The sequence below is a fragment of the Chaetodon auriga genome, unplaced genomic scaffold, assembly GCF_051107435.1.
Source record: "Chaetodon auriga isolate fChaAug3 unplaced genomic scaffold, fChaAug3.hap1 Scaffold_199, whole genome shotgun sequence".
Taxonomy (NCBI): Eukaryota; Metazoa; Chordata; class Actinopteri; order Chaetodontiformes; family Chaetodontidae; genus Chaetodon; species Chaetodon auriga.
The window spans coordinates 264-72,352 of record NW_027481971.1 but is presented as its reverse complement, the minus strand read 5'-3'; the positions used below and the strand labels follow the sequence as shown (position 1 = coordinate 72,352).

Here is a 72,089-nt window from a genome sequence, read left to right as displayed (position 1 = left end):
GCCTAAGGTTACTACCCACAAGGGTTACCATTTTCAGACATCGGAAGGGGGGTCCAAACCACTCGGGGGACCATGAAACGTGCTCCTACACACTTTCTGGGGGACACTTTTGGCCTTTGCCCAAGCGTAACCCTTACCTTTGCCTACCTTTACTACCCACAAGCTTTACCATTTTCAGACATCGGAAGGGGGGTCCAAACCACTCGGGGGACCATGAAACGTGCTCCTACACACTTTCTGGGGGACACTTTTGGCCTATGCCACTTTGTCATATTATCACACTTTTCCATATTCCCATACACATACATGGGAATATTAATATGGCCATAACTTTTGAACGGAACATCACAGAGCTTCAGGACCACCACCGTTGGACTCAGGGTACATCAAATAGGGGGGGTAGACAAACTTTCAACCTTCTAGCTCCAAAAAAAATCTTCAGCATTTTTGCTGACATCAGCCTTTTCACCCTTAATCTAACCCCTAACCCTAACCCTAACCCTAACCCTAACCCGCCACTGACACTAACCCTCTCCCTGACACTAACCCTGACCATAACCACTTACTACCCACTTGCCAAACCGTAACCCTTACCTTTGCCTAAGGTTACTACCCACAAGGGTTACCATTTTCAGACATCGGAAGGGGGGTCCAAACCACTCGGGGGACCATGAAACGTGCTCCTACACACTTTCTGGGGGACACTTTTGGCCTTTGCCCAAGCGTAACCCTTACCTTTGCCTACCTTTACTACCCACAAGCTTTACCATTTTCAGACATCGGAAGGGGGGTCCAAACCACTCGGGGGACCATGAAACGTGCTCCTACACACTTTCTGGGGGACACTTTTGGCCTATGCCACTTTGTCATATTATCACACTTTTCCATATTCCCATACACATACATGGGAATATTAATATGGCCATAACTTTTGAACGGAACATCACAGAGCTTCAGGACCACCACCGTTGGACTCAGGGTACATCAAATAGGGGGGGTAGACAAACTTTCAACCTTCTAGCTCCAAAAAAAATCTTCAGCATTTTTGCTGACATCAGCCTTTTCACCCTTAATCTAACCCCTAACCCTAACCCTAACCCTAACCCTAACCCGCCACTGACACTAACCCTCTCCCTGACACTAACCCTGACCATAACCACTTACTACCCACTTGCCAAACCGTAACCCTTACCTTTGCCTAAGGTTACTACCCACAAGGGTTACCATTTTCAGACATCGGAAGGGGGGTCCAAACCACTCGGGGGACCATGAAACGTGCTCCTACACACTTTCTGGGGGACACTTTTGGCCTTTGCCCAAGCGTAACCCTTACCTTTGCCTACCTTTACTACCCACAAGCTTTACCATTTTCAGACATCGGAAGGGGGGTCCAAACCACTCGGGGGACCATGAAACGTGCTCCTACACACTTTCTGGGGGACACTTTTGGCCTATGCCACTTTGTCATATTATCACACTTTTCCATATTCCCATACACATACATGGGAATATTAATATGGCCATAACTTTTGAACGGAACATCACAGAGCTTCAGGACCACCACCGTTGGACTCAGGGTACATCAAATAGGGGGGGTAGACAAACTTTCAACCTTCTAGCTCCAAAAAAAATCTTCAGCATTTTTGCTGACATCAGCCTTTTCACCCTTAATCTAACCCCTAACCCTAACCCTAACCCTAACCCTAACCCGCCACTGACACTAACCCTCTCCCTGACACTAACCCTGACCATAACCACTTACTACCCACTTGCCAAACCGTAACCCTTACCTTTGCCTAAGGTTACTACCCACAAGGGTTACCATTTTCAGACATCGGAAGGGGGGTCCAAACCACTCGGGGGACCATGAAACGTGCTCCTACACACTTTCTGGGGGACACTTTTGGCCTTTGCCCAAGCGTAACCCTTACCTTTGCCTACCTTTACTACCCACAAGCTTTACCATTTTCAGACATCGGAAGGGGGGTCCAAACCACTCGGGGGACCATGAAACGTGCTCCTACACACTTTCTGGGGGACACTTTTGGCCTATGCCACTTTGTCATATTATCACACTTTTCCATATTCCCATACACATACATGGGAATATTAATATGGCCATAACTTTTGAACGGAACATCACAGAGCTTCAGGACCACCACCGTTGGACTCAGGGTACATCAAATAGGGGGGGTAGACAAACTTTCAACCTTCTAGCTCCAAAAAAAATCTTCAGCATTTTTGCTGACATCAGCCTTTTCACCCTTAATCTAACCCCTAACCCTAACCCTAACCCTAACCCTAACCCGCCACTGACACTAACCCTCTCCCTGACACTAACCCTGACCATAACCACTTACTACCCACTTGCCAAACCGTAACCCTTACCTTTGCCTAAGGTTACTACCCACAAGGGTTACCATTTTCAGACATCGGAAGGGGGGTCCAAACCACTCGGGGGACCATGAAACGTGCTCCTACACACTTTCTGGGGGACACTTTTGGCCTTTGCCCAAGCGTAACCCTTACCTTTGCCTACCTTTACTACCCACAAGCTTTACCATTTTCAGACATCGGAAGGGGGGTCCAAACCACTCGGGGGACCATGAAACGTGCTCCTACACACTTTCTGGGGGACACTTTTGGCCTATGCCACTTTGTCATATTATCACACTTTTCCATATTCCCATACACATACATGGGAATATTAATATGGCCATAACTTTTGAACGGAACATCACAGAGCTTCAGGACCACCACCGTTGGACTCAGGGTACATCAAATAGGGGGGGTAGACAAACTTTCAACCTTCTAGCTCCAAAAAAAATCTTCAGCATTTTTGCTGACATCAGCCTTTTCACCCTTAATCTAACCCCTAACCCTAACCCTAACCCTAACCCTAACCCGCCACTGACACTAACCCTCTCCCTGACACTAACCCTGACCATAACCACTTACTACCCACTTGCCAAACCGTAACCCTTACCTTTGCCTAAGGTTACTACCCACAAGGGTTACCATTTTCAGACATCGGAAGGGGGGTCCAAACCACTCGGGGGACCATGAAACGTGCTCCTACACACTTTCTGGGGGACACTTTTGGCCTTTGCCCAAGCGTAACCCTTACCTTTGCCTACCTTTACTACCCACAAGCTTTACCATTTTCAGACATCGGAAGGGGGGTCCAAACCACTCGGGGGACCATGAAACGTGCTCCTACACACTTTCTGGGGGACACTTTTGGCCTATGCCACTTTGTCATATTATCACACTTTTCCATATTCCCATACACATACATGGGAATATTAATATGGCCATAACTTTTGAACGGAACATCACAGAGCTTCAGGACCACCACCGTTGGACTCAGGGTACATCAAATAGGGGGGGTAGACAAACTTTCAACCTTCTAGCTCCAAAAAAAATCTTCAGCATTTTTGCTGACATCAGCCTTTTCACCCTTAATCTAACCCCTAACCCTAACCCTAACCCTAACCCTAACCCGCCACTGACACTAACCCTCTCCCTGACACTAACCCTGACCATAACCACTTACTACCCACTTGCCAAACCGTAACCCTTACCTTTGCCTAAGGTTACTACCCACAAGGGTTACCATTTTCAGACATCGGAAGGGGGGTCCAAACCACTCGGGGGACCATGAAACGTGCTCCTACACACTTTCTGGGGGACACTTTTGGCCTTTGCCCAAGCGTAACCCTTACCTTTGCCTACCTTTACTACCCACAAGCTTTACCATTTTCAGACATCGGAAGGGGGGTCCAAACCACTCGGGGGACCATGAAACGTGCTCCTACACACTTTCTGGGGGACACTTTTGGCCTATGCCACTTTGTCATATTATCACACTTTTCCATATTCCCATACACATACATGGGAATATTAATATGGCCATAACTTTTGAACGGAACATCACAGAGCTTCAGGACCACCACCGTTGGACTCAGGGTACATCAAATAGGGGGGGTAGACAAACTTTCAACCTTCTAGCTCCAAAAAAAATCTTCAGCATTTTTGCTGACATCAGCCTTTTCACCCTTAATCTAACCCCTAACCCTAACCCTAACCCTAACCCTAACCCGCCACTGACACTAACCCTCTCCCTGACACTAACCCTGACCATAACCACTTACTACCCACTTGCCAAACCGTAACCCTTACCTTTGCCTAAGGTTACTACCCACAAGGGTTACCATTTTCAGACATCGGAAGGGGGGTCCAAACCACTCGGGGGACCATGAAACGTGCTCCTACACACTTTCTGGGGGACACTTTTGGCCTTTGCCCAAGCGTAACCCTTACCTTTGCCTACCTTTACTACCCACAAGCTTTACCATTTTCAGACATCGGAAGGGGGGTCCAAACCACTCGGGGGACCATGAAACGTGCTCCTACACACTTTCTGGGGGACACTTTTGGCCTATGCCACTTTGTCATATTATCACACTTTTCCATATTCCCATACACATACATGGGAATATTAATATGGCCATAACTTTTGAACGGAACATCACAGAGCTTCAGGACCACCACCGTTGGACTCAGGGTACATCAAATAGGGGGGGTAGACAAACTTTCAACCTTCTAGCTCCAAAAAAAATCTTCAGCATTTTTGCTGACATCAGCCTTTTCACCCTTAATCTAACCCCTAACCCTAACCCTAACCCTAACCCTAACCCGCCACTGACACTAACCCTCTCCCTGACACTAACCCTGACCATAACCACTTACTACCCACTTGCCAAACCGTAACCCTTACCTTTGCCTAAGGTTACTACCCACAAGGGTTACCATTTTCAGACATCGGAAGGGGGGTCCAAACCACTCGGGGGACCATGAAACGTGCTCCTACACACTTTCTGGGGGACACTTTTGGCCTTTGCCCAAGCGTAACCCTTACCTTTGCCTACCTTTACTACCCACAAGCTTTACCATTTTCAGACATCGGAAGGGGGGTCCAAACCACTCGGGGGACCATGAAACGTGCTCCTACACACTTTCTGGGGGACACTTTTGGCCTATGCCACTTTGTCATATTATCACACTTTTCCATATTCCCATACACATACATGGGAATATTAATATGGCCATAACTTTTGAACGGAACATCACAGAGCTTCAGGACCACCACCGTTGGACTCAGGGTACATCAAATAGGGGGGGTAGACAAACTTTCAACCTTCTAGCTCCAAAAAAAATCTTCAGCATTTTTGCTGACATCAGCCTTTTCACCCTTAATCTAACCCCTAACCCTAACCCTAACCCTAACCCTAACCCGCCACTGACACTAACCCTCTCCCTGACACTAACCCTGACCATAACCACTTACTACCCACTTGCCAAACCGTAACCCTTACCTTTGCCTAAGGTTACTACCCACAAGGGTTACCATTTTCAGACATCGGAAGGGGGGTCCAAACCACTCGGGGGACCATGAAACGTGCTCCTACACACTTTCTGGGGGACACTTTTGGCCTTTGCCCAAGCGTAACCCTTACCTTTGCCTACCTTTACTACCCACAAGCTTTACCATTTTCAGACATCGGAAGGGGGGTCCAAACCACTCGGGGGACCATGAAACGTGCTCCTACACACTTTCTGGGGGACACTTTTGGCCTATGCCACTTTGTCATATTATCACACTTTTCCATATTCCCATACACATACATGGGAATATTAATATGGCCATAACTTTTGAACGGAACATCACAGAGCTTCAGGACCACCACCGTTGGACTCAGGGTACATCAAATAGGGGGGGTAGACAAACTTTCAACCTTCTAGCTCCAAAAAAAATCTTCAGCATTTTTGCTGACATCAGCCTTTTCACCCTTAATCTAACCCCTAACCCTAACCCTAACCCTAACCCTAACCCGCCACTGACACTAACCCTCTCCCTGACACTAACCCTGACCATAACCACTTACTACCCACTTGCCAAACCGTAACCCTTACCTTTGCCTAAGGTTACTACCCACAAGGGTTACCATTTTCAGACATCGGAAGGGGGGTCCAAACCACTCGGGGGACCATGAAACGTGCTCCTACACACTTTCTGGGGGACACTTTTGGCCTTTGCCCAAGCGTAACCCTTACCTTTGCCTACCTTTACTACCCACAAGCTTTACCATTTTCAGACATCGGAAGGGGGGTCCAAACCACTCGGGGGACCATGAAACGTGCTCCTACACACTTTCTGGGGGACACTTTTGGCCTATGCCACTTTGTCATATTATCACACTTTTCCATATTCCCATACACATACATGGGAATATTAATATGGCCATAACTTTTGAACGGAACATCACAGAGCTTCAGGACCACCACCGTTGGACTCAGGGTACATCAAATAGGGGGGGTAGACAAACTTTCAACCTTCTAGCTCCAAAAAAAATCTTCAGCATTTTTGCTGACATCAGCCTTTTCACCCTTAATCTAACCCCTAACCCTAACCCTAACCCTAACCCTAACCCGCCACTGACACTAACCCTCTCCCTGACACTAACCCTGACCATAACCACTTACTACCCACTTGCCAAACCGTAACCCTTACCTTTGCCTAAGGTTACTACCCACAAGGGTTACCATTTTCAGACATCGGAAGGGGGGTCCAAACCACTCGGGGGACCATGAAACGTGCTCCTACACACTTTCTGGGGGACACTTTTGGCCTTTGCCCAAGCGTAACCCTTACCTTTGCCTACCTTTACTACCCACAAGCTTTACCATTTTCAGACATCGGAAGGGGGGTCCAAACCACTCGGGGGACCATGAAACGTGCTCCTACACACTTTCTGGGGGACACTTTTGGCCTATGCCACTTTGTCATATTATCACACTTTTCCATATTCCCATACACATACATGGGAATATTAATATGGCCATAACTTTTGAACGGAACATCACAGAGCTTCAGGACCACCACCGTTGGACTCAGGGTACATCAAATAGGGGGGGTAGACAAACTTTCAACCTTCTAGCTCCAAAAAAAATCTTCAGCATTTTTGCTGACATCAGCCTTTTCACCCTTAATCTAACCCCTAACCCTAACCCTAACCCTAACCCTAACCCGCCACTGACACTAACCCTCTCCCTGACACTAACCCTGACCATAACCACTTACTACCCACTTGCCAAACCGTAACCCTTACCTTTGCCTAAGGTTACTACCCACAAGGGTTACCATTTTCAGACATCGGAAGGGGGGTCCAAACCACTCGGGGGACCATGAAACGTGCTCCTACACACTTTCTGGGGGACACTTTTGGCCTTTGCCCAAGCGTAACCCTTACCTTTGCCTACCTTTACTACCCACAAGCTTTACCATTTTCAGACATCGGAAGGGGGGTCCAAACCACTCGGGGGACCATGAAACGTGCTCCTACACACTTTCTGGGGGACACTTTTGGCCTATGCCACTTTGTCATATTATCACACTTTTCCATATTCCCATACACATACATGGGAATATTAATATGGCCATAACTTTTGAACGGAACATCACAGAGCTTCAGGACCACCACCGTTGGACTCAGGGTACATCAAATAGGGGGGGTAGACAAACTTTCAACCTTCTAGCTCCAAAAAAAATCTTCAGCATTTTTGCTGACATCAGCCTTTTCACCCTTAATCTAACCCCTAACCCTAACCCTAACCCTAACCCTAACCCGCCACTGACACTAACCCTCTCCCTGACACTAACCCTGACCATAACCACTTACTACCCACTTGCCAAACCGTAACCCTTACCTTTGCCTAAGGTTACTACCCACAAGGGTTACCATTTTCAGACATCGGAAGGGGGGTCCAAACCACTCGGGGGACCATGAAACGTGCTCCTACACACTTTCTGGGGGACACTTTTGGCCTTTGCCCAAGCGTAACCCTTACCTTTGCCTACCTTTACTACCCACAAGCTTTACCATTTTCAGACATCGGAAGGGGGGTCCAAACCACTCGGGGGACCATGAAACGTGCTCCTACACACTTTCTGGGGGACACTTTTGGCCTATGCCACTTTGTCATATTATCACACTTTTCCATATTCCCATACACATACATGGGAATATTAATATGGCCATAACTTTTGAACGGAACATCACAGAGCTTCAGGACCACCACCGTTGGACTCAGGGTACATCAAATAGGGGGGGTAGACAAACTTTCAACCTTCTAGCTCCAAAAAAAATCTTCAGCATTTTTGCTGACATCAGCCTTTTCACCCTTAATCTAACCCCTAACCCTAACCCTAACCCTAACCCTAACCCGCCACTGACACTAACCCTCTCCCTGACACTAACCCTGACCATAACCACTTACTACCCACTTGCCAAACCGTAACCCTTACCTTTGCCTAAGGTTACTACCCACAAGGGTTACCATTTTCAGACATCGGAAGGGGGGTCCAAACCACTCGGGGGACCATGAAACGTGCTCCTACACACTTTCTGGGGGACACTTTTGGCCTTTGCCCAAGCGTAACCCTTACCTTTGCCTACCTTTACTACCCACAAGCTTTACCATTTTCAGACATCGGAAGGGGGGTCCAAACCACTCGGGGGACCATGAAACGTGCTCCTACACACTTTCTGGGGGACACTTTTGGCCTATGCCACTTTGTCATATTATCACACTTTTCCATATTCCCATACACATACATGGGAATATTAATATGGCCATAACTTTTGAACGGAACATCACAGAGCTTCAGGACCACCACCGTTGGACTCAGGGTACATCAAATAGGGGGGGTAGACAAACTTTCAACCTTCTAGCTCCAAAAAAAATCTTCAGCATTTTTGCTGACATCAGCCTTTTCACCCTTAATCTAACCCCTAACCCTAACCCTAACCCTAACCCTAACCCGCCACTGACACTAACCCTCTCCCTGACACTAACCCTGACCATAACCACTTACTACCCACTTGCCAAACCGTAACCCTTACCTTTGCCTAAGGTTACTACCCACAAGGGTTACCATTTTCAGACATCGGAAGGGGGGTCCAAACCACTCGGGGGACCATGAAACGTGCTCCTACACACTTTCTGGGGGACACTTTTGGCCTTTGCCCAAGCGTAACCCTTACCTTTGCCTACCTTTACTACCCACAAGCTTTACCATTTTCAGACATCGGAAGGGGGGTCCAAACCACTCGGGGGACCATGAAACGTGCTCCTACACACTTTCTGGGGGACACTTTTGGCCTATGCCACTTTGTCATATTATCACACTTTTCCATATTCCCATACACATACATGGGAATATTAATATGGCCATAACTTTTGAACGGAACATCACAGAGCTTCAGGACCACCACCGTTGGACTCAGGGTACATCAAATAGGGGGGGTAGACAAACTTTCAACCTTCTAGCTCCAAAAAAAATCTTCAGCATTTTTGCTGACATCAGCCTTTTCACCCTTAATCTAACCCCTAACCCTAACCCTAACCCTAACCCTAACCCGCCACTGACACTAACCCTCTCCCTGACACTAACCCTGACCATAACCACTTACTACCCACTTGCCAAACCGTAACCCTTACCTTTGCCTAAGGTTACTACCCACAAGGGTTACCATTTTCAGACATCGGAAGGGGGGTCCAAACCACTCGGGGGACCATGAAACGTGCTCCTACACACTTTCTGGGGGACACTTTTGGCCTTTGCCCAAGCGTAACCCTTACCTTTGCCTACCTTTACTACCCACAAGCTTTACCATTTTCAGACATCGGAAGGGGGGTCCAAACCACTCGGGGGACCATGAAACGTGCTCCTACACACTTTCTGGGGGACACTTTTGGCCTATGCCACTTTGTCATATTATCACACTTTTCCATATTCCCATACACATACATGGGAATATTAATATGGCCATAACTTTTGAACGGAACATCACAGAGCTTCAGGACCACCACCGTTGGACTCAGGGTACATCAAATAGGGGGGGTAGACAAACTTTCAACCTTCTAGCTCCAAAAAAAATCTTCAGCATTTTTGCTGACATCAGCCTTTTCACCCTTAATCTAACCCTACCCTAACCCTAACCCTAACCCTAACCCCTCAAATAGGGGGGGTAGACAAACTTTCAACCTTCTAGCTCCAAAAAAAATCTTCAGCATTTTTGCTGACATCAGCCTTTTCACCCTTAATCTTTTCACCCTTAATCTACCCTAACCCTAACCCATCAGCCTTTTCACCCTTAATCCTAACCCTAACCCACACCCCCCCCAACGCCGCCATTGACACTAACCCTCTCCCTGACACTAACCCTGACCATAACCACTTACTACCCACTTGCCAAACCGTAACCCTTACCTTTGCCTAAGGTTACTACCCACAAGGGTTACCATTTTCAGACATCGGAAGGGGGGTCCAAACCACTCGGGGGACCATGAAACGTGCTCCTACACACTTTCTGGGGGACACTTTTGGCCTTTGCCCAAGCGTAACCCTTACCTTTGCCTACCTTTACTACCCACAAGGTTTACAATTTTCATACATTCAAAGGGGGGTCCAAACGACTCAGGGGGCTCTGAAACGTGCTCCTAGACACTTTCTGGGGGACACTTTTGGGCTATGGCACTTTGTCATATTATCACACTTTTCCATATTCCCATACACATACATGGGAATATTAATATGGCCATAACTTTTGAACGGAACATCACAGAGCTTCAGGACCACCACCGTTGGACTCAGGGTACATCAAATAGGGGGGGTAGACAAACTTTCAACCTTCTAGCTCCAAATAAAAAGTTCGGCAACTTTTGCCGAATCAGCCTTTTCACCCTTAATCTACCCTAACCCTAACCCATCAGCCTTTTCACCCTTAATCCTAACCCTAACCCACACCCCCCCCAACGCCGCCATTGACACTAACCCTCTCCCTGACACTAACCCTGACCATAACCACTTACTACCCACTTGCCAAACCGTAACCCTTACCTTTGCCTAAGGTTACTACCCACAAGGGTTACCATTTTCAGACATCGGAAGGGGGGTCCAAACCACTCGGGGGACCATGAAACGTGCTCCTACACACTTTCTGGGGGACACTTTTGGCCTTTGCCCAAGCGTAACCCTTACCTTTGCCTACCTTTACTACCCACAAGGTTTACAATTTTCATACATTCAAAGGGGGGTCCAAACGACTCAGGGGGCTCTGAAACGTGCTCCTAGACACTTTCTGGGGGACACTTTTGGGCTATGGCACTTTGTCATATTATCACACTTTTCCATATTCCCATACACATACATGGGAATATTAATATGGCCATAACTTTTGAACGGAACATCACAGAGCTTCAGGACCACCACCGTTGGACTCAGGGTACATCAAATAGGGGGGGTAGACAAACTTTCAACCTTCTAGCTCCAAATAAAAAGTTCGGCAACTTTTGCCGAATCAGCCTTTTCACCCTTAATCTAACCCTACCCTAACCCTACCCTAACCCCTAACCCTAACCCGCCACTGACACTAACCCTCTCCCTGACACTAACCCTGACCATAACCACTTACTACCCACTTGCCAAACCGTAACCCTTACCTTTGCCTAAGGTTACTACCCACAAGGGTTACCATTTTCAGACATCGGAAGGGGGGTCCAAACCACTCGGGGGACCATGAAACGTGCTCCTACACACTTTCTGGGGGACACTTTTGGCCTTTGCCCAAGCGTAACCCTTACCTTTGCCTACCTTTACTACCCACAAGGTTTACAATTTTCATACATTCAAAGGGGGGTCCAAACGACTCAGGGGGCTCTGAAACGTGCTCCTAGACACTTTCTGGGGGACACTTTTGGGCTATGGCACTTTGTCATATTATCACACTTTTCCATATTCCCATACACATACATGGGAATATTAATATGGCCATAACTTTTGAACGGAACATCACAGAGCTTCAGGACCACCACCGTTGGACTCAGGGTACATCAAATAGGGGGGGTAGACAAACTTTCAACCTTCTAGCTCCAAATAAAAAGTTCGGCAACTTTTGCCGAATCAGCCTTTTCACCCTTAATCTACCCTAACCCTAACCCATCAGCCTTTTCACCCTTAATCCTAACCCTAACCCACACCCCCCCCAACGCCGCCATTGACACTAACCCTCTCCCTGACACTAACCCTGACCATAACCACTTACTACCCACTTGCCAAACCGTAACCCTTACCTTTGCCTAAGGTTACTACCCACAAGGGTTACCATTTTCAGACATCGGAAGGGGGGTCCAAACCACTCGGGGGACCATGAAACGTGCTCCTACACACTTTCTGGGGGACACTTTTGGCCTTTGCCCAAGCGTAACCCTTACCTTTGCCTACCTTTACTACCCACAAGGTTTACAATTTTCATACATTCAAAGGGGGGTCCAAACGACTCAGGGGGCTCTGAAACGTGCTCCTAGACACTTTCTGGGGGACACTTTTGGGCTATGGCACTTTGTCATATTATCACACTTTTCCATATTCCCATACACATACATGGGAATATTAATATGGCCATAACTTTTGAACGGAACATCACAGAGCTTCAGGACCACCACCGTTGGACTCAGGGTACATCAAATAGGGGGGGTAGACAAACTTTCAACCTTCTAGCTCCAAATAAAAAGTTCGGCAACTTTTGCCGAATCAGCCTTTTCACCCTTAATCTACCCTAACCCTAACCCTAACCCTAACCCTAACCCTAACCCTACCCTAACCCCCTAACCCCTAACCCTAACCCTAACCCTAACCCTAACCCGAATCAGCCTTTTCACCCTTAATCTAACCCCCTACCCTAACCCTGACATCAGCCTTTTCACCCTTAATCTAACCCTAACCCTAACCCCCCCCCCCAACGCCGCCACTGACACTAACCCTCTCCCTGACACTAACCCTGACCATAACCACTTACTACCCACTTGCCAAACCGTAACCCTTACCTTTGCCTAAGGTTACTACCCACAAGGGTTACCATTTTCACACATCGGAAGGGGGGTCCAAACCACTCGGGGGACCATGAAACGTGCTCCTACACACTTTCTGGGGGACACTTTTGGCCTTTGCCCAAGCGTAACCCTTACCTTTGCCTACCTTTACTACCCACAAGGTTTACAATTTTCATACATTCAAAGGGGGGTCCAAACGACTCAGGGGGCTCTGAAACGTGCTCCTACACACTTTCTGGGGGACACTTTTGGGCTATGCCACTTTGTCATATTATCACACTTTTCCATATTCCCATACACATACATGGGAATATTAATATGGCCATAACTTTTGAACGGAACATCACAGAGCTTCAGGACCACCACCGTTGGACTCAGGGTACATCAAATAGGGGGGGTAGACAAACTTTCAACCTTCTAGCTCCAAATAAAAAGTTCGGCAACTTTTGCCGAATCAGCCTTTTCACCCTTAATCTAACCCTAACCCTAATAAAAAGTTCGGCAACTTTTGCCGAATCAGCCTTTTCACCCTTAATCTAACCCCCTACCCTAACCCTGACATCAGCCTTTTCACCCTTAATCTAACCCTAACCCTAACCCCCCCCCCCAACGCCGCCACTGACACTAACCCTCTCCCTGACACTAACCCTGACCATAACCACTTACTACCCACTTGCCAAACCGTAACCCTTACCTTTGCCTAAGGTTACTACCCACAAGGGTTACCATTTTCACACATCGGAAGGGGGGTCCAAACCACTCGGGGGACCATGAAACGTGCTCCTACACACTTTCTGGGGGACACTTTTGGCCTTTGCCCAAGCGTAACCCTTACCTTTGCCTACCTTTACTACCCACAAGGTTTACAATTTTCATACATTCAAAGGGGGGTCCAAACGACTCAGGGGGCTCTGAAACGTGCTCCTAGACACTTTCTGGGGGACACTTTTGGGCTATGCCACTTTGTCATATTATCACACTTTTCCATATTCCCATACACATACATGGGAATATTAATATGGCCATAACTTTTGAACGGAACATCACAGAGCTTCAGGACCACCACCGTTGGACTCAGGGTACATCAAATAGGGGGGGTAGACAAACTTTCAACCTTCTAGCTCCAAATAAAAAGTTCGGCAACTTTTGCCGAATCAGCCTTTTCACCCTTAATCTAACCCTAACCCTAATAAAAAGTTCGGCAACTTTTGCCGAATCAGCCTTTTCACCCTTAATCTAACCCCCTACCCTAACCCTGACATCAGCCTTTTCACCCTTAATCTAACCCTAACCCTAACCCCCCCCCCCAACGCCGCCACTGACACTAACCCTCTCCCTGACACTAACCCTGACCATAACCACTTACTACCCACTTGCCAAACCGTAACCCTTACCTTTGCCTAAGGTTACTACCCACAAGGGTTACCATTTTCACACATCGGAAGGGGGGTCCAAACCACTCGGGGGACCATGAAACGTGCTCCTACACACTTTCTGGGGGACACTTTTGGCCTTTGCCCAAGCGTAACCCTTACCTTTGCCTACCTTTACTACCCACAAGGTTTACAATTTTCATACATTCAAAGGGGGGTCCAAACGACTCAGGGGGCTCTGAAACGTGCTCCTACACACTTTCTGGGGGACACTTTTGGGCTATGCCACTTTGTCATATTATCACACTTTTCCATATTCCCATACACATACATGGGAATATTAATATGGCCATAACTTTTGAACGGAACATCACAGAGCTTCAGGACCACCACCGTTGGACTCAGGGTACATCAAATAGGGGGGGTAGACAAACTTTCAACCTTCTAGCTCCAAATAAAAAGTTCGGCAACTTTTGCCGAATCAGCCTTTTCACCCTTAATCTAACCCTAACCCTAATAAAAAGTTCGGCAACTTTTGCCGAATCAGCCTTTTCACCCTTAATCTAACCCCCTACCCTAACCCTGACATCAGCCTTTTCACCCTTAATCTAACCCTAACCCTAACCCCCCCCCCCAACGCCGCCACTGACACTAACCCTCTCCCTGACACTAACCCTGACCATAACCACTTACTACCCACTTGCCAAACCGTAACCCTTACCTTTGCCTAAGGTTACTACCCACAAGGGTTACCATTTTCACACATCGGAAGGGGGGTCCAAACCACTCGGGGGACCATGAAACGTGCTCCTACACACTTTCTGGGGGACACTTTTGGCCTTTGCCCAAGCGTAACCCTTACCTTTGCCTACCTTTACTACCCACAAGGTTTACAATTTTCATACATTCAAAGGGGGGTCCAAACGACTCAGGGGGCTCTGAAACGTGCTCCTACACACTTTCTGGGGGACACTTTTGGGCTATGCCACTTTGTCATATTATCACACTTTTCCATATTCCCATACACATACATGGGAATATTAATATGGCCATAACTTTTGAACGGAACATCACAGAGCTTCAGGACCACCACCGTTGGACTCAGGGTACATCAAATAGGGGGGGTAGACAAACTTTCAACCTTCTAGCTCCAAATAAAAAGTTCGGCAACTTTTGCCGAATCAGCCTTTTCACCCTTAATCTAACCCTAACCCTAACCCTACCCTAACCCTAACCCATCCCTTAACTTAACCCCTATCCCTTATTCTAACCCTTATCTTAACCACTATCCCTTATCTTAACCCTTACCTTAACCACTAGCCCTTACCCTAACCACTAGCCCTTACCTTAACCACTAGCCCTTACCTTAACCACTAGCCCTTACCTTAACCCTTACCTTAACCACTAGCCCTTACCCTAACCACTAGCCCTTACCTTAACCACTAGCCCTTACTTTAACCCTTACCTTAACCTCTACCTCTTACCTTAACCCCATCCCTTATCTTAACCCTTACCTTAACCTTAACCCTGCCTTATCCTAACCCTAACTTTTTAGCCCCGCCCCTTTCCTTGATCCCAACTTTGATAAATGTGTTGGTGTATGGATGATTTGAAGCAGTGCAAATATGGGGCTGGAGACGTTTGTTGATGGGGGTTTTGGTATTGAAGGGTGATTGGCTGCAGTTGATGGCGCCGTTGGGTTGATTGGATTACATAAATAGATGGATAGATAAATATATAAATTGCATTGGGTGGATTGTGGGGTGGTGTTTGGTTGAGCGTTGGGAATTCATTGGGCAGCGAATCTAAACATAGAAAAGTTTTTTTTGGGGTTAAGGGGAATACGTTTATTATTTTCACTTAGGGTTTTGTTTTTCATATATGGGGTTAAAAAGTTATATAAGTTACATTACACATATAATTCATATTTGAGTTGATTAAAAAGTTAAAAACATTAGTTCATTAGACATTTGAGGAGTTTACAGACACAAGGTGGAGTTTAGGACCCAGCACTAAAGCGCATGTGCAGCCGCCATTTTGTGAGTTTGCTGGTAGGAAGTCTCATTTTGCACTGGGCTTTCGAAGAGGACAGACGTGTTCCAGACTGCTCAACTGCTGCAAGTTCGTGAGTTTGTCGTGTGCTTTGCCTGAAGAAGGTCGCTTTTGACCGAAACGTCGTTACACAGCACACCTTCTTTTGTTTATTTATCGCAAATAGAGTGACTTAATTTCTTTTGTTACGCGGCGAAGTGCCCGAAACTTTAGTTTGTTTTTTCTAGTTTCTTTTGGTTTTTTCCTTTCCCGCTGTTTGGGGAAAGTGTTTTTAGTTGTTGGTTTGCTTTTTTTGTATAAAGACAGAAAATACTAAAAAAATAAGAAAACTTAAAAACAACAAAAAAATATACTTTAGGACGAGATAGTTTCACAAGGGTAAGTTTCCTTTTTCTTTTTATAGGACTAATTTGTCCATTTACAAGGGTAAGTTTCCTTTCTTTTTATAGGACTAATTTGTCCATTTGATAAGTTTCCTTTTTCTTCTTAAAGGACCACTCCGTCCATTTTTGAACTTTAGTTGTTTTTTCTGAGTTTTTTGCTTTTTCCCTTCCTTTTTTGTTTTTGGGAAGGTGTTTTTAGTTGTTTGTTGGATTTTTTGGTTTAGATAACATAACAAAAAATACAAAAAAATTATAAAACTTAAAAATACACAAAAAAATCATAAAAATCAAAAAAACAAAAACAGTTCTAAACTTAAGGAACTAAAAACAAACGATGTATCCCTGGACTGATGGGCGCAGGGGCTGGCGCCCCCAGCGCACTCGCCAGGAATACTGGGGCCGGGGGGACAGGCGGTATGCGGGTTGGATGGACCGTGCACCTTCCTTCCCTGCTTGGGGAGGGACTCGGACCCGATTCCCTAACCCTAACCCTAACCCTAACCCTAACCCTAACCCTAACCCCCCTAACCCTAACCCTAACCCCTAACCCCCTAACCCTAACCCCCCCCTAACCCTAACCCTACCCTACCCTAACCCCCTAACCCTAACCCCCTAACCCTAACCCTAAAACTAAAAAATACACAAAAAAATCACAAAAATCAAAAAACCAAAAACAGTACTAAACTTAAAGAACTAAAAACAAACCATGTATCCCTGGACTGGGTGGCGTAGGGACTGGCGTCCCCAACGCACTCGCCAGGAATACTGGGGCCGGGGGGACGGGCGGTACATGGGTCGGATGGACCGTGCACCCCCCTTCCCCGCTTGGGGAGGGACTCGGACCCGATTCCCTAACCCTAACCCCTAACCCTAACCCTATCCCTTAACTTAACCCTACTTCTTATTTTAACCCTTATCTTAACCACTATCCCTTATCCTAACCCTTACCTTAACCACTAGCCCTAACCTTAACCACTAGCCCTTACCTTAACCACTAGCCCTTACCTTAACCCTTACCTTAACCACTAGCCCTAACCTTAACCACTAGCCCTTACCTTAACCACTAGCCCTTATCTTAACCCTTACCTTAACCACTAGCCCTTACCTTAACCCCATCCCTTGTCTTAACCCTTACCTTAACCTTAACCCTGCCTCATTCTAACCCTAATCTTCAGCCCCCCCCTCCTTTTTTCCTAATCCCAACCCAATAAATATATTGGTATATAAATAATTAAAAACAGTTAAAACATAGGGCTAAAAATACTCATTAAAAGGGGCTTTAATATTAAAAAGCAATTGGCTGCTGTTAAAAAACAATATTAGGTTGATTGGTTAATATAAATACATAAATAAATAAATTAATAAATACATAAATAAATAAATACATAATTTATGAGGTAGTATTTGGTTGGAGGGTTAAAATTCATTTGGTACATAAAGGGTTGGAAATCTAAATTTAGAGGAGGTTTTTTGGTTAAGGGGAATAAGTTTATTATTTACACTTAGGGTTTTTTTTCCATTTATGTGGTTAAGATGTTAAATAAGTTTAGTTACATATATTATTCACATTTGAGTTGATTAAAAAGTTAAAAACATTATTTCATCACACATTTAAGGAGTTTACAAAAACAAGGTGGAGTTTAGGACCCAGCACTACAGCGCATGTGCATCTGCCATTTTGTGAGTTTGCTGAGGAAACTTCATTTTGCACTTGGCTCTTGATGAGGACAGACCTGTCTTGCACTGCTCAGCCACTACAGATCAGTAAGTGCATTTTGGTGTGCTTTTCCTGAAGAAGGTCGCTTTCGACCGAAACGTCGTTTACAGCACACCATCTTTTGTTTATTTAACGCGAATACAGCGGTTTAATTTACTTTAATTCTTTTGTTACACGGCGAATAGCCTGAAACTTTAGTTGGTTTTTTCTAAGTTTACTTTGGTTTTTTCCTTTCCCGTTTTTTGTGGAAAGTGTCTTTAGTTATTTTTTACATAAAAACAAAACATACAAAAAAATAAGAAAACTTAAAAACAACAAAAAAAGTGTAACTTAAGATAATATAGTTTGACAAAGGTAAGTTTCCTTTTCTTTTTATAGGACTAATTTGTCCATTTACAAGGGTAAGTTTCCTTTCTTTTTATAGGACTAATTTGTCCATTTGATAAGTTTCCTTTTTCTTCTTAAAGGACCAATTCGTCCATTTTTGAACTTTAGTTGTTTTTTCTGAGTTTTTTGCTTTTTTCCCTTCCTTTTTTGTTTTTGGGAAGGTGTTTTTAGTTGTTCGTTTGATTTTTGGGTTTAGATAACATAACAAAAAATACAAAAAAAATTATAAAACTAAAAAATACACAAAAAAATCACAAAAATCAAAAAACCAAAAACAGTACTAAACTTAAAGAACTAAAAACAAACCATGTATCCCTGGACTGGGTGGCGTAGGGACTGGCGTCCCCAACGCACTCGCCAGGAATACTGGGGCCGGGGGGACGGGCGGTACATGGGTCGGATGGACCGTGCACCCCCCTTCCCCGCTTGGGGAGGGACTCGGACCCGATTCCCTAACCCTAACCCTACCCCTAACCCTATACTTACCTGAGATATAAAAATGTCTATATATGTATGTGAATCCTTAATAAAATATCTATGTGAATGTATTTATATATATATATATATATGTGTAATAAAATAATAAAAAAAATATACTTACCTACTTACCTGAGGGATGGGGCTGGCCCATCCCTGGGCAGACTGGATGGAGTGTGCATCGATCGGGTCACCCCCTCCGGGGATGACCCGATCTAAAATTGATCTCTCCTAACCTGCCAGTGCCTCCAGTTCTTCCCCTTTTGGGCTGGCTCCTTCTCTCCCTCCTCCTGTAATCTCTCTTTGGATGCAAAGTCACATATGGCATGGCATAGTAATTTCGTATTGAAATCTCTGAAACACAATCATATTACTCTGTTTGGGTTTAATAACATTATGCTTTTCATATACTCACATCAGATTCAACCTGTATGTACGCTCTGTTTCCCTGTTTAAGCACGTAGACGGTTGATTTTTTCGTCTCTGGATAAGGATGGACTGTAGAGATCGTTATATACACTTACCTGTTATTGTTTTCCATTTACACTCTCTGTCGGACTCCTACTGTATTCCTGGTTGGTCATAATCACAGGCGGACTGAATTTCTGTTCCCTTTCAGCGTTGTTCTTCATTTAAACTGTATTCTTAATGTGTGTGATGTGACGGCGATTTAAAACGCCATTTTGTGATTTTTAAACACTGTTGTGGTAATACCGAGGGTCACCAGAGGTTGGCGCTTGAATTCTCTCTGCTGTTTCCGGGTCACCCCGATGACGAAGGCACAAGCGGTAAATTTTGAATTTGGAACTGCCCCGCCGCGATACTGGCTCATTCTCCGCCAGATTGCGTGAGAGACAGACACAGAGAGAAACTTTCGCCAACACTCGTGACTTTATTCTTTATTATTTTCGAGCAAGTTTGCCTGAAGAAGGTTCGGACAGAACCGAAACGTCGCGATTATAACTTGCTTGTATTCACTATTGCTTTATTTTGATTTTTTCTAATAAATACCGAGTGTTAATAGAAGGAGTCTTTTTCTTCTCTATCTTCACTACGAGTATTAGTCTTTAGTTTTACGCCACAATTCGGCGTTATTTTCAGACGTTATTTTCCTATTTTTTCATTCTTTTCACACACACACACACGCACTTCAAACGCCATGCATTACTCCGATGAAGAGGACGACTGGACCCGTGTCAGCTACCGCAGAGGCCGTCTGCAGCAGCGGGAGCCCCGGACGTGGCGCTCTGATCAGCCAGCCCGGAGAGCGGATCCTTATCCCCGCCGAGACCGTCAGCCTCCCCCGTTGATGCGCTCCTACGCCTCCGTCACCAGAGGAGACCAGCGACCCCGTCGTCATTATGCAGCGCACTCAAACGATGACAACCAGCCTCCTCCTCACCGAGCCTCGGCGGCTCCAACGGGCTTTTCTGCGCCGCCACGCTTCCAGACGCGCAGCGGCGGGCGCTACGGAGAACAGCGACAGGTGAGCGCCTTTCCCTCCTACAATCAGCGCTCCACAATGAACAATACTTACCGGCCCTGGCGTAACCAGCAGCCCACCCGACAACCCGGCGGCAATCAAAATAGACTGCCACAAAACAGAGTACAATCCCAAGATCCTGATTTCTCACAGAAAGTCCGCGTCATTCATAAAATTATTAAATCCGCCCATCACTTAAAAAATGTGTCGGGGGAGCACCCACCCCCCATCATCAGGAAAACTACGGAAAATCTGGCCATCTTCATTAAACCAGCTTCCCCCAGTGAGCCGACTCAGATGCTGCTGGAGGGAAATGCAAAGAATTGGGAACACACGGCAATTGTGATCCTGAAACAACATTATGAGGACAATATAGATCAGGATATTCAGGAGCTGGCTGCATTTCCGGATCGAGACTGGCAGGGCCCCTTTCAAGTCGCCACCGCTTGGGCCAGAAAAAATCTGGGTCGCAGACTGAAGCCTGAAACAACGCAGGACGTGGAGGCTTTCCTGCAGGCCAACCTTCCTGGACAGGCCCCCACTCGCACTCAGGCTGGCCCTCGGACCCAAGCGGTGGCCACTACAGCAGCAGCGGCGGCCCCCCCCGCTCCCCCCGCAGCCGCTCCTCCTCCAGCTCCGGTGATGCGGTCGGTCAGCATCCAGGCGCAGGTGCGCATGGCCTCAGACGCACCACCACCAGCTGCTCCATCTCCTCATCCGCCTCCTCGAGCTACACTTACCTCGGTTGCTACGATGACGGACCAGAGAGGGGGAGACTGGTCCCCCTTCCTCTCGGTGGATGCTGAGGAAAGCATCCCTCCTCCTCCTCCTCCTCCTCTCCCTCCCTCTTCTCCTCCTCCTCCCCTCTCTCCCCCTCCCCCCTCTCCTCCTCTCTCTCTCCCTCTCTCTCCCCTCCCTTCTCCCTCTTCCTCATCCCCCTCTCCTCCTCCCCCCCGCCTCTCCCTCCCCTCCCCTTTTCCTCTTCCCCCCCTTCCTTCTCACCCTTTCTTTACTTCCTTTAGGATGCCTCCCTCCCAGAGCCTTTCGACTAAACCCAAACCCCAGAGGCAGCAGAGGACGGACAGCAGCAAAGGTGAGGATGTCATCGGGGGAACAGCTGCACCCCCTCCTCCCCCTCCACACACTCCTGTGGCACTCCTGGGAGATCCAGAGTCTCAGGAGACACCAGGGGAGGAGCCAGCGACCCCCATGACCAGCTCCAGTTGCAGTTTTGAGCCCTTCATGCCCAGGCTCACACCCATCGGTCCTCGTCCTCCATCCAGATCTTCTTTTGGAGCATCACTGCGGCCACTCCAGGGGGTCCAGAACACCGTGACCTCCCAGGGGGTCACCACACGCTCTGCCTTGCAACCACAGGTGGCCCCTGCACAACCACTTACATCACAATCCATCACACCTGCAACAACAACAACACACACTCCTACACGCAGACCCACAAGACATGTGAACACTTCTAAAAAACTGAAAGACTGGGGTCTGTGTGTTAGGAAAAAGCATTTGATCATTGGAGACTCTAATGTTGCCAGGTTTCCTCCCTTTCAAAACCAGGACCTGCAGATTGACAGTTATCCGGGAGCCTCCTTCCACCATGCAGAGTCCCTCTTGCACAGGGCTGTCTGCACAACAGAGGTCGAAACAGTCATCCTGTCCTTCGGCTTGAACAGCAGGAGACAGAAACCCCGCGAGACGACGATTAAGCAGATGCAGAGGGCGGTGAGAGTGGCCAAAATCAGATTCCCTGATGCCACCATCTGGATTCCTGTCATCAATGTCTCCTCAGCATTGCCCCAGAAGGAACAACTGAATGTACAGGTATTAAACAATTTTATTGTGAAAAACTGTAACTTCATTCCCAAGCTCCCCACCAAGAATTTCAGCACTGAAATTGACAAAATTCACTGGTCACACCCTACAGCAGCGAAGATGTTTGAACACTGGCTCCTCCAGGTAAACTGAAAATCCCCGTGAGCCTGTTTCAGGAGGGGTACAAAAATGTTATGATTCTGACCCAAAAAACTAAATTAACCCCTACACAATTATCTCTACTTAATAGAGGCCTAAATTTCATTCCAACTCGAGGCAGCAATAAAAACATCAGGCCTCAAACCAGATTAGATCTTCAAAATTACCACAGGAGACTCAAATTGTTTGCCTATTATGGGGATGATAACAGTATGGAAAAACTGCCCTTTATGCCTAATTCCAATTGGACCCCCCCAGAAATTAAAATACCCCCTCACATCAGGGATCTAATCAAATTGGATTTAGAATATTTCCATAACTCATTTCAAACACTTAGAGTTAATCCTAATTTGACCCCAGAGGAGAATTTGGCTCTCAAAGAATTAATCAATAATAAAAATCTTATAATCAAACCGGCAGACAAAGGCAGCGTGGTCGTAGTAATGGATCTGCAACAGTACCTATGGGAGGGAAATAGACAGCTGGAAGACAAAAAATATTATTCTAAATTGGATAAACCAATCTACCCAGAAACATTCACTCAGGTTGTTAAAATATTCCACAAAATTCACGAGAAAAAACTCATTAATTACAAACAATGTAATTACTTAATTGGAGATTCTGAACCAAGACCTAGGCGGTTTTACTTACTCCCTAAAATCCATAAAGATCCGGCCAGCTGGAGCAAGCCTTTCCAAATTCCCCCCGGACGCCCTATTGTATCAGATTGTAGTAGTGAGACTTACAGATCAGCGGAATTCATTGACTATTATATAAATCCATTGGCTAAGAAACATAAGAGTTACATTAAGGATACCTATGATTTTATTGATAAAATTAAAGACCTAAAAATACCTATTAATTCCATCCTATTTACAATTGATGTCGATAGCTTATACACCAATATAGATATACAGGAGGGCATTCTAGCAATTAAAAATATCTTGTATCAGTTTCCAGATAAAAAAAGACCGGATAAAGAACTATTACAACTTCTCGAAATTAACCTCACTCGAAATGACTTCGAATTTAATGGAAAATACTTCCTTCAAATTAAAGGCACAGCAATGGGCAAAAAATTCGCCCCTGCCTACGCTGATATTTTCATGGCATCGTGGGAAACCACAGCATTGGAAAAATGCCATAAAAAACCGCTATATTATTTTCGATACCTGGATGATATTTGGGGTGTCTGGTCTTATTCTGAGGAGGATTTCACTCAGTTCCTAGACACCTTAAATAACCACAACCCTTCAATAAAATTAAAATCCACAATTAATCATAAATCAATCAATTTTTTAGACACAACCACCTACAAAGGACCTAAATTCACGACACACAATCAATTGGATGTAAAGGTTTATTTTAAGGACACGGATACACATGCTCTCCTACACAAAACTAGTCATCATCCAAAGCACACATTCGCAGGATTAATTAAATCACAATTATTACGCTTCCATAGGATCTGCACACAACCTGAAGACTTTAAGGCTGCCACTAAAGTGTTGTTTTCCGCTTTATCCACTAGGGGGTACTCCAGGTCTTTTTTAAGAACAAGTTTCAAAACTTTCCTCTCTACTAAAGCCATACTCACCTCCACAGCTCTGCCGTTTGTCACTACTTATTCCCCTTCCACAGTAAAATTGGTCAGACAAATTAAAATCAATTTTGAAACTAGTTTTAGATTAAATCAACCTAATGATGATTTAAGAATAATAGCTGCCTTCAGAAAAAATAAAAATCTCAAAGATTACCTGGTAAGAGCGAGGGTCAAACCAGAGCTGGATCGATCTTCTGGTCCACAAAACAGCTATTTTAAACAACGGGACTGGGTTTTTGATTTCCATAAACAAAGAGTTTATAAGACCGCCAAGCAGTGTAATATTTCTTCAAAAAATTGTGTTTATTTGATGACTTGCAAAAAATGTGAACAAAGGTATGTGGGTGAGACAAAATTACCTATACAAGTACGGTTTGCTTGCCATAAATATAATATAATAAGACATAAAAATACTGACCGGTATGTGGTCCAACATTTCATCCTTCATGGCTGGGAAGCGATGCAAGCTCTAGTCCTGGAATGTAATCCCCATTGGTCCACGGCCCAAAGGAGGAGGGCTGAAAGAAATTGGATACATTCATTAGGCACCACACACCCACAGGGTCTTAACCAAAGAATGTATTTCCGTGCTTGAGCCCATCCTTCGTCTCTCAATCCAAGCCTAACCTTAACCCAATCTAATCCTAAATTTAACCCCTATCCTTACACTATCCTAACCTCAACCCCTTTAATCTGGCCCTAACCCCAACCTTAATAACCCTATTATTCATAAATCATAATTCTAATCCTATCCCTATCCTAATTCTTACCCTAACCATAACCCCTTTAATCTGGCCCTAACCCCAACCATAATAACCCCTCTGCTCATTAATCATAATTATAATCCTATCCCTATCCTGATCCTTACCCTAACCACAACCCCTTTAATCTGGCCCTAACCCCAACCATAATAACCCCCTTGCTTATTAATCATAATCATAATCCTATCCCTAACCTAATCCTTACCCTAACCATAACCCCTTTAACTTGGCCCTAACCCCAACCATTCCAACCCTATGATTTTCCTATTCGTGTTTTAACCCTATCCTAAATTAACCCTAATCTCAACCTCAACCCCTATGACCCCCTTTTAAAACCCCCCCGAAAAAAATGCTCCTGGTGGGCTTTGCTGAGGGGCGAAGGATGAGCTCCATTTCTTCACACAGAAATTTTGATACATTTATTATTATACATTTATTTATAAATCCATTTATTATTTATACTTACCTATACTTACCTGAGATATAAAAATGTCTATATATGTATGTGAATCCTTAATAAAATATCTATGTGAATGTATTTATATATATATATATATATGTGTAATAAAATAATAAAAAAAATATACTTACCTACTTACCTGAGGGATGGGGCTGGCCCATCCCTGGGCAGACTGGATGGAGTGTGCATCGATCGGGTCACCCCCTCCGGGGATGACCCGATCTAAAATTGATCTCTCCTACCCCTAACCATAACCCCTCCCCCCTCTTTTAAGCCCAACCCTGTTCTTGCCCTAACCTTAACCACAATCCTATATTGGTCATTTTGTTTTTTTTTAAAATTACTCCAATTTGGTTATATTAAAATTCATTTTAACATTTAATTTCATCATTGGGCATGTTCAAAACCTTAACCAGATGGTTTTTATTATTATTTGGCCAAAATTGAGGGGGCGGAGTTACGCGAATTTACGCGAAGGGGGCGGAGCGAACGCGAGGCGTAACCCCGCCTTTTCTCCTAAAAACCTAACCCCTGACCTGCCCTAACCCTAACCATAACCCCTCCCCCCCTCTGTTTTAAGTCTAACCTTGTTTTTTCCTTAACCTTAATTTCAGCCCTTATTTGGAGTATTTAATTATTTTAATTCATTTGGTTTGCTTAAAATGCATTTAAAAACCCTAATTTCATTATTGGTTATGATTAAAATTCATTTTGTTAGTTTTTATGTTCAAATTATGGGGGCGGAGTTACGCGGAAGTGACGCGCGAGGGGGCGGAGCTACGGGGGCGCGCTATATAGCCGGCCATTTTAGAGAGAGAGCTCACTTGCTCTCTGGCAGCCGAGGGGAAAGCATCTCTCCAGCACTGCGGTAAGACTGTTGATCCGCCATTTTGCCTGTTGCCAGCCATTTTAGTTTTTCTCAGCCTCTTTGGCTTCAGTTAGTGTGTGCCTTTTCCTGAAGAAGACCCAGATTGGGTCGAAACGTCGACTTGGGCACACTCTTTTACACTCTTTTGAGCAAGACTTTTGTTTATTTTTATTTTAAAACAATTTTATTCTTCCGTTTTTGGGAAGCACTTTCAGTTACTTTTTTTTGTTGTTTTGACTAAAACAAGTGCTCTTTTGGTTTTACTGAACAACTACTTCATCCTTTCCCCTTTTGGGAAAGCACTTTAAGTTCATTTATACACTTTTATTTTTTTAAGTTAAATAGAACTCTTCTTTCCCTTTTGGAAAGCACTCTAAGTTTGTTTTTATTTGTTTTTAGAAAAATATAAAAAACATAAAAAAAATAATAAAATAGAAAACTAAAAAAATAGTATTATAACGCTAAGTTTCCTTTTATTTTTTATAAAAACACTTAAAAAACTACAAAAATAGTATTTAAACGCTAAGTTTCCTTTCTGTTCATAAAAACACTTTTTATATTGTAAGTTCACTTGAACATCCTTTCCCTTTTGGAGAGCGATTTTAGTTGATTTTATTTTTGATTAAAAACAAGTGACAGTATGGATGGGGGTTGGACTGAGGTACGCTACGGCAGACGCCGGGAGCGTGCCCAGCAACCCCAGTATCCACGGGACCGTGGAGACGGGTGGTCCTACGGGTGGAAGGACCGTGCACCTCCCACCTCCTTCCGGAGGAGGGATTTTGTCCCCTATCCTAACCCTAATCTTAACCTTATGGTCCTATTTTTATATTATTATTATAATAAACTAATTTCTGTATTTATGATTTTAACCCCTATTAATGATTATTAACATAATTATTGATAATAATAAAAAAATATTTATGATATACTTACCTTTTGGGCTCCTTCTATATTTTTTTATATATATTACCATTATTACCATTATTATTATTATTAATCACAACTATTATATAAAATATGAGTCCACAGTGGGGGTGTGGGGCTGGTCCCTTCTCCAAGGAGCTGGATGGAGTGTGCATGGCCGGGCCGGCCCCTCCGGGGCCGACCCGACCCAAAAATCTATCATCTTAACCCCTCTGACCTCCCCAACCCCTTCAATCCCAACCCTAGCCCCCTGCCCCGTCCTCCCCCCCATTCTCCCCCTAAACCTGACACTCTTTCTCCCCCTTCTGACTCTCCTGTTCCCCCCACTCTCCCTCCTATCCCAACTACACTTCCTCCCTCTTCAGACCTCTGTACGTTGGCTGGGGGCGAGGTTGCGGCGGCGGTGGGGGGCCCCGATGGATTGATGCAGCCCCAGTTGCCCAGACGCAACCCCAGGCGACAGGTAAAGGTGCAGCTCAACCCCATCCCTCGAGCTGTACTCGACCGCCTGGGGTCGCAGTCGGCTGGGTCCTCTGCCGGGGCCCTCCCCGCTCCCTCCTCCTCCCCCCCAGCCTGCCGCCACCACCACCCCCCCTCTCCGCACAAAGTCCATAACCCCACAGAGACTACACAGACATACAGCAATGTAGTTCTCCCTTGTAGTAACACAATCTCCTCTTCTCCACCTCCAGATCCACCACATGCACAGCAGAGGGAGCCAGAGCTGTTTGCCGCAGGGGCCTGTAGAGCCCTAGAAATCTCTGAGGTGGATAACAACTCTATGATGATGAAGGGTAAAATGAAAGCTAAGCTGAACACTACCTTAACATCTGAGATATCCACCTCCCGCCCAACCAGGGTCCCTGCGGCGGCGCCTGGCTCCCCGAACCCCCCAGAACCACATACACACCCACGCACTTTTCGTAAAATTCAGGATTGGTCGCTGGAGGTGCGGAAGAAGATACTCATTATAGGCGATTCAAACCTCTCCCGCATCCCCACATTCAGACACTCACACATTCAGGTAGACAGTTTCCCCGGAGCCACATTTCACCACATCACCGCCATCTTAAAGAAACTGCCACCCCAACACACCGTCACACAGGTAATACTCTCGGTCGGTCTCAACAACTGTCTGTCAGAACATGAACCATCTACCTTTTTGAAACAAGCACAGCAGATGTGGAGCACCAGCCAGATCACCTTCCCTAACGCCACCATTTACTTCCCCATCATAAACTTTTCACGGAAACTGGACCAGCGAAAGCAAACACTACTCACCCGACTCAATAACACCATAGCCTCCAAGTACAACTTTATTCCGGAAATTAACCCATTGCTTTTTCACACCACGGCCGACAACATCCACTGGACTGCCCAGGTGGCCGAACAGATATTCAGGTACTGGAAAGAACACTTAAACTTGTAAAGGGAGATAACTGCACACCTCCCCCACAACTCTCCAACATAACGAATCTCTCTGCTGTTTTCTCCCTCACAGCCGCACAGCTGGAGATCCTAGAAAAAGGACTCACGTTCATCCCGACCCCCAATCCTCCCACCTGGCCGGAACTCAGAAGGGACCTTCATGCCTTCCACCGACGGCTTAAATTGTTAGACCACTTTCAGGGGGCCCAGGGGCGGGAGCCTGTGCCCTTCACGGGACCGTCCACTTGGCAACCACACCCGGACACCATTTCACCCACCATAACACAACTAATCACTGATAACAACCGGGCACTCACACACTGGCACCCCCGTCCACATAGAACACCCAACATTAGCCAGGAACACAAACGCACCCTCAGAACACTAGGCACATCCAAACACATAGTTATTAAACCAGCCGACAAGGGGGGCCAAATTGTTATTCAAGATAGGGACAATTACATATTAGAAGCACACAGACAGTTAAACAGCAACACATATTATAGACCACTACACACCTCACTCCAGCAGGAAACACAAACATTAGTTAGGAACATTACAGACACATTACACAGACACAAATACATCACTACAAAACAAAAACAGTACCTGGACGGTCCCGATGAACCCAGGCCCCGCCTCTTTTATCTGTTACCCAAGATCCACAAGCCCCCTGAAACGTGGACGGTCCCTTCTGTTGTTCCGGTCGGCCGCCCCATTGTAAGCGACTGCGGTTCAGAAACCTACGCCATAACCGAATACATAGATCATTTCATCAATCCCCTCGCCAAACTCCACCCTAGCTACATAAAAGACACATACCATTTTGTACAGACAATAAAAAACCAACAGGTACCCGGTCACACCCTCCTTTTTACAATAGACATAGACTCCTTATATACCAACATTGAAACTCCACTTGGATTAGCCGCCGTTCAGTCAATTTTCAACAAACATCCGGATTCAACTCGCCCTGACCACCACATCCTGAAACTTTTGGAAATAACCCTCACCAGAAATGATTTTATGTTCAACAACCAGCACTATCTCCAGCTGTGCGGTTGCGCGATGGGCCGGAAGTATGCGCCGTCCTATGCGGACATATATCTGGCCCACTGGGAGGAAACAGCACTCAGCAACATCCCCGTCAAACCCCGACTGTATTTCCGGTACCTGGATGACATTTTCGGCCTCTGGGACAGCACACCAGAACAGTTCATCACCTTCACCGACACACTCAATTCACACCATCCGAAGATAAAAATCAAGTACAATCTACAACCTCACTCAATAGAATTTCTGGACACGAGTGTCTTCTTCCGCGACTCCAGCGACCAAACCAAGATACTGGCCACCAAAGTCCATTTCAAAGACACCGACCGTCATGCACTCCTCCATAAAACCAGCTACCACCCAAGGCACACGTACAGAGGTCTGATAAAGTCCCAGCTGATACGCTTCCACAGGATCTGCACCTTCCCTGAGCATGTGGAGGAAGCTACAAGCACCCTCTTTAGTGCGCTGAGGCCTAGGGGTTACTCGAAGCGCTTCCTCAGGAGTGTCAAGGCGGAGGTCAGCCGGACCTTCAAAGAAAAATATCACCACAACGTCCCCCGGCCAGCCAGCCCGACTCTCGTCCCCCTGGTGGTCACCTACTCGGAGACCACCAGAAACCTTCTGTCTACTTTTAAAACAAACTTTGAAAGGGCAAGGAACAACTGCGACGCGCTGGGGGACTGCCGGTTGATCTCCGCCCACCGCAGGAATAAAAATCTCAAAGATTTATTGGTACATTCAAACCTGAACAGCTCAACGACACCTGGGGAGGCGCTTCGAGGCTCGGCAATTGGTTTTATCTCCCTCCCCCACATTTTTAACCCCTACGCAAAGACAGGTATAAACCCGTGGCAGGCCCTAAAGCCCACAACAACCAATGTCATATATGCCATTAGGTGCAGGGCCTGCCACAAAATGTATGTGGGGCAGACCAAACACTCAATAGCAACCAGGATAAAACAGCATTTTTACATCATGAACAACGGGAGTGGCACCAGTGTCCTGTATGCACATTTTAAACTCCATGGCCAACACAATGTCCAGAGCATGGGCCTGGAGAGCAGGAGGGATTGGACCACGGCCCAGAGACAGGCAGCGGAGAGGAGATGGATTCATCTACTAAAGACCATAGACCCTACCGGCCTAAACGAAAAGTATGGTTGATGAGTCCATCTCCACTTGATAAATAACAACGTTTTTTGCAGCATTTACTAGAAGTGCTCACCTCCTCCCTTTTCAGGGCTTCTCCCCCTACAGGTTTTGAGCAGGACTCCGACTGCGGTGACCCAAGAAGGAAACTCCTTTTTTTTTTTTTTTTTTTTTTTTTTTTTTTTTTAAATTTTATTTATTATTTTATTTATTCATTTACCTCCTTAAATTTCTATATTTTAAGACATATTTATATATTAAATTTATTTAATTGTAACTTTTACCTCCTACAAATCATGAATGTTTTATTTATTTACTTATTTATTGATTCACTATTTTACAAAGATCCTTTAACTATTTATTTATTTAATTTTCTTATGCATTTACTATAATTTTAACTTCTTTTTATACACATATATATTTACTTTATTTTTACTATTTCTTTCTAAAATTTATAAAAACATTTATTCCTCACATGAAGCCTCTCACCGCAGCCGGAGTTCCTGCAAACCCTTGTTTCAAATAAAACATATCTTATAAAAAACCTATGAGAAGTTGGTGTCATTATTATTATTATTATTATTATTATTTTTTAGCAGGAGCAAGCATTTTTACTTTGAAATTGAACTTTTATAAAGTAAGGTTTTAGACAATAAACAACAGTATTATGCATGATTTTATTCTAATCTTAAAATGTACATATGTGTGGTTCTCTTTTATTCATTGCATGCATATACGGTGTGTTTTTTATCAACACTTGTTTGTAAGCACTTGTTTTAGCATTTGAGCACTTGTTTTATCATTTGAGCACTTCTTTTATCATTTTAGCACTTATGTTTTATTAACTTCTCTTGTTTTATGTCTAACCTTTTAAAATTTCAATCAAGCACTTATTATTTATTTATTTAGTTATTTTCTTAAAAAACTTGCTCCTTTTAAGTAATGACCACCGTAAGTATCACGGCGGGGGCCCTGAAGGGGGAGGGGACATTTTGATAAATATACAAAGTCCCACTGCCAGCCTGCACCGTTGCCCAATCCTCCATGCACTTCTAAAATTTGACCACACTTTTAAGTACTTTTTAAGGATCAAAGATCCATTTTTATTACAATTAAGGAGGGTCCCAAGATCCTTTGGATCCCCATTGCCCCCGAGAGCCCGTGCCCTTCGCAGTGCTCCCCCCAGGGGCACTACGCTTTTACCTAAACCTAACCCTGGAGGGTCTCTGGGTGGAAGGACCGTGCACCTCATCCCCTTTTGGGGCTGATTTATTTCCCCTACCCTAACCCTAACCCTAACCCCTTTTCCCAATTCCATTTTGCCGTAGTGGTGCAAATTGAACACCATTGAATCATACTCAATCGTCGGTTAAGTCAAAGTCCAATGTTGTGAAATGATACATCGTGTCTTGATTTTATTTTACACTCGTTGATGGCCAGACAACTATGAAAGTTGGTGCATTTGCTCACTGTTGGCAGATAAGAGTTTTTTTTTTTGCCTGTTTCAAGCTCCCCTTGCCATGATTCGTTTGTCGTTTTTGCGGGAGAACATTGCAAACGTTGAGGGGTTATGTGTTGCATTTAGGATTCACAGAAGCGAGCCACACTGTGTTCATGTTGTGAAACGATACATCGTGTCTTAATTTTATTTTACACTCGTTGATGGACAGCTATCAATGTTGGTGCATTTTTTTTTTGCTTTTGACTGTTGGCAGATAAGAATTGTTTCGCCTGTTTCAAGCTCCCCTTGCCATGATTCGTTTGTCGTTTTTGCGGGAGAACATTGCAAACGTTGAGGGGTTATGTGTTGCATTTAGGATTCACAGAAGCGAGCCACACTGTGTTCATGTTGTGAAACGATACATCGTGTCTTAATTTTATTTTACACTCGTTGATGGACAGCTATCAATGTTGGTGCATTTTTTTTTGCTTTTGACTGTTGGCAGATAAGAATTGTTTCGCCTGTTTCAAGCTCCCCTTGCCATGATTCGTTTGTCGTTTTTGCGGGAGAACATTGCAAACGTTGAGGGGTTATGTGTTGCATTTAGGATTCACAGAAGCGAGCCACACTGTGTTCATGTTGTGAAACGATACATCGTGTCTTAATTTTATTTTACACTCGTTGATGGACAGCTATCAATGTTGGTGCATTTTTTTTTTGCTTTTGACTGTTGGCAGATAAGAATTGTTTCGCCTGTTTCAAGCTCCCCTTGCCATGATTCGTTTGTCGTTTTTGCGGGAGAACATTGCAAACGTTGAGGGGTTATGTGTTGCATTTAGGATTCACAGAAGCGAGCCACACTGTGTTCATGTTGTGAAACGATACATCGTGTCTTAATTTTATTTTACACTCGTTGATGGACAGCTATCAATGTTGGTGCATTTTTTTTTGCTTTTGACTGTTGGCAGATAAGAATTGTTTCGCCTGTTTCAAGCTCCCCTTGCCATGATTCGTTTGTCGTTTTTGCGGGAGAACATTGCAAACGTTGAGGGGTTATGTGTTGCATTTAGGATTCACAGAAGCGAGCCACACTGTGTTCATGTTGTGAAACGATACATCGTGTCTTAATTTTATTTTACACTCGTTGATGGACAGCTATCAATGTTGGTGCATTTTTTTTTGCTTTTGACTGTTGGCAGATAAGAATTGTTTCGCCTGTTTCAAGCTCCCCTTGCCATGATTCGTTTGTCGTTTTTGCGGGAGAACCTTGCAAACGTTGAGGGGTTATGTGTTGCATTTAGGATTCACAGAAGCGAGCCACACTGTGTTCATGTTGTGAAACGATACATCGTGTCTTAATTTTATTTTACACTCGTTGATGGACAGCTATCAATGTTGGTGCATTTTTTTTTTGCTTTTGACTGTTGGCAGATAAGAATTGTTTCGCCTGTTTCAAGCTCCCCTTGCCATGATTCGTTTGTCGTTTTTGCGGGAGAACATTGCAAACGTTGAGGGGTTATGTGTTGCATTTAGGATTCACAGAAGCGAGCCACACTGTGTTCATGTTGTGAAACGATACATCGTGTCTTAATTTTATTTTACACTCGTTGATGGACAGCTATCAATGTTGGTGCATTTTTTTTTGCTTTTGACTGTTGGCAGATAAGAATTGTTTCGCCTGTTTCAAGCTCCCCTTGCCATGATTCGTTTGTCGTTTTTGCGGGAGAACATTGCAAACGTTGAGGGGTTATGTGTTGCATTTAGGATTCACAGAAGCGAGCCACACTGTGTTCATGTTGTGAAACGATACATCGTGTCTTAATTTTATTTTACACTCGTTGATGGACAGCTATCAATGTTGGTGCATTTTTTTTTGCTTTTGACTGTTGGCAGATAAGAATTGTTTCGCCTGTTTCAAGCTCCCCTTGCCATGATTCGTTGTCGTTTTTGCGGGAGAACCTTGCAAACGTTGATGGGTTATGTGTTGCATTGTAGGATTCACAGAAACGAACCACGCTGTGTCTTCAGGTGTGAGAGTACTAGTTGCAGGCAGACATTTTGCACATATGCATCATTTAAGTCTCACTTCTATAGGAAGCACAATGCCACAACGTCGTCTGTTAATGCCAACACAGCCATTGTGTCTAATTTTGTGTGCGCTGTGTCACTTTGCTCAGACCGATTTCAGACTGTGCAGGAACTTCTTGTACACTTAAAAAAACATTTAGTGGAGGGAAGATCTGTTAAGTGTCCAGTGGCAGGTTGTCAAAACACATTTACTGTGAGGTCATCATTTGCAGTGCACTTGTCTAGGAAACATCCAGACTGTTCAGTGAATAACATAAATGATCTTTACAGAGAAATCACACCGCAGTCCTCTGCCACGGCTTGTGAAGAGGTTTCGCAGACGGTGGATGAGGCAGCAGATCTATCAGTAAGTACTGAACCGACACAGGTTTTCAATGAAATCTTTCTTAGGAGTGTTTGCCTGTTCTATTTAAAACTACAAGGTCAACTGCTGCTTCCAGATTCAACAATACAAATAATTGTTGAAGAGATGCAAAATCTACATGAATTAGGACTTGATTACACTTTGAGCAAATTACACTCTGTCATGAAAGATGAGTTAAATCTTACTGATGATGTGATGGGGAAAGTCTCTGATTGTATTAAGGATTCTGATCTGTTCTCCTCATCTCATAAAGGCCCACTGAGAACAGCCTACACGAGAGCTCAGGCATTCAAACGGATGTTCAAATATGTAGAGCCCAAAGTAGTAAGATTAGGATATGATGATGATATGAGACAAAGAAATGCTTATTACATACCTGTAAAGCAAACAGTGACTAACTTACTAGAATCACAATTTTGGAAACATTCTGTGTTGCAACAGACTACTGAAACAGATGCATGTTTCCTTGGTGACACTTGTGATGGACAGGCCTTCAAGTCCAATCCGTTCTTCATTGCAAACCCAGGAGGCCTGCAGGTTATTTTGTACCAAGATGCATTTGAAGTAGTCAATCCTCTCGGCTCAGCAAAAAAAAAGCACAAAGTTCTCGCTGTTTATCTTTCTGTTGCGAATTTGCCAGTTCATGTGCGATCCAACACAGATCACATGTCCCTAGTCTTGTTGTGTGGAGAAAATGATCTAAAAAAGTTTGGATGTGCCAAAGTATTTGCTGACCTGATCTCGGATTTGTCAGATTTAGCAGAAAATGGAGTGACTGTAGGAGGGGAAACTGTCCTTGTACTGTCTTTGTACTGTATAGCTGGGGATAATTTAGGGTCACATGGCATTGGAGGGTTTAACGAAAATTTCACGTCTTGTTATTTTTGCAGGTACTGTGAGGTAACCAGAGACGAATTTAAGAAAGAACCCAATCTTTGCGGCCAGCAAAGAACTGCTGATTCCTATGACGCTGCTGTCGCCGCTCTGTCTGAGGAGAACAGAGACGTCAAAGGAATAAAACTGAGGTCAGTTTTCAATGATGTGCCAAACTTTCATGTATGCCAACCTGGGCTCCCACCATGTTTAGGCCATGACATTTTTGAGGGCGTGTTGTCCTCTGACCTTGGTCTGTATTGAATTATTTCATCAAGACCAAGAAGTGGTTCACATATACCCTTTTGAACAGGCGAATCAAACAATTCCAGTTCAAAGGTTCAGATGCTCTCTCCAAGCCTTGCACTGTCCAGTCTGGTGCACTCAAACTCTCTGGTAACGCGATCCAGAATTGGAATTTTTTGAGGTTGTTACCTGTTCTAATTGGCGACAAGGTGCAAAATGCTGATGATGACGTGTGGCAGTTGACTCTCCTGCTCAAAGATATTGTTGATCTAGTTTGTGCGCAAAAGATTTCAGTGTCACAGATAGCTTACCTTGAAATCATAGTTCAGGAATATCTGGATTCAAGGACATGTTTGTTTCCTCATAGTACTCTCAAACCGAAACACCATTACATGAGACATTATCCCTCACTAATCCTGAAATTTGGCCCCCTTATTCGACTGTGGACGATGCGTTTTGAAAGCAAACATAGCTATTTCAAGTGATGTGCCAGACATTTGAAAAACTTCAAGAACATTTGCCTCACTCTTTCTGAGAGGCATCAGATGTTCCAGGCATATGTCTCGGCAGGACCAGGATCTAGTGAGGTACTACAAATTAAAAATGGTTGCGCTTTTATTCCCAACCTTTACAGTGAAGCTGTCATTCATGCTGCTTCTGAATTTGGATTTTCAGAAAGGGATACTGTTGTCTCAACAGAAATTCAGTACAGAGGTACAACCTACAAGAAAGGGGATTTTTTGGTCTTAAACGAGTCTCTGGAATTTGGGAAGATTATCAGAATTCTAACTAAGGATGATGCTGTGTATGTTCTTATGGACTTGCACAAATCCGTCTTCCTTCCCAAATACCATCTGTATGCCATTAGACCGCAAAGTACAGCAATGAAGTGTGTGAACATACAGGCCTTGCTAGATTTTTACCCACTGACTTCATACACCATCGATGCACACAGAGTCATCCCACTGAAACACAGCGTTTTGTCCATGTGATTTTTGCAATGTCTGAATGATGAGTTTTATGTAGTTCTATTTTTTGATTTTCAATGTCTGTAGTCATATTGGGCACAACTTTAACTTCAATATGAATTAGTCCCAAACTACAATGTTCTGAAGTAAATGTAGTAAATCAGTAAATCGGCTACATTTTGTAAATATTTACTTATGCATCTTAAATGAAATTTGTACAGATGTCCAAATCATTTCTACATTCTGCCATCACGGAGGCCTTGCCTGACCTGCCAGATGCTACAAGGGAGATCTTGGAGGAAACTCTCCAATCTCTGGGGGTAGAGACCCCTGATGACTTCCAGTTTTTGAAAGAAGATGATTTGTTGTCAGCCCTGAGGCCCATACAAGCCAGGAAGCTGGTTGCTGCATGGAGTCTGAAATGTAAGTTTAACATCATTGTTCAGCATCCTGACTGCTTGGTGGTTTTATGATGTGATCTGTTCTCAACATTGTTATGAAGCTCAATTAAAATGTAAAACCATTCATGTTATGTCTGTTTCGTGTATGTGCATTTGTAAAGGTCCGGCCCAAGAAAGTGGTTGCCTTACTGCCTCACCAGGACCCTCCCAATCCATGATGTCTCTGTCGCCAACGTCATCGTCGTCCAGCAGCTGTCAGAGCCCAAGTGGCAGTTTTCCAGAGTCATTCACAATACCATGGGGACAGTTCCCAGAGGCGTTGACACAGGCTTTGGAGAGGGAAAGGCGTCCAAATCCAAGTCTGAGGAAAGAGATGGTCAGAATTGTGGTCCGTGAAATGATGAAAGTAACCACGTCTTTAAGCAAGAAGAATGCTGCTGATGTGGCTAAGAAATTGGTGGCTAAATACCCCAAGTCCCTTCAAGATGTGATTGAGGGTGACGTAATTGGCACAGGGTATGGCTCCCTCGTGAAACAAATTCAAAATCGGATCGAAAATGTGAAAAGACCTACAACACCAAAAATTAAAAAAAGAAAATCACATGACTCTGACACTGACGAAGTCCCACCTGAAAAACGTGCAGCGATTCAAGACACCTATGGGTGCATCCGTTGGCATGTGAAGTTTATGCCCCTTGGGGAAACGGCCGAAACCCAGCAGCAGAAGAAAGATGAGCTTAAAAATCTGTTCAGCCAGAATCAACAAAGCCCAGGTCCTTTGAAAATGCTGATGAAGTCCACATTCTACAGCCAGCGAAAAGACGTGAACCAAGGGAAAGACATGAAGTACCTCCAGGAAAACTGGCCATATTGGTTTCATGAAATTGGCATGAATGTTCACTTCAACGAGCTCACTGGAGTTGACCTGAAGGAAACCTTCTTGAAAAATGTGGAACAGAAGGGGGAACGGCTCTTGCACTTCATGAAGACAGTTGCTGTCAACAAATCCAAAAGATTCTACCAAGCTGCAACAAAGCTACAGATTATGATGGGAGAACAGGCAGTCAGCACACAGGTCACAGAGATGGTGCTGCTTCTTCTGGCTTATTTTGACAAGAGAGATGATGTGATGTTCCATTACGTGGAGGACACTTGCCTGGCTGGAGAAGTGGTCATGGACCGAGTTCCCTTGACTCCAACGATTGTTGTATGTGGTAAGTTAACCTTACTTACCTGAGTTGAAGAGTAAAGCCTGACACATACCATGGATGTTGACTATAATGAATTCACCCCTTTTTTTTCTGATGGTGTGGGTTTCTTGGTACATACTTGTTTTCACCCTTGATACATGAGTTAGTGACTGACATGTGAAAATGTAAACTTAATTTCTGGATTATTTTAATTTTCTTTCTTTTTTTCTTTTAAGGACAATCCTGCTTTTCTTCCAGAAGGATGATGCTGTGTGTGGATCACGTCATCGTCAACGAGAACATCTCTTCCTTCATCTCCTCCTTGTGCATGATGTTTGGCTCGTATTACTGCTTCAACATCCATTACCCAACTGCACTTGCATCAACCCTGGAGTTTCTGGAGTTACAGAGGTGCTGCCCTCGCACTGTGTTCCTATCTTGAAGAACTAGACAGGTAGCTAACAGTAGAATGATTGCATGTTTGGAAGTGCTTTTATCCTTTTCTTATTCAGTACATTCACTCTCTACAACTGCAAGAAAATAAGAAACGTGCATACATTTGACGTACTAAATTAATCACCCACAACATAAATCCACATCACAATCATGGCCCCGTGTTGAAATCTATTTCTTTCTTGTGAATGAACTGGTAAAGTTGCCACTTTCTGTAGCCTAGTCAGTTGTGTCTCACCTTGGCTATAGCCTACGTTATCATTTTCATCTTCTGAGAGAGTAAAAGCATCAGAGCGAAGAGCAGCACCACTAATGTCTCCATATACTCCATGTTTATTTACCGGCCACTTCTTTTCTCGCCACCCACGTCTGAGTAGCCGGTTAGTAATGGAAACGCAGGCTGACTCGAGACCACAACTCAGTTCGAGTTAAAACTTTGAATAGAAGGCAGAATGGGGCCAATCTCCCCCAGGCAGATTACTAACCAACCCATTAATGTATGGTTTGAATGGTATTATTGACTTTTCTTAAATAGTAGAGACCCAAATTTCTACCTGATTTTCCTTGTGATACAGTAGAAATGTGTAACATGTTTTGAACTTGTATAGGGGAAGCCAATTATATCACTCAAACCATACATGTTCTGCTTCAGTCCTCTACTGTGGATGTGCAAAGACAGAGCTCATGAAGAGTTATGTTCCTGTAATTTGCAATTTATGGAAATGGAAATGCATTATCTATCTCGAACATGTCATGCGAAATGTTAACGTTCTGATTCATGTTGAGCAAAAAAAAAGAAAAGAAAAGAAAAGAAAAAAGACAGTGTCTCTGGAGGCCCCTTTGCTCCCTGCCTACCAATAAAGTATTAATTAAAGGAAAACTGTAACCTCACACTTATCCTTTCCTTTGTTGTTGTGGAGGCAGTTGTATCATGTATTTGTGTTTGTTTATTATATACATGTGTTTCCTCTGTCTTCTCTGTATTCCTACATGTTTCTTCTCTATAAATCCAGAGAGGGGGACCAAAGTGGAGCGAACCAGTGCTACGCGATTGCATGTTAATGCCAGAGTCCTGATGTTGATTCAGGACCTCTCAGACCACGAATGGCGATCTATTTAAAAAGGTACTAGTGCTAGTGCAACTACGTTCTTTGATTATTGACTGACTTTACAAATGAAATTAATGGGAGAGACAGTGGGAACAGTAACTGTACTGTACTGTTGCTATTGTCCTACTCATTGTCTCGGGACAGTGCCAATTGTCCAGAGACGGCAACGCACTCTACCACGATGCTACGCATTATCCCGAGACAATCAGGCACTGCCCCCGTCCTGAGACAGCCAGGTATTGTCCCCGGGGCAACCAGGTCCTGTCCAGGGGAGCGATGCACTGTCCTAAGAGAGTTGGGCACAGTGCCTGACTGTCCCAGGAAAGACAGTGCTGGCTGTCTCAGGACAGTGCCTAGTGTCCAGACAGTTCATACTGCAGCAACAGTACAGCAGTTATTGTTTCCAATGCTACTGATTAATTGAGATTATTGTGTGTGTGTGTGTCTTTATTCCCTAGGTGTCCTTTGAGTGACCACAGCAGTGGATGTTTCCCTAGATGTTCTTCAGGGTGTTGTTCTAGATGTTCCAGCCCATGATTGGTGAGCCATTTAAAAAGGTAGGCATGTGATACTGCTACTGCTACTGTTGTCTTTGATTATTGACTAACTTAACAAATGAAACTAATGGAGATCCTGTTTGTGTTTCTTTCTCTTCTCTATTCCTTAGGTGTCCTTTGAGTGACCACAGCAGTGGATGTTTCCCTAGATGCTCTTCAGGGTGTTGTTCTAGATGTTCCAGCCCATGATTGGCGAGCCATTTAAAAAGGTGGGCGTGTGATACTGCTACTGTCATCTTTGATTATTGACTGACTTAACAAATAAAACTAATGAATATCCTGTATGTGCTTCTTTCTCTTCTCTTCCCATAGGTGTTCCTTTGAGTGACCAAAATACGGGGGTCCTAGTTCAACTGAGGCAAGACTTCTAACTTCTAGATGTTCCCATCCATGATTGGCGAGCCATTATTAAAGGTGGGTGTGATAGTGTTACTGCTACTGTTGTCTTTGATTATTGACTAACTTAACAAATGAAACTAAGGGAGATCCTGTATGTGCTTCTTTCTCTTCTCTATTCCCTTAGGTGTTCCTTTGAGTGACCACAGCATTCATATCTCCACTGTTTTCAAAAATAAACTTGCATTCTTTAGAATGATTCATTGACTAACGAGTGGTTTGTTAACAGCCTATCTTCAAATTAACATTTAGAAGTAATTTGAAGCACTGCGGATAAAAAGTAAAACTGTATTTCATGCGTACATGTCCTGTTGATGTTACGGATAAAAACTGGTAGCTGTGGTTGCCAGAATAATCCTGTTAAAAATGCAGTTCATACTGTATGTAAACATTACAGAACAACTTGTACATTTTACATCCTAAAACTGCTTATTTTACATGACCCGTTGTTTTTATGGATAAAAACTGGCAACAGTGGTTGCCAGAATAATCCTGTAATAAATACAGTACATACTGTATGTAAACATTACTGAACAACTTGTAAATTTTACATTCTAAAACTGCTTATTTTACATTGAATCCTGCTGAAATGTTCATGAAGTCATTGTTAATTGTACATTGAATATCCGTAAAATAAACAATTATGTATTGATTATTGTACATTGCATACCTGTAAAATTTACATTTAGTTATCATTAATGTTACATGGAATCCCAGTGAAATGCACTAGTTATTCTGTAATGCTGTTTACGTTTTATTGTATTTTTAACAAGATTATTCTGGCAACCACTGTTGCCAGTATTTTTCCGTAAAAACAACGGATTTTTTTTTACAGTGTAGATATCAAGTCATGGATGGCAGGGAATTTCCTACAGCTCAACCAGGACAAAACAGAGGTTTTAGTTATAGGTCCTGAAGGCCAGACTGAGAAACTTTTACCAAAACTACAAGATTTTAAACCAACCCAATCTGTAAAAAACCTGGGCGTGATTTTTGACTCTGAGCTGACTTTTATCCCACATATCAAAAATATAACAAAGATAGGCTTTTATCATCTTAAGAACATAGCCAGAGTCTGCCCGTTTCTCTCTCAGGCCAGCACAGAGGTGCTAATGCATGCTTTTATTTCCTGTCGTTTAGACTACTGTAATGCCCTGCTCTCTGGTCTTCCTAAAAAGAGTATTTCATACCTCCAATTGCTGCAAAACTCAGCCGCACGCGTGCTGACAAAGACCAGAGGGCGGGCCCACATTACACCAGCTTTACAGTCGCTGCATTGGCTCCCTGTCCGCTTCAGGGTCGATTTTAAGGTTCTTTTACTAGTTTTTAAATGTCTTAACGGGCTTGCGCCCTCTTACTTATCTGACCTGCTTTTACCATATCAACCCTCGCGGACCCTGAGGTCCTCCAACACCGGCCTTTTATCCATACCAAAAGCCAGAACAAAAACACATGGTGAGACGGCATTTAGCCACTATGCCCCACGCCTGTGGAACAGCCTGCCGGAGGGCCTCAGGACTGCAGAGACTGTTGACATTTTTAAAAAAAGGTTAAAGACACACCTTTTTAATCAGGCTTTTAATTGACTTCAAATTCTTCTTATGTTTTTATCAGTTATCTTATGTTAATGTCTTTTATTCTGATGTCCTATATTTTGCATTATTTTACCCTATTTTATCTACTTTATTTATTATCTTATGAAATTCTCTTCTTTTAACTGTTTAATTTATTTTTTTATTTTTTACTTTAATTCCAGTATTTCCTCTGGGGGGTACTCCACACTGAGAGTTGTGTCTGGTCTGCTCCGGGGGTGCTGTCCTCAGGCCCCATTGGCCCGGCTGGTGGGGGGGCTCCCTACCTTGGTGTGGGGACTCACCGGTACGTCAGGGTCGGTGGGGCCCGGGTGCCGGTGCCCCCTGTGCTCATAGCCCGTGATGACTCCTCTCGGTGTGGACGGCCCCAAAGGTGGCATTCTCCTCAATCCTCAGTGCCTTGCATGTCTCATTACTCCTGCTACTGTCTGTGGTGAGAATGTGTGCTTGTGTGTGTGTGTGTTTCTGTGTGTGTGTATGCATGTGGTTGAGGGTGTGTGTTAGTACATAGGGGGGGTGGGAGGGTTGGGTTTTTCGTGTTATTCTGTTTTTATTTATATTGTTTTTAACTCTTGTAAAGCACTTTGTGTTGCACTATGTATGAAAAGTGCTATATAAATAAAGTTTGATTTGATTTGATTTGTTAGGCTGGGTTGAGGGATCAGAGGAGAGAGAGGAGGGGTGAGGGGGGTATTTTCTTAATTTAGGCATTATGTTTAGTATTTCTTTAGCTAATTAGGTATTTTCTTTAAACTGTATCAGTATTTGGGTTATTTGTATTGTTTGTCAATTGTAAATATTGTTTAATTGTATATATGTTTTAGAATCAGGGGGAGTGTTATTATGATTGGGCTGGTGTGGGAGGAGACTTAGGGGGTAGAAAGGCCAGGTGAGAGGAGCAGTGAGTGTGTGTGAAGGTGGGGGACAGGTTGTGTCTTCTCTCCTCTCCTCTGCTGGGCTGATTACTGGAGCGTTTGCACCTGCCCACCTTCTTTGTCTTTTGGAAGCTGCTGCATGTGTGTAGGACTCTGTACCCTGACTTTTGGACATTCAGTAAAGAGAAAAAAAAAGCCAGAGCTCTGGAACGCAAATCCTGTTGTCTCATGCTTTTTTTTGTTGCCATCTTGCTCTACACCCTTCTGCCATCGGTGGTCCATCCAGCAAGTAGGGGGTTTTACCACCCAAATCCTACAGCCGCTCTTTCTACTTACCAGTTTACCATCAAGTACAGAGCAGGGCAGGCCAACCGCGATGCAGACAGGTTATCCCGGCGGCCTCAAGGTCCACCCCTTGAGGATGAAGCTTTCCCTAAAGAAAGAGAGAGAATAGAGGACATGAGAAAAACGACTCATAGAGACAGGAGGTGACATGGGTAATGAAGTGTTCACTGCATTATGTCAGCATCATCTTGTGATGTTTAAAGGTGAACACTGTCATCATTCAGAGCAACCTGTCGTTGCAGAGTCTCTTGTTCAGAGCAACCTGTCGTTGCAGAGTCTCTTGTTGTCGACCCTTCTATAGTGCCTGATGTTTTCGGTGAGGACACTTTACCATCCATGACTAATTCTGACTGGTGGAATGCTCAAAATAATGATCCATCTATCTCACGTGTCATCACCTTTGTGAGAAGAGCTGTAAAACCCAGTTTCAGAGAGACAAACCTTGAACACCATGATGTCAAACTTCTTCTCAGGGAATGGAAAAAACTCGAACTCAGGGATGATGTCCTCAAACTTCAAACTTCAAACTTTATTTATTTATATGGCACTTTTCATACTTAAAAAGCAACACAAAGTGCCTCACAGAGGCTAAAAACAACAGAGAAGAAAACCCAGCCCTCCCGCCCCCATAACTACATACAGAAACACACACACAGACACACACGCACACGCACCCATACGGATAAGATAAGTAGTAAGCCACCTTTGGGGGCCATCCACACTGAGAGGGCCCCCGGCTCATGACCGGGGGGCGCCGCCCGAGACCACCCCGACCCAGGCAGACAGAAGGCCCCACACCAAGGTGCGGAGGCCTCCAGCCATCCAGGCCAGAGCCGTCCCCTCAGCAGCGCCCCCATCAGTAGGCCAGAAGCAGTTCCCAGTGAGGGGGGCCCCCCATGAGGAAACGCTTGACCTAAAAACCAAGGACCCCATGAGGAAACACTGGAGCTAAAAACCAAGGGACTAAGACATAAACATAAAATTAAATAAAATGAGTAAATGAACAGGAACAGGAAGTGGTCTGAGCAAGGCGATCTTGTCTATCAGTTGGTCTTACCTGAGCAGTTCAGAGAGAGGGCACTGCAGGGAGTGCATAATGATGTTGGCCATCTTGGTTCTGAGCGTGCACTTCATCTTGCTCGTGCCAGGTTCTACTGGCCACGGATGGCCGGAGACATTGAGGAGAAGTGCAAAAGGTGCGACCGTTGTTTCAGGAGGAAGGCTGTGCCTCAAAAGGCCGCGCCTTTGGAGAATGTTTCCGCTACTTACCCGCTTGAGCTTCTTTGTATGGATTATCTATCTCTTGAGCCAGATAACAGAGACACGAGAAACATTTTAGTCATCACTGACCACTTTACAAAATTTGCTGTGGCAGTGCCAACTAAAGATCAGAAAGCCAGAACTGTTGCAAAGGCTCTATGGGAAAACTTTATTGTTCACTACGGGTTTCCCAGTCGTCTGCTCAGCGACCAGGGCAGAGACTTTGAATCTAAAATAATCAGAGAACTCTGCACACTGATAGGAACAGACAAAGTCCGTACCACCCCATACCATCCCTGGGGAAACCCAGTGGAATGGTTTAACCGGACTCTCCTTGGTATGCTAGGGACCCTGGAAGAGAGAGACAAATACCATTGGAGAGATTTTGTCAAACCCTTGGTCCACGCATACAATTGCATGAGAAATGATACAACAGGCTATTCCCCTTATGAACTAGTGTTTGGTAGGCAGCCCAGACTGCCAATTGATCTAGTCCTGGGAATCCACCCTGATATGGGGAACCACAAGACCCACTCAGAGTATGTTAAGGGCCTTCGTCAACGCCTACAAGAGAGCTACTCATTAGCTACTAAAAACTTCCAGAAGATGGGAGGGAAGAACAAAGCTAGGTTTGACAAGAGGGTCAGAGCAGCTGAACTCTTAGAGGGAGATAGGGTCTTAGTGAGAAACGTGAATATCAGGGGGAAACACAAACTGGCAGATCGGTGGGAACAGAAGATCCATGTTGTTGTCAGACGGATTAGAGACAGTCCCGTTCATGTAGTTAAACCTGAAACAGGGGAGGGGCTGCACCGCACGTTGCATAGAGATCTTCTTCTGCCGTGCGGGTTCCTACCTGTGACAGAGATCAAAGAGCACAGTTCTCCCACTGACACATCAAAGAAGATGAGACTGAGGGACAAAACGACAAGAGACACACAAGGGGATGTCATAGTGTGTACTTGTTTTGTTTTGTTTTTCATTGCATGTTGGCTAATGGCTCTCTCTCTCTCTCCTCGCCTGCAGTGGAGGTGTGGCCTGGTGGTGCTGCGGGTCTCCAACACACCTGGGGCAGATCTCCACTGATTGCGCCTTCACTTAAGCAGCTTGGCAGCGTTGCCACGCTGCCAGATTGTTGATGCTTTTCGCTGAGACTCTCCAGCCATTCTGTTCCTATCGTTGCGCCTTAGCCTGTTTCCCTAGACTTGTCTTGTCGCTATTTGAGCTGTGCCTAGTTGCACTAGTTTAGTTTGTTTCTGTATTTTCTGGTAGTGATACTCTTGGTTGTTCGTAGTCCTTAGCTCGCCACGGTGTAGTGATCGCTTTCTTAGTTTGGCTGATTTTATGTTCTTTGAGCAATTAGTATTTCCTTTGTTCTTGCTAGAGTTATTGTTTTCTCCTACCCGCTCGCCACGGTGTAGTGACGCTTTTGTTTTATTGGGCTGATTTTGTGTTTGGGGTTTTCTTTGCATTATTGTTATTAAAGTCTTTGTTGATTTCAACTCCTGGTTTTCCGGCTGTTTCTTCCGCTACATTGGTCCGACTAAATGCCAATTCTACGGAATCATAACAGGGGATGCTGATTGTCAGGAGGATGAGTCACACAGTGATGAGGATGAACTGTATCCTAGCCCATGGGTGCCAGAAATTATCACTAGGGGTCCTTTCCTACAGAGGGAAGGAGGTTTCATTGAGCCTCAACCAGCTTCCAGGGTATTAAACCCTGACACCCCCTCTTTTGTGCCCCACAGCTCCACACACTTACCTGAGACCAATCCACGAGCTTCAACCAGAAACTCCTTTTGTATGCTCTGAGAGTGGTGGTTCAGTTGCACATCCTACTTCACACTGTAGGGCCCCAGATCATGTTATTATTGACATTCCAGAACTGGATATGACACATATCTCACCTGTTAGAGAGAACACAGATCTCATCACCACGGACCCTGTAGTTGTAGACACTGATAATGTAACATCTGAGAGCCTAGAGTCAGAGGCCATACACGTCAGGCATTCTGTTAGGGAGAGGCATCCACCTCGCAAACTCACTTATGATGAGTTGGGGGAGCCTTTAACCTTGGCCATCAGTTCGTTCTTTCAAGCCTTAGGAGCTGCCATTTCACACCTATCTGTACCTGTAGGGGCAGATGTGCATGCAGGGACTCATGCAGTTTAGAGGGGGAGAGTGTAACCCTTGTTAGTTTTATGGAACTGTAATTTACAATTCCCCTATGAATGCATCGTTGTGCTTCTCGCCTGGCGGTGGAATTTCCGAACTTACTGGAATGCATCACCTGCAGCTCGCGGTGTGTAACACTTCCGTCAACCCTAGAACGGATATTTCCGTACTTTTACAGGACATTGACCATTATTCTACGGACACTTCCGTCAACCCTAGAACGGATATTTCCGTACTTTTACGGGACTTTGACCACACCATTTACGGACACTTCCTTCGATCCTAATCCGGATAATTCCGTACTTTTACGGGACTTCAGTCAATCCTAAAATGAAAAATTCTGTAGATTTAAAGGACATTCACTGTACCATTTACAGACAATCAATCTGAGTAAACCGTATACAAATATAACAATGTTTATTTTTTCCTGCTTACTGCAATTAAAACATTAAAACAGTACAAGTTCATATGACAATGCATTCAACTGTAAACAATTGATTAGTGCAATTAACATTTTAATTAACTTTAACATTTTAACCCCTTTTCTCCTAAATGTTGTAGTCATGCCAATTAACAGTGCCATACAATTTCTTTTTGTTTTGTTTTTTAAATGCATTTCCACAAAATAAAATAAAAAATACCATCAACTATAAAGAATTTATTGGTGAAATTAAAACACTGTAAGTCATCATTCCCCACTGACAGGTGCTGCCCCAGTCTGTAGGAGAACATGCAGTGACAAATATCACCCTCCCCACCCAACTTCCCTCTCTGAACATGGGGATTTGAACCCTAGGTCTTGGTGGGCAGGCACTTAACCCCTTCACCACCTGAGCTACATACACATTTTTAAAGACATTTCCATAAAACGGTAACAAAACAGAATAATATGTCAATACAACAATCAATTTAACAACTTAGTGCAGCAATAGGCATTCAAAAAAATATCAGACTAACAGAGGTAGTTCTGTCTCTGCCAGTGTGTGTGTGTGTGTGTGTGTGTGTGTGTGTGTGTGTGTACACGCACATGCAGTCGAAACAGTTCGAGTCAGACAAGAGGGGTGTGTGTGTGTGTGTGTGTGTGTGTGTGTGTGTGTGTAAGTGTATATGCAGTCCAAAAACCTCAAATGCCCCATTCGAAATCCTTGAGTTGAGTCACAAGCTTGAACAGTCTTGGTGGAATGTGGTGCCGTTTCCCCTTCTGTTCTGCCTTGGACCCTCTGTCTGGATTGATTCCACAGAAAAAATATCTTTAGCTGCACATGCAATTAAATGGATGAAAATGAACTAAAGTGTAATGGACAAAGTTGAGATACTCATATGCTATTTTGGACAGCTCCATTCCTGCAGGGCCACACTAAGTTTGTTCACTATGCCCCTGTGTGTGTGTGTGTGTGTGTGTGTGTGTGTGTGTGTGTGTGTGTGTGTGTGTGCATCTCAACTCATTCTGTGTCTCAGAGGACTGTGGACAGTTCAGGATCCCACCTACCAGGGAATCCAAGCTAACAGAGACTACAAACTTTCTATTCCTGGAAGGTTAGCATGCTATTAATGGAAGCCATTGTTCTCACGTTGGTAAAAAGAAATAAAAATTGAAATGTTTTGGGGGAAAAAAAAAAAACTTTGTGTGTCACGCTGTGACAGACAGAACAAGAATCTCAGCTGCTTACCTTTGCATGAACTCAAGCGTCAGAGCCATCTCCTTCGGGTACTCTATGTTGCAAACATAAAACAAGGCGAAGGCATAGGCGAGGGCCACAATGGGGGAGGTGATGTGGTCATTTACAATGACTTGATCGACAGCGATCTTGAATTGCTGGTCACCTCAAAACAGATATATCACAAAAAAATAATTAATTAAATCACATACACAAATAAATTTAAAAAAATGATTGCTAATTACTAGTTTTATTTTAATAATGAGCCAAAACTACTATTATGGTATTCAGCATTTAGTTTCTCAGACTTGTACATACAATCGTACTTAAATTTAAAGAGGCTGCCGGTAAACTCCATATACCTTTTCATCACAACAAATTGCCATCTCAGTAAAACTAAAAAGAAATGAAGAGCATATTCCAAGCTTGCTGGGATGCAAAAATGATTTAATTACAAACCTCTGATTGGGATGCATGGGGTACATGGGAGGTTGCAGAGTTCAACATTTGCAGAGTCCTGTTTTGGAAAAATAAAACAACAAAGATACACATATAAGATGGTTTTATGTTTCCAGGGGAAGTCCACACACTGTAGCTCCCAGTGGAAACCGCTCAAATTACAAAATAATTATATTGCTTGACATAGCAACAACAACCCAAAAAGGGGTTCCCGGATTGAAAGGTATGGTTCTCGGTCTAAATGGGCTAGAGAGCACCAACAGTGCAAAGTGGGTCAACTATGATTGTTTGACCAGGAGTAAGTTAACTCAAGTACTGCGGTTGAGTACTTTTTCCACCACTGGATATAGATAATCATCTTGAGATCATTACCTGGGAATTAACATCCATGAAACTTACTTCATTTTGGTAGAAAAGGTGATCAGGGTTTTCCTTGAAGTATCTCGCAATGCCATAGATTAGCTGTATTGGACCTTCACCGATCTTCATTCCTGTGATTGAATACTTTTATTAACCGTTTGTAAATAGTACAGTGGTACAATTATACAAGAATGTTAGGTGAGATTCTATGCTGGCAGGTTAGACCCAAGCTGATTAACAAACTCTGGCAGTCAAAGTATAAATGGAATAAACTTTTAATCAGGCCTGTAACTCAAACTACGTTCAGACGGTGCCACCTCAAACAGGGGTGGGTTTTCTCCATTGGTTTGCATGACGCTTTTTCTGTCTGCCTGCATTTTGGTCACACACACTCACACAGGGGGTGGGCATGTAAGCACGAGAACGATAAAGGTTCCGAGGTGGGCAGCCGGTGTGTGCGTTTGCATGTGTGCGTGCGTGTGTGTGTGTGTGTGTGTGTGTTCTTGTGGGCGCCCGGTGTGTGCGTGTGCATGTCTGTGTGTTAACCCTCTCTCTCTCTCTCTCTCTCTCTCTCTCTCTCTCTCTCCCTCTCTCGTCTGGCCACTGTGTAATGCTCCGTCCCATCGACTCACTTGGGCTGGATATCGTTCTAGTTGCACACAATGCCGCTCCCCCTGTTCTGCTGCTACCTCGTTCATCTCGTCAGAGTCACTCTGTTCCCCTCTCTGCCATCCACACCTGGCCCTCCACCAGACAGCTTCCCATGGATGAGGTCCCCCTGCAGACAAGGAGCACATACCCTGTCGGCTGCACGGTGCGATGGCTACCACTAGCCCTTCAGCGGCTGGGGTGTCCCTGTCCACCCGCCGCCATGCCCACGGTAGCTGCTCTCCCTCAAGCCAGGCTACAGTGCCCACTCCTCCTGAATCACCCTCCACACCTGAGCTGCTGTCCTCCAAGTCTATTTAATCGGCTGCCACTCCCACACCCAGGTCCTTCCTAATCAAACCAGACTTGACGTTAGTGGTGGACAGTAAAATAAATATAGCAATAATTGATCCATTAATTAAAATGCAAATTATAGTATCTCATTTTCCACCGACTGACATTTTCATGTGGGAATTTTTTGAGCGTGTTATTTAGTAACTCATAACTGAATTATTTGTAATCCGGCTGATTATGAGAGTTCTGTGTCAGTTTCTGGAAAGTCACCCTGACTGTGTTGACTGTGATTTAGCAATGTGTTTGCGGTTCTTGATCAAAACAGAAAAGTGGGTGCCTTGCCCTGATACATAGTCACAGACACAATCATTCATTACCTTCATCCATATTATTATTATTATTATTATTAATTTTGTTAAGGGGGGGAACTGGGGACTTTGTAGCTAACTGAGTCAAGTTTAGCTTCAAAAGGTATTTTGAAACATCAGCTTTCAAGAGCCTATATTCACTGCTGTCAAAATTAAATGAGCACTGTACAGACACACTACAGTTCTAAGTTTGTCTGCTTCTTGTGTCTGGGTGTCTATGTAACGTATGAACAGCAAGGCTACCGAAGCCACAATATCTATGGCCACATTGACTTCGAACCTGGAATGCATATGACCTATTTGCTGTGTTTCGGGGATTCAGTCAGTTAATCCACAGATACCAACATAATTCTGATTCGAAGAGAGCTAATACGAGCTGATTCTAATCTACTGGTCTGGAGCTCGTGTTTTTAGCTCCCCCGCTAGCTTAACACATGTTGCAAGGCAACATAAACAAAGCACGGACACAACGTACAATAAACTACTCTATAGGACTAGCATTAGTCGGGGAACGGGGAGCTAACGTTAGCTCCCGGCTGGTTTAAGGAGTAAAAAAGAGACGACTCAGCTCAGCACCAGTTGCTATGCTATTAAACGCTAAAGCTAGCTCCTCTCCTGTACCGGAGCTAGCCCGGGAGGCGGGAGCTGACCGGGCGAAGCTAACTTTAATGTTTAATGCCATAGCAACCTACTATGAATTCAAGTGCAAACACACAATAAATGCGAAAACAATAAGTGATAAGCCAACTCTTGGAGGGGTAAAAAGAGGATTTTCTTTGGCGCGAAAAGAAGCTAGCGAGGGAGCTAACTCAGCCAAGACTAACACGGGAGCCCGGGCCCGTTGCTATGCTATTAAGCAAAGCACGGTCACAACACACACACACACACACACACACACACACACACACAAACCTGCAAATATAATATAAGCTATATAAAACGCGCCTTTTTTATGTGCCCAACTTTTCACGGGGGGAAACTAGGCCTTTGTGGTAACTGGGGCGAGCTAGCACGAAAGCCTGCCAGAGGTAACGTTGATGTAATAAAGAATTTAAAAAAAAATTAAATAACGTAACCACCAAATTGACCACAGAAGTGTGAGGTATTTTCAAGTTTTCCAGTTCAAAACACAGCCTGTCCTTCAACCCTACCCTCACCTGTAAAATCTGCGTGTTGCGGAGTTTTCTATAATGGCCGCCTTCACGCTCTCTCTCACTCTCTCTGAATTTCACGACCCAGAATGCAAAGCGCAACGGAAAAATTACTGTTATATGAATTACGGCAACATTCCTTTATGATATTACAGGAGATAGTACCATAATTCTACGGATTTTTTTTTCAGTGAAGCATAATCCCTCTATAAAATGTAAATCCATAAGTCATCACAATTCGGTTAATTTCTTGGACACAACCACATTCAACGGACCCAAATTCACTCTACACAACCAATTGGACACAAAAGTTTATTTCAAATGACAATTATCACGGTTCCACAGAATATACACACAGACAGAGGATTTTAAACAAGCCACCAAAGTGCTGTTCTCGGCTTTATCCAGCAGAGGGCACTCCAGGGCCATTTTTGGAATTATTTCGAACGACAAGGATTGCTGGACGACTTGCGCGAATAAGAGGGGTTTAAAAGCGCCAGACAGGGGAATATTTCTTTCAAAAATGTGTGTATATGGTGATTTGTAAATAATGTGGCAAAAGATATGTGGGAGAAACAAGCCTGACAATACATGTACAGATTGCATGTCATAAATACAATATTGTAGAACAAAAGAATACTGACCGGCATGTTTTCCAGCATTTGTCTCCCCTGACTGGGATCCAGTACATGCCCTGACCCTGGAGTGTAAACCAAAATGGTCCACGGCCCAGAGAAGAAGAGCTGAGAGAGATTGGGTTAATTAATCAGGAACAGCATATCCACACGGCCTTAATGGAAGTGTCGAGGAGGAGAGCAGAGGGTGGGGAGGGGAATTGTCATTCGAAGACAGTTTGACACATAACAACAGCTGAGTTTTAAATAGTGACATTCATCTGATTTCACTGTCAATCTCAAACTGTACGAGCGAGACAAGCACAAAATGAGACGTGTTGCATTTTTCACAGTAACCAAGTCAAAATAAATCACGTTGTCCTTCAAAAACATGCACAATTGATGTTTCTAAAGTGGGATTGTCGTTCTAAGACAGTTTGACACAGAAAAAGAAATGAATCTTAAATATTGACTTTCCTTTGATTTTCCTGGCAAAATGACGCTATATGAGCGAGACAAGCACAAAATGAGACAAGATGAACACTTGTTACATTTTTCACAGTAACTACATACGGTGGTCAAAATAAACAATGTTGTCTTTCACAAACATTCACAATTGACCAGAGCTGACCAGCAGTCCAGCCGTGGTCATCCAACAGTCCCCGAAGACTTTTGTAGCAGCGCCGCGCGGCCAGATGCGCACCGGCTGGTATGACGGAGGACGCCCGCGTGTGACCGCCGGCTCATCATCTAACCAGCGCCCGTACATCATCCGCAATAATGGCTGGAATAACTACCGACCGTGGCGGTATCAGCAGCCCATCCGTAAGTCAAACAACAATCCAAACACACCAGCGCAGAACAGAGTCCAATGCCAGGATCCGGACTTTACACACAAGGTCCGCTCTTTTCTATTCACAATTGATGTGGACAGCCTTTATACTAAGACTGATACACAAGACGACATCCAAACAATTAAAAACTTGATTTATTTATTTATTTATATTTGAGGAGGAGGAATTTGTAATGTTTTTGTACATCTTAACAAGCATAATCGCTGTATAAAATGTAAATCCGTAGGTCATCACAATTTGGTTAATTTCTTGGACACAACCACATTCAACGGACCCATATTCACTCTACACAACCAATTGGACACAAAAGTTTATTTCAAATGACAATTATCACGGTTCCACAGAATATACACACAGACAGAGGATTTTAAACAAGCCACCAAAGTGCTGTTCTCGGCTTTATCCAGCAGAGGGCACTCCAGGGCCATTTTTGGAATTATTTCGAACGACAAGGATTGCTGGACGACTTGCGCGAATAAGAGGGGTTTAAAAGCGCCAGACAGGGGAATATTTCTTTCAAAAATGTGTGTATATGGTGATTTGTAAATAATGTGGCAAAAGATATGTGGGAGAAACAAGCCTGACAATACATGTACAGATTGCATGTCATAAATACAATATTGTAGAACAAAAGAATACTGACCGGCATGTTTTCCAGCATTTGTCTCCCCTGACTGGGATCCAGTACATGCCCTGACCCTGGAGTGTAAACCAAAATGGTCCACGGCCCTGGGGAGGGGAATTGTCATTCGAAGACAGTTTCACACATAACAACAGCTGAGTTTTAAATAGTGACATTCATCTGATTTCACTGTCAATCTCAAACTGTACGAGCGAGACAAGCACAAAATGAGACGTGTTGCATTTTTCACAGTAACTCAACACCAAGTCAAAATAAATCATGTTGTCCTTCAAAAACATGCACAATTGATGTTTCTAAAGTGGGATTGTCATTCTAAGACAGTTTGACACAGAAAAAGAAATGAATCTTAAATATTGACTTTCCTTTGATTTTCCTGGCAAAATGACGCTATATGAGCGAGACAAGCACAAAATGAGACAAGATGAACACTTGTTACATTTTTCACAGTAACTACATACGGTGGTCAAAATAAACAATGTTGTCTTTCACAAACATTCACAATTGACCAGAGCTGACCAGCAGTCCCGCCGTGGTTATCCAACAGTCCCCGAAGACTTTTGTAGCAGCGCCGCGCGGCCAGATGCGCACCGGCTGGTATGACGGAGGACGCCCGCGTGTGACCGCCGGCTCATCATCTAACCAGCGCCCGTACATCATCCGCAATAAAGGCTGGAATAACTACCGACCGTGGCGGTATCAGCAGCCCATCCGTAAGTCAAACAACAATCCAAACACACCAGCGCAGAACAGAGTCCAATGCCAGGATCCGGACTTTACACACAAGGTCCGCTCTTTTCTATTCACAATTGATGTGGACAGCCTTTATACTAAGATTGATACACAAGACGACATCCAAGCAATTAAAAACTTGATTTATTTATTTATCTATTTATATTTGAGGAGGAGGAATTTGTAATGTTTTTGTACATCTTAACAAGCATAATCGCTGTATAAAATGTAAATCCGTAGGTCATCACAATTTGGTTAATTTCTTGGACACAACCACATTCAACGGACCCATATTCACTCTACACAACCAATTGGACACAAAAGTTTATTTCAAATGACAATTATCACGGTTCCACAGAATATACACACAGACAGAGGATTTTAAACAAGCCACCAAAGTGCTGTTCTCGGCTTTATCCAGCAGAGGGCACTCCAGGGCCATTTTTGGAATCATTTCGAACGACAAGGATTGCTAGACGACTTGCGCGAATAAGAGGGGTTTAAAAGCGCCAGACAGGGGAATATTTCTTTCAAAAATGTGTGTATATGGTGATTTGTAAATAATGTGGCAAAAGATATGTGGGAGAAACAAGCCTGACAATACATGTACAGATTGCATGTCATAAATACAATATTGTAGAACAAAAGAATACTGACCGGCATGTTTTCCAGCATTTGTCTCCCCTGACTGGGATCCAGTACATGCCCTGACCCTGGAGTGTAAACCAAAATGGTCCACGGCCCTGGGGAGGGGAATTGTCATTCGAAGACAGTTTCACACATAACAACAGCTGAGTTTTAAATAGTGACATTCATCTGATTTCACTGTCAATCTCAAACTGTACGAGCGAGACAAGCACAAAATGAGACGTGTTGCATTTTTCACAGTAACTCAACACCAAGTCAAAATAAATCATGTTGTCCTTCAAAAACATGCACAATTGATGTTTCTAAAGTGGGATTGTCATTCTAAGACAGTTTGACACAGAAAAAGAAATGAATCTTAAATATTGACTTTCCTTTGATTTTCCTGGCAAAATGACGCTATATGAGCGAGACAAGCACAAAATGAGACAAGATGAACACTTGTTACATTTTTCACAGTAACTACATACGGTGGTCAAAATAAACAATGTTGTCTTTCACAAACATTCACAATTGACCAGAGCTGACCAGCAGTCCCGCCGTGGTTATCCAACAGTCCCCGAAGACTTTTGTAGCAGCGCCGCGCGGCCAGATGCGCACCGGCTGGTATGACGGAGGACGCCCGCGTGTGACCGCCGGCTCATCATCTAACCAGCGCCCGTACATCATCCGCAATAAAGGCTGGAATAACTACCGACCGTGGCGGTATCAGCAGCCCATCCGTAAGTCAAACAACAATCCAAACACACCAGCGCAGAACAGAGTCCAATGCCAGGATCCGGACTTTACACACAAGGTCCGCTCTTTTCTATTCACAATTGATGTGGACAGCCTTTATACTAAGATTGATACACAAGACGACATCCAAGCAATTAAAAACTTGATTTATTTATTTATCTATTTATATTTGAGGAGGAGGAATTTGTAATGTTTTTGTACATCTTAACAAGCATAATCGCTGTATAAAATGTAAATCCGTAGGTCATCACAATTTGGTTAATTTCTTGGACACAACCACATTCAACGGACCCATATTCACTCTACACAACCAATTGGACACAAAAGTTTATTTCAAATGACAATTATCACGGTTCCACAGAATATACACACAGACAGAGGATTTTAAACAAGCCACCAAAGTGCTGTTCTCGGCTTTATCCAGCAGAGGGCACTCCAGGGCCATTTTTGGAATCATTTCGAACGACAAGGATTGCTAGACGACTTGCGCGAATAAGAGGGGTTTAAAAGCGCCAGACAGGGGAATATTTCTTTCAAAAATGTGTGTATATGGTGATTTGTAAATAATGTGGCAAAAGATATGTGGGAGAAACAAGCCTGACAATACATGTACAGATTGCATGTCATAAATACAATATTGTAGAACAAAAGAATACTGACCGGCATGTTTTCCAGCATTTGTCTCCCCTGACTGGGATCCAGTACATGCCCTGACCCTGGAGTGTAAACCAAAATGGTCCACGGCCCTGGGGAGGGGAATTGTCATTCGAAGACAGTTTCACACATAACAACAGCTGAGTTTTAAATAGTGACATTCATCTGATTTCACTGTCAATCTCAAACTGTACGAGCGAGACAAGCACAAAATGAGACGTGTTGCATTTTTCACAGTAACTCAACACCAAGTCAAAATAAATCATGTTGTCCTTCAAAAACATGCACAATTGATGTTTCTAAAGTGGGATTGTCATTCTAAGACAGTTTGACACAGAAAAAGAAATGAATCTTAAATATTGACTTTCCTTTGATTTTCCTGGCAAAATGACGCTATATGAGCGAGACAAGCACAAAATGAGACAAGATGAACACTTGTTACATTTTTCACAGTAACTACATACGGTGGTCAAAATAAACAATGTTGTCTTTCACAAACATTCACAATTGACCAGAGCTGACCAGCAGTCCCGCCGTGGTTATCCAACAGTCCCCGAAGACTTTTGTAGCAGCGCCGCGCGGCCAGATGCGCACCGGCTGGTATGACGGAGGACGCCCGCGTGTGACCGCCGGCTCATCATCTAACCAGCGCCCGTACATCATCCGCAATAATGGCTGGAATAACTACCGACCGTGGCGGTATCAGCAGCCCATCCGTAAGTCAAACAACAATCCAAACACACCAGCGCAGAACAGAGTCCAATGCCAGGATCCGGACTTTACACACAAGGTCCGCTCTTTTCTATTCACAATTGATGTGGACAGCCTTTATACTAAGATTGATACACAAGACGACATCCAAGCAATTAAAAACTTGATTTATTTATTTATCTATTTATATTTGAGGAGGAGGAATTTGTAATGTTTTTGTACATCTTAACAAGCATAATCGCTGTATAAAATGTAAATCCGTAGGTCATCACAATTTGGTTAATTTCTTGGACACAACCACATTCAACGGACCCATATTCACTCTACACAACCAATTGGACACAAAAGTTTATTTCAAATGACAATTATCACGGTTCCACAGAATATACACACAGACAGAGGATTTTAAACAAGCCACCAAAGTGCTGTTCTCGGCTTTATCCAGCAGAGGGCACTCCAGGGCCATTTTTGGAATCATTTCGAACGACAAGGATTGCTAGACGACTTGCGCGAATAAGAGGGGTTTAAAAGCGCCAGACAGGGGAATATTTCTTTCAAAAATGTGTGTATATGGTGATTTGTAAATAATGTGGCAAAAGATATGTGGGAGAAACAAGCCTGACAATACATGTACAGATTGCATGTCATAAATACAATATTGTAGAACAAAAGAATACTGACCGGCATGTTTTCCAGCATTTGTCTCCCCTGACTGGGATCCAGTACATGCCCTGACCCTGGAGTGTAAACCAAAATGGTCCACGGCCCTGGGGAGGGGAATTGTCATTCGAAGACAGTTTCACACATAACAACAGCTGAGTTTTAAATAGTGACATTCATCTGATTTCACTGTCAATCTCAAACTGTACGAGCGAGACAAGCACAAAATGAGACGTGTTGCATTTTTCACAGTAACTCAACACCAAGTCAAAATAAATCATGTTGTCCTTCAAAAACATGCACAATTGATGTTTCTAAAGTGGGATTGTCATTCTAAGACAGTTTGACACAGAAAAAGAAATGAATCTTAAATATTGACTTTCCTTTGATTTTCCTGGCAAAATGACGCTATATGAGCGAGACAAGCACAAAATGAGACAAGATGAACACTTGTTACATTTTTCACAGTAACTACATACGGTGGTCAAAATAAACAATGTTGTCTTTCACAAACATTCACAATTGACCAGAGCTGACCAGCAGTCCCGCCGTGGTTATCCAACAGTCCCCGAAGACTTTTGTAGCAGCGCCGCGCGGCCAGATGCGCACCGGCTGGTATGACGGAGGACGCCCGCGTGTGACCGCCGGCTCATCATCTAACCAGCGCCCGTACATCATCCGCAATAAAGGCTGGAATAACTACCGACCGTGGCGGTATCAGCAGCCCATCCGTAAGTCAAACAACAATCCAAACACACCAGCGCAGAACAGAGTCCAATGCCAGGATCCGGACTTTACACACAAGGTCCGCTCTTTTCTATTCACAATTGATGTGGACAGCCTTTATACTAAGATTGATACACAAGACGACATCCAAGCAATTAAAAACTTGATTTATTTATTTATCTATTTATATTTGAGGAGGAGGAATTTGTAATGTTTTTGTACATCTTAACAAGCATAATCGCTGTATAAAATGTAAATCCGTAGGTCATCACAATTTGGTTAATTTCTTGGACACAACCACATTCAACGGACCCATATTCACTCTACACAACCAATTGGACACAAAAGTTTATTTCAAATGACAATTATCACGGTTCCACAGAATATACACACAGACAGAGGATTTTAAACAAGCCACCAAAGTGCTGTTCTCGGCTTTATCCAGCAGAGGGCACTCCAGGGCCATTTTTGGAATCATTTCGAACGACAAGGATTGCTAGACGACTTGCGCGAATAAGAGGGGTTTAAAAGCGCCAGACAGGGGAATATTTCTTTCAAAAATGTGTGTATATGGTGATTTGTAAATAATGTGGCAAAAGATATGTGGGAGAAACAAGCCTGACAATACATGTACAGATTGCATGTCATAAATACAATATTGTAGAACAAAAGAATACTGACCGGCATGTTTTCCAGCATTTGTCTCCCCTGACTGGGATCCAGTACATGCCCTGACCCTGGAGTGTAAACCAAAATGGTCCACGGCCCTGGGGAGGGGAATTGTCATTCGAAGACAGTTTCACACATAACAACAGCTGAGTTTTAAATAGTGACATTCATCTGATTTCACTGTCAATCTCAAACTGTACGAGCGAGACAAGCACAAAATGAGACGTGTTGCATTTTTCACAGTAACTCAACACCAAGTCAAAATAAATCATGTTGTCCTTCAAAAACATGCACAATTGATGTTTCTAAAGTGGGATTGTCATTCTAAGACAGTTTGACACAGAAAAAGAAATGAATCTTAAATATTGACTTTCCTTTGATTTTCCTGGCAAAATGACGCTATATGAGCGAGACAAGCACAAAATGAGACAAGATGAACACTTGTTACATTTTTCACAGTAACTACATACGGTGGTCAAAATAAACAATGTTGTCTTTCACAAACATTCACAATTGACCAGAGCTGACCAGCAGTCCCGCCGTGGTTATCCAACAGTCCCCGAAGACTTTTGTAGCAGCGCCGCGCGGCCAGATGCGCACCGGCTGGTATGACGGAGGACGCCCGCGTGTGACCGCCGGCTCATCATCTAACCAGCGCCCGTACATCATCCGCAATAATGGCTGGAATAACTACCGACCGTGGCGGTATCAGCAGCCCATCCGTAAGTCAAACAACAATCCAAACACACCAGCGCAGAACAGAGTCCAATGCCAGGATCCGGACTTTACACACAAGGTCCGCTCTTTTCTATTCACAATTGATGTGGACAGCCTTTATACTAAGACTGATACACAAGACGACATCCAAGCAATTAAAAACTTGATTTATTTATTTATTTATATTTGAGGAGGAGGAATTTGTAATGTTTTTGTACATCTTAACAAGCATAATCGCTGTATAAAATGTAAATCCGTAGGTCATCACAATTTGGTTAATTTCTTGGACACAACCACATTCAACGGACCCATATTCACTCTACACAACCAATTGGACACAAAAGTTTATTTCAAATGACAATTATCACGGTTCCACAGAATATACACACAGACAGAGGATTTTAAACAAGCCACCAAAGTGCTGTTCTCGGCTTTATCCAGCAGAGGGCACTCCAGGGCCATTTTTGGAATCATTTCGAACGACAAGGATTGCTAGACGACTTGCGCGAATAAGAGGGGTTTAAAAGCGCCAGACAGGGGAATATTTCTTTCAAAAATGTGTGTATATGGTGATTTGTAAATAATGTGGCAAAAGATATGTGGGAGAAACAAGCCTGACAATACATGTACAGATTGCATGTCATAAATACAATATTGTAGAACAAAAGAATACTGACCGGCATGTTTTCCAGCATTTGTCTCCCCTGACTGGGATCCAGTACATGCCCTGACCCTGGAGTGTAAACCAAAATGGTCCACGGCCCTGGGGAGGGGAATTGTCATTCGAAGACAGTTTCACACATAACAACAGCTGAGTTTTAAATAGTGACATTCATCTGATTTCACTGTCAATCTCAAACTGTACGAGCGAGACAAGCACAAAATGAGACGTGTTGCATTTTTCACAGTAACTCAACACCAAGTCAAAATAAATCATGTTGTCCTTCAAAAACATGCACAATTGATGTTTCTAAAGTGGGATTGTCATTCTAAGACAGTTTGACACAGAAAAAGAAATGAATCTTAAATATTGACTTTCCTTTGATTTTCCTGGCAAAATGACGCTATATGAGCGAGACAAGCACAAAATGAGACAAGATGAACACTTGTTACATTTTTCACAGTAACTACATACGGTGGTCAAAATAAACAATGTTGTCTTTCACAAACATTCACAATTGACCAGAGCTGACCAGCAGTCCCGCCGTGGTTATCCAACAGTCCCCGAAGACTTTTGTAGCAGCGCCGCGCGGCCAGATGCGCACCGGCTGGTATGACGGAGGACGCCCGCGTGTGACCGCCGGCTCATCATCTAACCAGCGCCCGTACATCATCCGCAATAAAGGCTGGAATAACTACCGACCGTGGCGGTATCAGCAGCCCATCCGTAAGTCAAACAACAATCCAAACACACCAGCGCAGAACAGAGTCCAATGCCAGGATCCGGACTTTACACACAAGGTCCGCTCTTTTCTATTCACAATTGATGTGGACAGCCTTTATACTAAGATTGATACACAAGACGACATCCAAGCAATTAAAAACTTGATTTATTTATTTATCTATTTATATTTGAGGAGGAGGAATTTGTAATGTTTTTGTACATCTTAACAAGCATAATCGCTGTATAAAATGTAAATCCGTAGGTCATCACAATTTGGTTAATTTCTTGGACACAACCACATTCAACGGACCCATATTCACTCTACACAACCAATTGGACACAAAAGTTTATTTCAAATGACAATTATCACGGTTCCACAGAATATACACACAGACAGAGGATTTTAAACAAGCCACCAAAGTGCTGTTCTCGGCTTTATCCAGCAGAGGGCACTCCAGGGCCATTTTTGGAATCATTTCGAACGACAAGGATTGCTAGACGACTTGCGCGAATAAGAGGGGTTTAAAAGCGCCAGACAGGGGAATATTTCTTTCAAAAATGTGTGTATATGGTGATTTGTAAATAATGTGGCAAAAGATATGTGGGAGAAACAAGCCTGACAATACATGTACAGATTGCATGTCATAAATACAATATTGTAGAACAAAAGAATACTGACCGGCATGTTTTCCAGCATTTGTCTCCCCTGACTGGGATCCAGTACATGCCCTGACCCTGGAGTGTAAACCAAAATGGTCCACGGCCCTGGGGAGGGGAATTGTCATTCGAAGACAGTTTCACACATAACAACAGCTGAGTTTTAAATAGTGACATTCATCTGATTTCACTGTCAATCTCAAACTGTACGAGCGAGACAAGCACAAAATGAGACGTGTTGCATTTTTCACAGTAACTCAACACCAAGTCAAAATAAATCATGTTGTCCTTCAAAAACATGCACAATTGATGTTTCTAAAGTGGGATTGTCATTCTAAGACAGTTTGACACAGAAAAAGAAATGAATCTTAAATATTGACTTTCCTTTGATTTTCCTGGCAAAATGACGCTATATGAGCGAGACAAGCACAAAATGAGACAAGATGAACACTTGTTACATTTTTCACAGTAACTACATACGGTGGTCAAAATAAACAATGTTGTCTTTCACAAACATTCACAATTGACCAGAGCTGACCAGCAGTCCCGCCGTGGTTATCCAACAGTCCCCGAAGACTTTTGTAGCAGCGCCGCGCGGCCAGATGCGCACCGGCTGGTATGACGGAGGACGCCCGCGTGTGACCGCCGGCTCATCATCTAACCAGCGCCCGTACATCATCCGCAATAAAGGCTGGAATAACTACCGACCGTGGCGGTATCAGCAGCCCATCCGTAAGTCAAACAACAATCCAAACACACCAGCGCAGAACAGAGTCCAATGCCAGGATCCGGACTTTACACACAAGGTCCGCTCTTTTCTATTCACAATTGATGTGGACAGCCTTTATACTAAGATTGATACACAAGACGACATCCAAGCAATTAAAAACTTGATTTATTTATTTATCTATTTATATTTGAGGAGGAGGAATTTGTAATGTTTTTGTACATCTTAACAAGCATAATCGCTGTATAAAATGTAAATCCGTAGGTCATCACAATTTGGTTAATTTCTTGGACACAACCACATTCAACGGACCCATATTCACTCTACACAACCAATTGGACACAAAAGTTTATTTCAAATGACAATTATCACGGTTCCACAGAATATACACACAGACAGAGGATTTTAAACAAGCCACCAAAGTGCTGTTCTCGGCTTTATCCAGCAGAGGGCACTCCAGGGCCATTTTTGGAATCATTTCGAACGACAAGGATTGCTAGACGACTTGCGCGAATAAGAGGGGTTTAAAAGCGCCAGACAGGGGAATATTTCTTTCAAAAATGTGTGTATATGGTGATTTGTAAATAATGTGGCAAAAGATATGTGGGAGAAACAAGCCTGACAATACATGTACAGATTGCATGTCATAAATACAATATTGTAGAACAAAAGAATACTGACCGGCATGTTTTCCAGCATTTGTCTCCCCTGACTGGGATCCAGTACATGCCCTGACCCTGGAGTGTAAACCAAAATGGTCCACGGCCCTGGGGAGGGGAATTGTCATTCGAAGACAGTTTCACACATAACAACAGCTGAGTTTTAAATAGTGACATTCATCTGATTTCACTGTCAATCTCAAACTGTACGAGCGAGACAAGCACAAAATGAGACGTGTTGCATTTTTCACAGTAACTCAACACCAAGTCAAAATAAATCATGTTGTCCTTCAAAAACATGCACAATTGATGTTTCTAAAGTGGGATTGTCATTCTAAGACAGTTTGACACAGAAAAAGAAATGAATCTTAAATATTGACTTTCCTTTGATTTTCCTGGCAAAATGACGCTATATGAGCGAGACAAGCACAAAATGAGACAAGATGAACACTTGTTACATTTTTCACAGTAACTACATACGGTGGTCAAAATAAACAATGTTGTCTTTCACAAACATTCACAATTGACCAGAGCTGACCAGCAGTCCCGCCGTGGTTATCCAACAGTCCCCGAAGACTTTTGTAGCAGCGCCGCGCGGCCAGATGCGCACCGGCTGGTATGACGGAGGACGCCCGCGTGTGACCGCCGGCTCATCATCTAACCAGCGCCCGTACATCATCCGCAATAAAGGCTGGAATAACTACCGACCGTGGCGGTATCAGCAGCCCATCCGTAAGTCAAACAACAATCCAAACACACCAGCGCAGAACAGAGTCCAATGCCAGGATCCGGACTTTACACACAAGGTCCGCTCTTTTCTATTCACAATTGATGTGGACAGCCTTTATACTAAGATTGATACACAAGACGACATCCAAGCAATTAAAAACTTGATTTATTTATTTATCTATTTATATTTGAGGAGGAGGAATTTGTAATGTTTTTGTACATCTTAACAAGCATAATCGCTGTATAAAATGTAAATCCGTAGGTCATCACAATTTGGTTAATTTCTTGGACACAACCACATTCAACGGACCCATATTCACTCTACACAACCAATTGGACACAAAAGTTTATTTCAAATGACAATTATCACGGTTCCACAGAATATACACACAGACAGAGGATTTTAAACAAGCCACCAAAGTGCTGTTCTCGGCTTTATCCAGCAGAGGGCACTCCAGGGCCATTTTTGGAATCATTTCGAACGACAAGGATTGCTAGACGACTTGCGCGAATAAGAGGGGTTTAAAAGCGCCAGACAGGGGAATATTTCTTTCAAAAATGTGTGTATATGGTGATTTGTAAATAATGTGGCAAAAGATATGTGGGAGAAACAAGCCTGACAATACATGTACAGATTGCATGTCATAAATACAATATTGTAGAACAAAAGAATACTGACCGGCATGTTTTCCAGCATTTGTCTCCCCTGACTGGGATCCAGTACATGCCCTGACCCTGGAGTGTAAACCAAAATGGTCCACGGCCCTGGGGAGGGGAATTGTCATTCGAAGACAGTTTCACACATAACAACAGCTGAGTTTTAAATAGTGACATTCATCTGATTTCACTGTCAATCTCAAACTGTACGAGCGAGACAAGCACAAAATGAGACGTGTTGCATTTTTCACAGTAACTCAACACCAAGTCAAAATAAATCATGTTGTCCTTCAAAAACATGCACAATTGATGTTTCTAAAGTGGGATTGTCATTCTAAGACAGTTTGACACAGAAAAAGAAATGAATCTTAAATATTGACTTTCCTTTGATTTTCCTGGCAAAATGACGCTATATGAGCGAGACAAGCACAAAATGAGACAAGATGAACACTTGTTACATTTTTCACAGTAACTACATACGGTGGTCAAAATAAACAATGTTGTCTTTCACAAACATTCACAATTGACCAGAGCTGACCAGCAGTCCCGCCGTGGTTATCCAACAGTCCCCGAAGACTTTTGTAGCAGCGCCGCGCGGCCAGATGCGCACCGGCTGGTATGACGGAGGACGCCCGCGTGTGACCGCCGGCTCATCATCTAACCAGCGCCCGTACATCATCCGCAATAATGGCTGGAATAACTACCGACCGTGGCGGTATCAGCAGCCCATCCGTAAGTCAAACAACAATCCAAACACACCAGCGCAGAACAGAGTCCAATGCCAGGATCCGGACTTTACACACAAGGTCCGCTCTTTTCTATTCACAATTGATGTGGACAGCCTTTATACTAAGACTGATACACAAGACGACATCCAAGCAATTAAAAACTTGATTTATTTATTTATTTATATTTGAGGAGGAGGAATTTGTAATGTTTTTGTACATCTTAACAAGCATAATCGCTGTATAAAATGTAAATCCGTAGGTCATCACAATTTGGTTAATTTCTTGGACACAACCACATTCAACGGACCCATATTCACTCTACACAACCAATTGGACACAAAAGTTTATTTCAAATGACAATTATCACGGTTCCACAGAATATACACACAGACAGAGGATTTTAAACAAGCCACCAAAGTGCTGTTCTCGGCTTTATCCAGCAGAGGGCACTCCAGGGCCATTTTTGGAATCATTTCGAACGACAAGGATTGCTAGACGACTTGCGCGAATAAGAGGGGTTTAAAAGCGCCAGACAGGGGAATATTTCTTTCAAAAATGTGTGTATATGGTGATTTGTAAATAATGTGGCAAAAGATATGTGGGAGAAACAAGCCTGACAATACATGTACAGATTGCATGTCATAAATACAATATTGTAGAACAAAAGAATACTGACCGGCATGTTTTCCAGCATTTGTCTCCCCTGACTGGGATCCAGTACATGCCCTGACCCTGGAGTGTAAACCAAAATGGTCCACGGCCCTGGGGAGGGGAATTGTCATTCGAAGACAGTTTCACACATAACAACAGCTGAGTTTTAAATAGTGACATTCATCTGATTTCACTGTCAATCTCAAACTGTACGAGCGAGACAAGCACAAAATGAGACGTGTTGCATTTTTCACAGTAACTCAACACCAAGTCAAAATAAATCATGTTGTCCTTCAAAAACATGCACAATTGATGTTTCTAAAGTGGGATTGTCATTCTAAGACAGTTTGACACAGAAAAAGAAATGAATCTTAAATATTGACTTTCCTTTGATTTTCCTGGCAAAATGACGCTATATGAGCGAGACAAGCACAAAATGAGACAAGATGAACACTTGTTACATTTTTCACAGTAACTACATACGGTGGTCAAAATAAACAATGTTGTCTTTCACAAACATTCACAATTGACCAGAGCTGACCAGCAGTCCCGCCGTGGTTATCCAACAGTCCCCGAAGACTTTTGTAGCAGCGCCGCGCGGCCAGATGCGCACCGGCTGGTATGACGGAGGACGCCCGCGTGTGACCGCCGGCTCATCATCTAACCAGCGCCCGTACATCATCCGCAATAAAGGCTGGAATAACTACCGACCGTGGCGGTATCAGCAGCCCATCCGTAAGTCAAACAACAATCCAAACACACCAGCGCAGAACAGAGTCCAATGCCAGGATCCGGACTTTACACACAAGGTCCGCTCTTTTCTATTCACAATTGATGTGGACAGCCTTTATACTAAGATTGATACACAAGACGACATCCAAGCAATTAAAAACTTGATTTATTTATTTATCTATTTATATTTGAGGAGGAGGAATTTGTAATGTTTTTGTACATCTTAACAAGCATAATCGCTGTATAAAATGTAAATCCGTAGGTCATCACAATTTGGTTAATTTCTTGGACACAACCACATTCAACGGACCCATATTCACTCTACACAACCAATTGGACACAAAAGTTTATTTCAAATGACAATTATCACGGTTCCACAGAATATACACACAGACAGAGGATTTTAAACAAGCCACCAAAGTGCTGTTCTCGGCTTTATCCAGCAGAGGGCACTCCAGGGCCATTTTTGGAATCATTTCGAACGACAAGGATTGCTAGACGACTTGCGCGAATAAGAGGGGTTTAAAAGCGCCAGACAGGGGAATATTTCTTTCAAAAATGTGTGTATATGGTGATTTGTAAATAATGTGGCAAAAGATATGTGGGAGAAACAAGCCTGACAATACATGTACAGATTGCATGTCATAAATACAATATTGTAGAACAAAAGAATACTGACCGGCATGTTTTCCAGCATTTGTCTCCCCTGACTGGGATCCAGTACATGCCCTGACCCTGGAGTGTAAACCAAAATGGTCCACGGCCCTGGGGAGGGGAATTGTCATTCGAAGACAGTTTCACACATAACAACAGCTGAGTTTTAAATAGTGACATTCATCTGATTTCACTGTCAATCTCAAACTGTACGAGCGAGACAAGCACAAAATGAGACGTGTTGCATTTTTCACAGTAACTCAACACCAAGTCAAAATAAATCATGTTGTCCTTCAAAAACATGCACAATTGATGTTTCTAAAGTGGGATTGTCATTCTAAGACAGTTTGACACAGAAAAAGAAATGAATCTTAAATATTGACTTTCCTTTGATTTTCCTGGCAAAATGACGCTATATGAGCGAGACAAGCACAAAATGAGACAAGATGAACACTTGTTACATTTTTCACAGTAACTACATACGGTGGTCAAAATAAACAATGTTGTCTTTCACAAACATTCACAATTGACCAGAGCTGACCAGCAGTCCCGCCGTGGTTATCCAACAGTCCCCGAAGACTTTTGTAGCAGCGCCGCGCGGCCAGATGCGCACCGGCTGGTATGACGGAGGACGCCCGCGTGTGACCGCCGGCTCATCATCTAACCAGCGCCCGTACATCATCCGCAATAATGGCTGGAATAACTACCGACCGTGGCGGTATCAGCAGCCCATCCGTAAGTCAAACAACAATCCAAACACACCAGCGCAGAACAGAGTCCAATGCCAGGATCCGGACTTTACACACAAGGTCCGCTCTTTTCTATTCACAATTGATGTGGACAGCCTTTATACTAAGATTGATACACAAGACGACATCCAAGCAATTAAAAACTTGATTTATTTATTTATCTATTTATATTTGAGGAGGAGGAATTTGTAATGTTTTTGTACATCTTAACAAGCATAATCGCTGTATAAAATGTAAATCCGTAGGTCATCACAATTTGGTTAATTTCTTGGACACAACCACATTCAACGGACCCATATTCACTCTACACAACCAATTGGACACAAAAGTTTATTTCAAATGACAATTATCACGGTTCCACAGAATATACACACAGACAGAGGATTTTAAACAAGCCACCAAAGTGCTGTTCTCGGCTTTATCCAGCAGAGGGCACTCCAGGGCCATTTTTGGAATCATTTCGAACGACAAGGATTGCTAGACGACTTGCGCGAATAAGAGGGGTTTAAAAGCGCCAGACAGGGGAATATTTCTTTCAAAAATGTGTGTATATGGTGATTTGTAAATAATGTGGCAAAAGATATGTGGGAGAAACAAGCCTGACAATACATGTACAGATTGCATGTCATAAATACAATATTGTAGAACAAAAGAATACTGACCGGCATGTTTTCCAGCATTTGTCTCCCCTGACTGGGATCCAGTACATGCCCTGACCCTGGAGTGTAAACCAAAATGGTCCACGGCCCTGGGGAGGGGAATTGTCATTCGAAGACAGTTTCACACATAACAACAGCTGAGTTTTAAATAGTGACATTCATCTGATTTCACTGTCAATCCTCAAACTGTACGAGCGAGACAAGCACAAAATGAGACGTGTTGCATTTTTCACAGTAACTCAACACCAAGTCAAAATAAATCATGTTGTCCTTCAAAAACATGCACAATTGATGTTTCTAAAGTGGGATTGTCATTCTAAGACAGTTTGACACAGAAAAAGAAATGAATCTTAAATATTGACTTTCCTTTGATTTTCCTGGCAAAATGACGCTATATGAGCGAGACAAGCACAAAATGAGACAAGATGAACACTTGTTACATTTTCACAGTAACTACATACGGTGGTCAAATAAACAATGTTGTCTTTCACAAACATTCACAATTGACCAGAGCTGACCAGCAGTCCCGCCGTGGTTATCCAACAGTCCCCGAAGACTTTTGTAGCAGCGCCGCGCGGCCAGATGCGCACCGGCTGGTATGACGGAGGACGCCCGCGTGTGACCGCCGGCTCATCATCTAACCAGCGCCCGTACATCATCCGCAATAAAGGCTGGAATAACTACCGACCGTGGCGGTATCAGCAGCCCATCCGTAAGTCAAACAACAATCCAAACACACCAGCGCAGAACAGAGTCCAATGCCAGGATCCGGACTTTTACACACAAGGTCCGCTCTTTTCTATTCACAATTGATGTGGACAGCCTTTATACTAAGATTGATACACAAGACGACATCCAAGCAATTAAAAACTTGATTTATTTATTTATCTATTTATATTTGAGGAGGAGGAATTTGTAATGTTTTTGTACATCTTAACAAGCATAATCGCTGTATAAAATGTAAATCCGTAGGTCATCACAATTTGGTTAATTTCTTGGACACAACCACATTCAACGGACCCATATTCACTCTACACAACCAATTGGACACAAAAGTTTATTTCAAATGACATTATCACGGTTCCACAGAATATACACACAGACAGAGGATTTTAAACAAGCCACCAAAGTGCTGTTCTCGCTTTATCCAGCAGAGGGCACTCCAGGGCCATTTTTGAATCATTTCGAACGACAAGGATTGCTAGACGACTTGCGCGAATAAGAGGGGTTTAAAAGCGCCAGACAGGGGAATATTTCTTCAAAAATGTGTGTATATGGTGATTTGTAAATAATGTGGCAAAAGATATGTGGGAGAAACAAGCCTGACAATACATGTACAGATTGCATGTCATAAATACAATATTGTAGAACAAAAGAATACTGACCGGCATGTTTTCCAGCATTTGTCTCCCCTGACTGGGATCCAGTACATGCCCTGACCCTGGAGTGTAAACCAAAATGGTCCACGGCCCTGGGGAGGGGAATTGTCATTCGAAGACAGTTTGACACATAACAACAGCTGAGTTTTAAATAGTGACATTCATCTGATTTCACTGTCAATCTCAAACTGTACGAGCGAGACAAGCACAAAATGAGACGTGTTGCATTTTTCACAGTAACTCAACACCAAGTCAAAATAAATCATGTTGTCCTTCAAAAACATGCACAATTGATGTTTCTAAAGTGGGATTGTCATTCTAAGACAGTTTGACACAGAAAAAGAAATGAATCTTAAATATTGACTTTCCTTTGATTTTCCTGGCAAAATGACGCTATATGAGCGAGACAAGCACAAAATGAGACAAGATGAACACTTTTTACATTTTTCACAGTAACTACATACAGTGGTCAAAATAAACAATGTTGTCTTTCAGAAACATTCACAATTGACCAGAGCTGACCAGCAGTCCCGCCGTGGTTATCCAACAGTCCCCGAAGACTTTTGTAGCAGCGCCGCGCGGCCAGATGCGCACCGGCTGGTATGACGGAGGACGCCCGCGTGTGACCGCCGGCTCATCATCTAACCAGCGCCCGTACATCATCCGCAATAAAGGCTGGAATTACTACCGACCGTGGCGGTATCAGCAGCCCATCCGTAAGTCAAACAACAATCCAAACACACCAGCTCAGAACAGAGTCCAATGCCAGGATCCGGACTTTACACACAAGGTCCGCTCTTTTCTATTCACAATTGATGTGGACAGCCTTTATACTAAGATTGATACACAAGACGACATCCAAGCAATTAAAAACTTGATTTATTTATTTATTTATTTATATTTGAGGAGGAGGAATTTGTAATGTTTTTGTACATCTTAACAAGCATAATCGCTGTATAAAATGTAAATCCATAAGTCATCACAATTTGGTTGATTTCTTGGACACAACCACATTCAACGGACCC

The 72,089-nt window shown here is 43.6% G+C and overlaps 2 long non-coding RNA genes across 2 annotated transcripts; both read left to right on the top strand.

The window, feature by feature from the left end:
* The first annotated feature begins 33,837 nt into the window (after positions 1-33,837).
* LOC143317737 (uncharacterized) lies at positions 33,838-37,648 on the top strand. Its single transcript, XR_013076791.1, has 4 exons — positions 33,838-34,939; positions 35,848-35,982; positions 37,266-37,467; positions 37,607-37,648. It is a non-coding gene; the product is annotated as an uncharacterized LOC143317737 (long non-coding RNA).
* A 23-nt stretch (positions 37,649-37,671) lies between these two features.
* LOC143317736 (uncharacterized) lies at positions 37,672-41,369 on the top strand. The gene is made up of 7 exons (XR_013076790.1): positions 37,672-38,659; positions 38,872-39,089; positions 40,102-40,212; positions 40,656-40,754; positions 40,865-40,963; positions 41,067-41,168; positions 41,278-41,369. It is a non-coding gene; the product is annotated as an uncharacterized LOC143317736 (long non-coding RNA).
* Positions 41,370-72,089: the final 30,720 nt, after the last annotated feature.